Source organism: Rutidosis leptorrhynchoides, chromosome 6 (genome assembly GCF_046630445.1).
Source record: "Rutidosis leptorrhynchoides isolate AG116_Rl617_1_P2 chromosome 6, CSIRO_AGI_Rlap_v1, whole genome shotgun sequence".
Classification (NCBI taxonomy): domain Eukaryota; kingdom Viridiplantae; phylum Streptophyta; class Magnoliopsida; order Asterales; family Asteraceae; genus Rutidosis; species Rutidosis leptorrhynchoides.
Genome location: NC_092338.1, coordinates 94717150 through 94789238, shown reverse-complemented (window position 1 = coordinate 94789238; position 72089 = coordinate 94717150). Strand labels below are relative to the sequence as shown.

Sequence of the window (72089 nt, the reverse complement as noted above, 5' to 3'; positions counted from 1 at the left end):
GATATATATTATCTTGAATCAATCCACGACCCAGTGTATACACGTCTCAGGCTAGCTCACAACTCAAAGTATATATGTTTGTAGAATCAACCTCAACCCTGTATAGCTAACTCTAACATTACTGCATATAGAGTGTCTATGGTTGTTCCAAATAATATATATACATGGGTCGATATGATATGTCAAAACATTTGCATACGTGTCTATGGTATCCCAAGATTACATAATATATTAGAATACATGTATAATACAATATAAGTTAGCTAGGATATGATTTGTATAGAATTGTTAATATTTTCCGTAGCTACAAAAATCAAAAAATATCCAATCTTGTTTTACCCATAACTTCTTCATTTTAAATCCGTTTTGAGTGAATCAAATTGCTATGGTTTCATATTGAATTCTATTTTATGAATCTAAATAGAAAAAGTATAGGTTTATAGTCGGAAATATAAGTTACAAGTCGTTTTTGTAAGAGGTAGTCATTTCAGTCGAAAGAACGACGTCTTGATGACCATTTTGAAAAACATACTTCCACTTTGAGTTTAACCATGATTTTTGGATATAGTTTCGTGTTCATAAGAAAAATTATTTTCCCAGAAGAACAACTTTTAAAATCAAAGTTTATCATAGTTTTTAATTATCAAACCCAAAACAGCCCGCGGTGTTACTACGACGGCGTATGTCGAGTTTTACGGTGTTTTTCGTATTTCCAGGTTTTAAATCATTAAGTTAGCATATCATATAGTTATAGAACATGTGTTTAGTTGATTTTAAAAGTCAAGTTAGAAGGATTAACTTTTGTTTGCGAACAAGTTTAGAATTAACTAAACTATGTTCTAGTGATTTCAAGTTTAAACCTTCGAATAAAATAGCTTTATATGTATGAATCGAATGATGTTATGAACATCATTACTACCTCAAGTTTTGTGGATAAATCTACTGTAAAAGAAACAAATGGATCTAGCTTCAAAGGATCTTGGATGGCTTGAAAGTTCTTGAAGTAGAATCATGACACGAAAACAAGTTCAAGTAAGATTTCCACTCGAAATAAGATTGTTATAGTTATAGAAATTGAATCAAAGCTTGAATATGAGTATTACCTTATATTAGAAAGATATCTTACTGTAAATAAGAAAGATTTCTTGAGGTTGGATGATCACTTTACAAGATTGGAAGTAAGCTAGCAAATTGGAAGTATTCTTGATTTTATGAAACTAGAACTTGTAGAATTTAGGAAGAACACTTAGAACTTGAAGATAGAACTTGAGAGAGATCAATTAGATGAAGAAAATTGAAGAATTAAAGTGTTTGTAGGTGTTTTTGGTCGTTGGTGTATGGATTAGATATAAAGGATATGTAATTTTGTTTTCATGTAAATAAGTCATGAATGATTACTCATATTTTTGTAATTTTATGAGATATTTCATGCTAGTTGCCAAATGATGGTTCCCACATGTGTTAGGTGACTCACATGAGCTACTAAGAGCTGATCATTGGAGTGTATATACCAATTGTACATACATCTAAAAGCTGTGTATTGTACGAGTACGAATACGGGTGCATACGAGTAGAATTGTTGATGAAACTGAACGAGGATGTAATTGTAAGAATTTTTGTTAAGTAGAAGTATTTTGATAAGTGTCTTGAAGTCTTTCAAAAGTGTATGAATACATATTAAAACACTACATGTATATACATTTTAACTGAGTCGTTAAGTCATCGTTAGTCATTACATGTAAGTGTTGTTTTGAAACCTTTAGGTTAACGATCTTGTTAAATATTGTTAACCCAATGTTTATAATATCAAATGAGATTTTAAATGATTATATTATCATGATATTATGATGTATGAATATCTCTTAATATGATATATATACATTAAATGTCATTACAACGATAATCGTTACATATATGTCTCGTTTCAAAATCATTAAGTTAGTAGTCTTGCTTTTACATATGTAGTTCATTGTTAATATACTTAATGATATGTTTACTTATCATAATATCATGTTAACTATATATATATAAATATATATATATATATATATATATATATATATATATATATATATATATATATATATATATATATATATATATATATATATATATATATATATATCCATATTTATGTCATCATATAGTTTTTAAAAGTTTTAACGTTCGTGAATCACCGGTCAACTTGGGTGGTCAATTGTCTATATGAAACCTATTTCAATTAATCAAGTCTTAACAAGTTTGATTGCTTAACATGTTGGAAACACTTAATCATGTAAATAACAATTTCATTTATTATATATATAAACATGAAAAAGTTCGGGTCACTACACATGGTGTATTAATATATCTTAATATCATATATATATATATATATATATATATATATATATATATATATATGTTAAAATACTATTACAACAATAATCGTTACATATGTATATCGTTTCAAAATCCTTAAGTTAGTAGTCTCATCTTACTCGTGTAGTTCATTGTTAATACACTTAATGATATAATTAATTATCATTTTATCATGTTAAACATAGTGTGTTCATATCTTAATACAATACATATGAATTTATTTTACTTAAAACGTTGTTATAACGATAATCGTTATATATATATCGTTTCGAGTTTCTTTAATTCAGTAGTTTCATTTTATGCATATAACTCTTTGTTAATATACTTTGTGAGATACTTACTTATCATAATATCATGTTAAATATATATATATATATATATATCCCTATATATATCGTCATGTCGTTTTTACAAATTTTAACGTTCGTGAATCGCCGGACAACTGGGTGGTCAATTGTCTACATGAAACTCATTTCAATAAATCAAGCCTTAACAAGTTTGATTGCTTAACATGTTGAAAACATTTAATCATGCAAATATAGTTCTCATTTAATAGATAATCATGGAAAAGTTCGGGTCACTACACTTTGTAATCTAGTATGAATTATTTAGCAAGATTACAAAAATATTATTAATCATTCATGAATTATTTACAAGAAAACAAACTTACACATCAGTTATATCTAATCCATATATCACGACCCAATACATATACAAACACCTTCATTCTTCAATTTTCTTTATCTAATTGATCTCTCTCAAGTTCTATCTTCAAGTTCTAAGTGTTCTTCATAAATTCTATAAGTTCTAGTTTCATAAAATCAAGAATACTTTCAAGTTTACAAATATACCTCCAAGCTTTCTAATCCATTCTAAGTAATCATCTAAGATCAAGAAACCTTTGTTATTTACAGTAGGTTATCTTTCTTATTCAAGGTAATATTCATATTCAAACTTTGATTCGATTTCTATAACTATAACTATCTTAATCCGAGTAGTAATCTTACTTGAAATTGTTTTCGTGTCATGATTCTACTTCAAGAACTTCCAAGCCATCAAAGATCCATTCAAGCTCAAGATTATTTCTTTTCATTTCCAGTAGGTTTACCTACTATACTTGAGGTAGTAATGATGTTCATAACATCATTCGATTCATATATATATATATATATATATATATATATATATATATATATATATATATATATATAACTATCTTATTCGAAGAATATAACTTGTAATCACTAGAACATAGTTTAGTTAATTCTAAACTTATTCGCAAACAAAGTTAATCCTTCTAAATTAACTTTTAAAATCAACTAACACATGTTCTATATCTATATGATATGCTAACTTAATGATTTAAAACTTGAAAACACGAAGAACACCGAAAATCCGAACATACGCCGTCGTAGTTAAACCGGGGGCTGTTTTGGGTTGAATAATTAAAAACTATGATAACCTTTGATTTAAAAGTTGTTCTTCTGGGAAAATGATATTTCTTATGAACATGAAACTATATCCAAAATTCATGGTTAAATTCAAAGTGGAAGTATGTTTTTCAAAATGGTCATCAAGATGTCGTTCTTTCGATGGAAATGACTATCTCTTTCAAAAACGACTTGTAACCTGTATTTTTGACTATAAACCTATAATTTTTCTGTTTATTTTAATAAATTATGGTTCGATATGAAACCATAGCCTTTTGATTCACTCAAAACGGATTTGAAACGAAGAAATTATGAGTAAAACAAAATTGGATAGAATTACTAGTTTAGCTCCGAAAATTTTATAACAAATCTATACTAACCATATAATAACTAACTTATCCTATATATATATATATATATATATATATATATATATATATATATATATATATATATATATATATATAATATACTTGATAGACCATAGACACGTATACAATGTTTTGACATATCATATTGACATCATCTATATATATTATTTTGGGATAACCGTAAGTCACTATATGCGGTAATGCTCGAGTTAGCATATAAAGGGTCGAGGTTGATTCTAAAATAATATATATACCTTGAGTTGTGATTGAGTTTGAGACATGTATACACTGGGTCGTGGATTGATTCGAGATAATATGCATATATTGATTTATTTATGTATTACTAACTGTGGACTACTAATTGTGGACTACTAACGTTGGACTGCTAACTTAACAACTTAAATCGTCAACACGTAATAAAAATGTTATAAATATATTTCGATCATACTTTGATATGTATGTATATATGTATTATAGATTCATGAATCGACCTGTGGTCAAGTCTAATTCTCGACGAATTAAGAATCTGTGAAAGTGAGTTATAGTCCCATTTTTACTATCTAATATTTTAGGATGAGAATACATGCAGTTTTGTAAATGTTATACAAAATAGACACAAGTACTTGAAATTACATTCTATGGTTGGATTACTATACCGAATATCACCCTTTTTAGCTTGGTAACCTAAGAATTAATGTTTATTATACAACCTTCATGCTGGAAAATGGTATGGAGCCGGTATAATGGCCACTAATTGACGCGAATCCTAAAGGTAGATCTACGGTCACTAACTCCCCCCATACTAGAAAATGGTATGCTTTAGTACTTCGAGTTAATATTATACAGACGAGAGGATTCTGTTTGGGGATATTCTATATGCATCTTATTAATGTCGGTCACCAGGTGTTCGCCATATGAATGATTTTTATGCAGATTGCATGTTATTGAAAAATGAAATCTTGTGGTCTATTATTACAACTTGATATATATACAGGTTAAACCTATAACTCACCAACCTTTTTGTTGACGTTTTAAGCATGTTTATTCTCAGGTGATTATTAAGAGCTTCCGCTATTGCATGCTAATTTAAAGACAAGATTTGGAGTCAGCATGCTTGTAAAATATTGTTTAAAAACTGCATTCGGAAGATTTAAATCGTTGTGTAATATTATTGTAAACCATTATGTAATGGTCATGTGTAAACGTTATATTTTAGATTATCATTACTTGATAATCTACGTTATGCTTTTAAACCTTTAAGACGTACCAGTGACAGGCAGGAGTCTATCCCTGTGACGACCCGGACATTTTCGACCAAATTTAAACTTAATCTTTATATGGTTTTGACATGATAAGCAAAGTCTATTAAATTGAAATTCAAAATTTTTGAACTATTTTATGGAATCATTTGACCTTGACTCTTCCCGATAATTCACTAACAATGTGATTGTAAGTAAATATGTAATTGAATATATATATATATATATATATATATATATATATATATATATATATATATATATATATATATATATATATATATATATACATACATATAAATAAAAATGTAAAATAATAAAACAGAATCATTAAGTTGTTATTAAAAGTGAATCTATATATAAATATATATGATTTCTACGTATAATTATTATTACATGTATATTGTAATATATATAAAATTTATAAATAATAAATATTCAATAAAAGTTATTATATAATATATGATACTACATAATTAATAATATAAAATAAAAGTTAATAGATAGCTATTAATATGATTATTAGTACTTCATTATGATTAAAAATAAATATTAATAATAAAATTAATATCATTATTAATAATATTATTATATAATGCATAAATATGAAATTTGATATATTTGATTTGTTATAACATTATTATTATTAATATTATTATTATCATTATTATTAATTATTATTAAACTTATTATTTTATTAAAATTTTCATTATTGTTATTATTAATGTTATCATATTATTATCATTTTTATTATTAGTATTTTTATTAATAATATTATTATTATTATTTCTGTAATTAATATTATTGTTATCTAATAATATTATTATTATTAATATATATATTAATTATTAATTTAAATTAAAAATGGCATATCATTCGTACGAGTTTGTTACCAGCATCTATCCAACTGTATTAAATTGGTACTTATGTCTCCAATCTTGTTTCCAGTCCAAATCAGATTACAAACACAGCCAAATTCAGTTAGAGATCATTATCAACTTTATTTTTCTATCTTTTCTTCCTACTCGAATATTACATGTATTACTTTTATATATATGGAAACCATCCACTATCTTTACGAAAACACTGCATCTTTCTTCTTCCTAATTGAAGATCACCACTTGTGATTTCTATGTTTATGCTTTCAATTACCAACCCAGGAACAAAATCCATCATCATGACCCATAGCTACAACCATCACTCTTAAATTATGCCATTAGTTTTTGTTTTATGGTTCACACGAAGACCACCCTTGAAACCATTAACCTTCGATCATCATAATTATTTTTTTTTTCTTTCTACCAACAATCACCAAGACCACTATATTGTACTGTGATCGAACAAACAAACCATCATCACCACCGGTTCTATCTGTTTATTTCGTTCGTAAAACCCAAACCAATATTAAAGTTACTACAGGCTGCTGTTCATTTTGTTTTGAATTTATGACAACCTTCCACCACCAATCGCCATCACCATACCTTGATCACTTTCGGTAACCAACCCATCACCTCATCACCCCTACAACCTTCATGAACCCCTTCTAGTTAATAACTAAAACTGTTTCTATCATCACCACCGTATGAACTGTTTTTCTGTTTCATCTATACCGCTGCTATGTACTTTCCTGTTTCTTATCAAGGAACCAAAACAATCACCTTTCTCCACAAAACACCATCACAGCCAGCTAGCTATCTTTCTCTTCTATCTTCTTCTTCTTCTTCGTGAAACAACCCACAAGACCCATTTAAAACACCACCATATCATGTTTTCTAATTTCTGTATTGGAATCACCGGTTCTTATTATTCTTCCCCTCACCATCAATAGAAACTAAATTTTTTTTTAGTTCCTTGTTCGATTAAACCCAAAACCGAAACCGTTCTTGGTGTACGAAAATAAAGATGATGATGAATTAAAAAAACCTAAAATACACAGACGCCATAGTTATGTATTTATAGCCTGCAAAATTCATTAACAATTAAATACTAAAGTGGCATGATTCTTTATATGATTGGCCGACCAGTAAGGGGACAAATTAAAGAGACGTTTTTTTTTTTAAATTAGGTGAAGTAACATAGAATGATGAAGGTGTTGTATAATAAAGAATAAGATGATGTATGCTGTTGTATTCCCAGACGAACCCCACCCATTATATATTGTCGACCTACTTCATTTGCAGAGATAGAGATCAAATCGATTAGGCCAACTCTTATTTGAATGGATAACGGGCTTTGTTAGATACAATTAATACTTGGGGCTTGTCTTATATTATTGGGCCGAAGGATGATAGATGACGTGCAGTTGAGGATGCTCGTGATGTTAGATAAGGTATGATGATGATGAGGGGTTCACGAAAAAGGATGATGATGGTAATATGTGAATTATGGAGGATGATGTCTGATGATGAAGAAATAATAATGAGGACGTTATGTTTGATGATGATAAGTGATGAAGAAGAAGAATTAGAACACAGAGGGAACGGTGTATATAGATTTAGTTTAGGATAAAAATCAGAAAAACTGAATAGAGCAGATGGTTAGGAGAGATGTCGGGGAGCGAGAGGTCGCAGGTTCAATTCTAGGCAGAGGCGTATTTTTTTAAATCTTGTTTCTTGAAGGTAGTTACTTATTATTATTATTATTATTATTATTATTATTATTATTATTATTATTATTATTATTATTATTATTATTATTATTATTATTATTATTATTATTGTCATTATTATTATAAAAATTAATATCATAATTATCATTAAAATTATTACCATTAAATATTATTAGTATTATCATTACAAACATTATTATTATTAGTACTATCCTTATTATTAATAACATTATCATTATTATTTTTATCATAAATATTAAAATTATCATTATTATTATTATTAGAATTATTATGATTTTTACCATAATTAGTATTAATTTGATATAACAATACAAATAATATATACTTATATTAATGTTACATAAATTTTTTATAAACAATTGTTGTATAAATGTTACATCTAACAAATTATTAGATTTTGATATAATATCAATTATTAATATATATATATATATATATAAGTATGTATATATATATATATATATATATATATATATATATATATATATATATATATATATATACACATATGACCATAAGTTTAAGTACCAATTATTTTACAAAATAAAGATATATAACATTTAAATTAAGATATAATATATAAATAAAGTATATATATTTTAATTGGAATTTAGTTATATAACTGCAACACTAAATATATATATATATATATATATATATATATAACTATTTGATTACCATTACATGTGTTAATATATATAATTGAATATAGGTTCGTGAATCCGAGGTCAACTCACACTTGTTCAATGTTGTCATATGTATTTTTACTACAAAATACAATACCGTGAGTTCATTTGATTCCCTTTTACTCTTTACATTTTTGGGACTGAGAATACATGCGTTGTTTTTATAACTGTTTTATTAAATGCTTTTTGAGATATATTTTTGAACTGAGAATACATGAACTACTTTTATAAATGTTTGACGAGAGAGACACGAATACTAAAAACTACATTCTATAATAGAATTATTTGGATTCAGAGGTTCGATTTGCACTAGCTACTATCGGTGAGAAATTTTTGCATTGTACGATGCATTAGCTACCATTTAACTACCCTCGGTGAGAAATTTTTGCATTGTACGATGCATTAGCTACCGTAGGTGATTTAATGTAGCATTAGCTACCCTCGATGAGAAATTTTTGCATTGTACGATGCATTAGCTACCGTTGTAAGATTGTTTATCGGTGAGAAATTTTTGCATTGCACGATGCATTAGCTACCGAAATGGTTCGATTTAGTAGTTACTATCGGTGAGAAATTTTTGCATTACACGATGCATTAGCTACCGTTTTAGCTACCCTCGGTGAGAAATTTTTGCATTGCACGATGCATTAGCTACCGTTGTAAGATTGTTTACGGTGAGAAATTTTTGCATTGCACGATGCATTAGCTACCGTTGGTGAAATTGTATTGTATTAACTACCTCGGTGAGAAATTTTTGCATTGCACGATGCATTAGTTACCGTTGGTGAGTTTGTTTTGAAAGGTTCCGGTGTTCTTCATATGAATGATTTTACAGCAGGAGTAGACCTGCACAGATTGTTTTCTAAATATGAGTATCTTGTGATCTATTATATAAATGGAAATGATTGATTATGATAAACTTATGAACTCACTAACCTTTTGGTTGACACTTTAAAGCATGTTTATTCTCAGGTATTAAGGAAACCTTCCGCTGTGCATTTGCTCATTTTAGAGATATTACGTGGAGTCATTCATGACATATTTCAAAAGACGTTGCATTCGAGTAGTTGAGTTCATCAAGATTATTATTAAGTCAATTATAGTTGGATATATTATGAAATAGTATGCATGCCGTCAACTTTTGATGTAATGAAAGTTTATCTTTTAAAAACGAATGCAATGTTTGTAAAATATATCATATAGAGGTCAAGTACCTCGCGATGTAACCATATGTAATGTATTCGTCCAGATGGATTAGGACGGGTCGTTAAAGTTGGTATCAGAGCAGTGGTCTTAGCGAACCAGGTCTTGCATTAGTGTGTCTAACTGTAATGTATTGCATTCTCATACATTTTCATCAAGAATTCTACTCGTATTCTTTCGGTATTCGTACTCGTACAATACCCATCTCCTAGATGTACATACTATTGGTATAAACACTTCAATGATCAACTCTTAGTAGCCCTTAATGAGTCATCAAATATGTGGGAACCATCATTTGGCAACTAGCATGAAATATCTCACAAAATTACAAAAATATTATAAATCATTCATGAATTATTTACAAGAAAACAAACTTACACATCCTTTATATCTAATCCATGAGTCACGACCAAAAACACATACAAACACTTTCATTCTTCAATTTCCTTCATCTAATTGATCTCTCTCAAGTTCTATCTTCAAGTTCTAAGTGTTCTTCATAAATTCTATAAGTTCTAGTTTCATAAAATCAAGAATGCTTTCAAGTTTACTAGTTTATTTCCAAGCTTTCTAATCCATTCCAAGTAATCATCCAAGATCAAGAAACCTTTGTTATTTACATTAGGTTATCTCTCTAATTCAAGGTAATACTCATATTAAAACTTTGATTCAATTTCTATAACTATAACTATCTTAATTCGAGTGGTAAACTTACTTGAACTTGTTTTCGTGTCATGATTCTACTTCAAGAAATTCCAAGCCATCCAAGATCCTTTGAAGCTCTAGATAATTTCATGTCATTTCCAGTAGGGTTACCTACTATATTTGAGGTAGTGATGATGTTCATAACATCATTCGATTCATATATAAAAAACTATCTTGTTCGAAGATTATAACTTGTAATCACTAGAACATAGTTTAGTTAATTCTAAACTTGTTCGCAAACAAAGTTAATCCTTCTAACTTAACTTTTAAAATCAACTAAACACATGTTCTATATCTATATGATATGCTAACTTAATGATTTAAAACCTGGAAACACGAAGAACACCGTAAAATCGGACATACGCCGTCGTAGTAAAACCGAGGACTGTTTTGGGTTGGATAATTAAAATCAATGATAACCTTTGATTTAAAAGTTTTTCTTTTGGGAAAATGATATTTCTTATGAACATGAAACTATATCCAAAAATCATGGTTAAACTCAAAGTGGAAGTATGTTTTTCAAAATGGTCATCAAGACGTCGTTCTTTCGACTGAAATGACTACCTCTTACAAAAATGACTTGTTACTTATATTTCTGACTATAAACCTATACTTTTTCTGTTTAGATTAGTAATCTTTGTTTCAATATGAAACCATATCAATTTGATTCACTCAAAAAGGATTTAAAACGAAGAAATTAGGGGCAAAACAAAATTGGATATTTTTGCTTGTTTTAGCTACGTGAAACTTTGTAACAAATCTATACTAACCATAACTTAACTAACTTATATTGTATTATACATGTATTCTAACATATATTATGTAATCTTGATAGACCATAGACACGTATACAATGTTTTGACATATCATATCGACGTCATCTATATATATTATTTGGAATAACCATAGACACTCTATATGCGGTAATGCTCGAGTTAGCTATACATGGTTAAGGTTGATTCAAAAATAATATATACACTTTGAGTTGTGATCGAGTCTGAGACTTGTATACACTGGGTCGTGGATTGATTCGAGAAGTTATATTGATTTATTTATGTACTACTAACTGTGGACTACTAATTGTGGGCTACTAACGTTGGACTGCTAACTTAACAACTTAAAACTTCAACACATAATAAAAATGTTGTGAATATATTTCGATCATACTTTGATATATATGTACGTATTTGTTATAGGTTCATGATTCGACTTTTGGCCAAGTCTAATTCTCGACAAATTAAGAATCTGTGAAAGTGAGTTATAGTCCCACTTTTAAAAATCTAATATTTTTGGGATGAGAATACATGCAGTTTTATAAATGCTTTACAAAATAGACATAAGTAATCGAAACTACTTTCTATGTTAGATTATCGAACCGAATATGCCCCTTTTAAGCTTGGTAGCATAAGAATTAGGGAAATGGCCCCTAATTGACACGAATCTTAAAGATAGATCTATTTGGCCCAACAAGCCTCATCCGAGTTACGGATGCTTTAGTACTTCGATTTATCATATCCGATGAGAGTCCCGAAATGATGGGGATATTCTATATGCATCTTGTTAAGGCCGGTTACCAGGTGTTCAACATATGAATGAATTTTATCTCTATGCAGTTTGCGAAATGCCTGATATGAGATGTATATTTATGGGGGAAAAATGAAATCTTGTGGTCTATTATTACGATTTGATAAATATATAGGTTAAACCTATAACTCACCAACATTTTTGTTGACGTTTTAAGCATGTTTATTCTCAGGTGATTATTAAGAGCTTCTGCTGTTGCATGCTAATTAAAGACAAGAAATGGAGTCAGCATGCTTGAATGATAATGTTTAAAAACTGCATTCAGAAAATAAATTGATGTATAATATTATTGTAAGCCATTATGTAATGGTTGTGTGTAAAAATGTATTTTAGATTATCATTACTTGATAATCCATGTTATGTATATTAAACCTTTATCGACAAAATAAAGGTTACGGTTTGTTTTAAAAACGAATGCAGTCTTTGAAAAACGTATCATATAGTGGTCAAAACCTCGCAACAAAACCAATTAATATGAAACGTTTATAATTGATATGAACGGGACATTTCAGTTGGTATCCGAGCGTTGGTCTTAGAGAACCAGAAAATTTGCATTAGTGTGTCTAACCGAATTTGTTAGGATGCATTAGTGAGTCTGGACTTCGATCGTGTTTTCTTTAAAAATGATTGCTTAACACTTTTTGGTTGGAAATTATATATTTTACATGTAAATATTATGTGGTATATTACTAATGTGTTAGTTAATGTGTGATAGATGTCTACTTCCAGTACCAACCCCATCGACTCACCTAATAACAATGAAGAGTCGAATATACTTTGGGAAGATTCACAAATTCCCGAAGAGGAACCGGAAGAAGAGGAACTGGAAGAAGAGGAACCGGAAGAAGAAGAAGTTCCGGAGGAAGAAATATTAGAAACTACAGAAAAATGGTTAAATAAAAGAAAATCATCAATTAATGGACCAAAGCTAAAAATGGTTTGTGGTGTCTCCGCTGAAGAGAAAAAATATTGGGAAGATTACCAATTTTTCGAAGAATCGGATCCCGATGAGGATTCCGATGATGTTATAGAAATTACCCCGACCCAATTTAATGAAGCAAAAGAAAATAATAAGGGAAAATCTATCAAAATAGAGAAAACCGACCCCAAATCTGACGAACTTTATGTTAACATGAAATACCCCGATGGTGCATACCGTAAACACCCGTACTTCTTAAATTTTAACTATAACCCGGGAACATCTAAGCCACCAAGTTTTTCTAAACCATTTGTGAAAACGACGGCTCGTATTAGAGGAGCACCATGTATACCTAGGAAATTAGCGAAACGAACCAAGTTCGAGGAGGAAGAAACAAGTGAGTCGGAATAAAGAATTGTAATCATGTTGTGTAATATATGTATTTAGTGTGTTTGTACTTTTATGTCATATGTAAAATTGCTTGTATTGTTTGTTAATTATCTTTTACGAATCTAATCTTCGTATATTTTACAGTATAAAAACACAAAATGGATGTTAAGGATAGACAACTGAATCTTTTAGAAGATCTACCAGGGGATATGATTGAGGAAATCGTATCTAGAGTTGGCCAGGAGTCATCAGCTCAATTGTTTATGGCAAGATTAGTTTGTGGAACCTTTGAAAGATGTTCCAGGAATGCCTTAGTTTATAAAAGGCTTTCCTTCAATAGATGGAGTATATCACATTGGGGAGACTTTAAGTTACGTCGTGTTTTCTTTAAGGCTTTGAGTGCGGGAAACCCTACTGCAATTTTCCGCTACGGGTTGAGAGCCTATTTTGACTCCACATATCCCAACATAGAACTTCATTCTTTAGAAAGAGCTTCAGACATGCAACTTAAAGAAGCATGTTGTTTACGGGTTAGTGATGTTCGCTTCTCACCAAATTGAGAAAAAGAACATAGGATTGCAACTTTTAAATAAAACGTTTCCACAGGTGACGGATTCAGTAGTTGGAGTAAGAGATAAGGTTTTTAGATTATTACGGAGCTGTTGGGCATTACGTAACCCCCGTCCTTTTGACGACGTTACAACATGCTGCCTAGCCAACGACCACAATGGTGATTTCTACAAGACCAATGATGGGAAATAGTATTAATAAAACCAGAATGCATAACTTGTTTCTGGACTTACGAATTACGTATCTTTATTGCCTTTGTTGAACGACTTGCATTAAACTAGAATTTTTCTTCGCAACTGCCTGGTATCAAAGTTATTGTGTACTATATTTCATGCTATATGTAAAATAGCGGTATTATAAGTTTGTAAAATTTTGTATAAAGTTTGAACGCGAAATATTATTGTGATCAGTTTTTCATATAGAATTGTAGTAGTTGAATTGTATATTAGCTACTAAGTATGAACTTAACGGGTAGGTACTACCCGAATGGGATATTATAAAACGCTAATATGAAGAAAAATCTTTTATAAATAAGTTCATATTATGCTACGAAATACTATTGACTACTCTTAAAAATCCTATATGATTAACTCATTTCTTTTGGCTATTTTTGAAGGAAATGGCACCGACGACTCGTCAGAACTTGAACATGAGCGAGGAAGACTTTCGTGTTTTCCTTGCAGTAAACATAGCCGCAGTACAGGCTGCGATGCAAAACAACAATAATTCTGGATCTAGCAGTGAAACAAATTCCACAAGAAATCGTGTAGGATGCTCCTATAAAGAATTCACTGTCTGTAAACCTCTGGAATTCGATGGAACCGAGGGTCCAATCGGATTAAAATGGTGGATCGAGAAGGTCGAATCGGTGTTTGCCAAAAGTAAGTGCAATAAAGAAGACAAAGTAAAGTACGCTACGCATACCTTCACAGGTACTGTGTTAACATGGTGGAACACCTATCTCGAGCAGGTGGGACAAGATACTGCTTACGCACTACCATGGTCAGCATTCAAACACTTGATGAACGAGCAGTACCATCCCAGAAATGAGGTCAATAAGCTCAAGGTAGAGCTTAGAGAATTACGAACGCAAGGATTCGACGTTACCACGTACGAACCACGATTCACAGAGTTGTGCCTATTATGTCCAAGAGTGTTCGAAGATGAAGAAGAGAAGATCGACGCATTTGTTAAAGGGTTACCAGAAAGGATTCAAGAAGATGTGAGTTGAAACAACTCGTCCATATTACTAATGCATCCTAACAACTATCAGGTAATGATAAGCAAAACTTTTGACATGCAGGTAAGGTCGAAGTCCAGACTTACTAATGCATCCTAACAACTATCAGTTAGACACACTAATGCAAGACCTAGTTCGCTAAGACCACCGCTCTGATACCAACTGAAACAACTCGTCCATATTAGTATAAACGTGGTACGTTATTCATTGGTCCCATAGCGAGGTATTTGACCTCTATATGATACGTTTTAGAAAATATTGCATTCATTTCATAAAAAGCACACTATTATTATACATAATGCATGTTTTAAACAAGTGGACAATTAATTAAGAAATAATCCCCATAATACATCGGTTTCCAAATACTACACAAATGACATAACAATCGAATATAATACATGACAAAGGTTTTATTGAATGCAACACTTCATTTAAACAAAAGCATGAGACTCCATGCACAGTTTGCTCAGATAATGCAGCAGCGGAAGACTTTCTTAAGGACCTGAGAATAAACATGCTTAAACAGTCAACATAAAGGTTGGTGAGATATATAGGTTTAAAGCTAGCATCGATATAAATATAGACCACAAGATTTCATAGTTATACATATTTCAATAAAGATATTCTATAAGTTGTTGAGCGCTTCGGTAACCATACTTAACCATAAATGTAGCATATTTCCTTTATTATGAAATCTCCCTACACTGTATCAAGTGTAGTAAAAACGAAGTACTATGCAACCTTTACGATACTAGAGCGACTAGCCCGGTTGGGGTTGTCAAACCCGATAGATCTATCATTAGGATTCGCGTATACATATTCTTACAACATGTAAATATTAGTTACCAAGCTATTAGGGAAGATATGCAAAGTGGTACAACTCAATGTAGAATATATTTTAAGTAATTGTGTCTATGGCGTAAAACATAAAATGCATGTATTCTCATCCCAAAATATTTGTAGAGTTTAAAAAAATGGGACTATATACTCACTTTCACAGATTTTCACTTCGTCGGAAAATAAGACTTGGTCACGGGTCGATTCACGAATCTATAACAAATATATACATATATCAAAGTATGATAGAAATATATTCATACCATATTTCATTACGTTTTAACGATTTAATTTTGTTAAGTTAACAGTCCAACGTTAGTAGTCCACAATTAGTTGTCCACAGTTAGTAGTACATAAATAAATCGATATATATTATCTCGAATCAATCCACGACCTAGTGTATACAAGTCTCAGACTCAATCACAACTCAAAGTATATATATTATTTTGGAATCAACCTCAACCCTGTATAGCTAACTCGAGCATTACCGCATATAGAGTGTCTATGGTTATTCCAAATAATATATATAGATGACGTCGATATGATATGTCAAAACATTGTATACGTGTCTATGGTCTATCAAGATTACATAATATATGTTAGAATACATGTATAATACAATATAAGTTAGTTAAGTTATGGTTAGTATAGATTTGTTACAAATTTTCGCGTAGCTAAAACAAGCAAAAATATCCAATTTTGTTTTACCCATAATTTCTTCGTTTTAAATCCGTTTTGAGTGAATGAAATTGCTATGGTTACATATCGAACCAAATATTAATAATCTAAACAGAAAAGGTATAGGTTTATAGTCGGAAATATAAGTTACAAGCCATTTTTGTAAGAGGTAGTTATTTTAGTTGAAAGAACGACGTCTTGATGACCATTTTGAAAAACATACTTCTACATTGAGTTTAACCATGATTTTTGGATATAGTTTCATGTTCATATGAAATATCATTTTCCTAGAAGAATAACTTTTAAATCAAAGTTTATCATAGTGTTTAATTATCCAACCCAAAACTGCCCCCGGTTTTACTACGACGGCGTATATCCGGTTTTACGGTGTTCTTCGTGTTTTCAGGTTTTAAATCATTAAGTTAGCATATTATATAGATATAGAATATGTGTTTAGTTGATTTAAAAAGTTAATTTAGAAGGATTAACTTTGTTTGCGAACAAGTTTAGAATTAACTAAACTATGTTCTAGTGATTATAATTTGCTTGTATCGAATAAGATAGATATACGAGTATGAATCGAACGAGGTTATGAACAAGGTTACTACCTCAAATCAAATGGATAAGGTTGCTGGAAAAATAAGGATATAATTTTGAGCTTGATGATGTTCTTGAAAGCTTGGAAGTAATCTTGCAAGTTTGAAAGATTTCTTGAAGTGTTCTTGAATGGTTGTTTTTATGATGATTAAAGCTAGTAATTGAAGCTAAATGATGGGGAAAATGCTTGGAGATGATCAAGTATGAAGTTAGAAGTATTTTAAGAGATAATTGGGAGTGTAAGTATGAGAAAATGGAATAAAGAAATGGTGTGCATGCATAAAAACGTTTTTAGTTGTTATAAAGAAAGAAAAGATTCCTAATTTTGTTTTCTTGCTAAATAATTCATGCTACTTGACAAATGGTTGGTTCCACATGTTCCTTAATCATTTAAGGCTGCTAAGGAGCAGATTTTTATTGGTATATACCAATAGTAAATACATCTAAAAGCTAGGTATAATACGAGTGCAAATACCGAGCGAATACGAGTAGAATTCTTGATGAAAACAAATGGGAATACAATTGTGATTATTTTTGTTAAGTACAAGTATTTTGATATATGTACTTAAGCCTTTCAAAAGTGTATTAATACATTTTAATACACTTCATATATATACATTTTAATTAAGTCGTTAACTCATCGTTAGTCGTTACATGTATGAGTTGTTTCGAAGCCTGTAAGTTAACGATCTCGTTTAATGTAATTAACCCATTGTTATTATATCTAATGATATGTTAAATTGTTATATTATCATGATAACATAGTGTACTAACATATCTTAATACGATATATATATTAAGACGTTAATGCAACGATAATCGTTACGTATATATCGTTTTGAAATTCTTAAGTTAGTAGTCTCATTTTATGTATATAACTTATTGTTAATATATTTAATGAGATACTTAGTTATCATTTCATCATGTTAAACATATATATATATGTTCATATATATATTATCATGTCATTTACAAGTTATAACGTTCGTGAATCATCGGTCAAACTGGGTGGTCAAACGTTTACATAAATTCCGTTTCAATTAATCAATTTTTAACAAGTTTGATTGCTTAACATGTTGAAAACATTTAATTATGTAAATATTAATCTTATGTATATTAACGAAAAAATCTGGGTCGTTACATTACACACCCGTTAAATTAGCAAACTTTGCTTATCGTGTCGGAATAATATAAAGATAAAGTTTAAATTTGGTCAGAAATTTCCGGGTTGTCACAGTACCTACCCGTTAAAGAAAGTTCGTCCCCGAAATTTGATCGAGGTTGTCATGGATAACAATAAGAATGTTTTTATGACAAATATGAGTTGATAAATAGAATTTATCATCATTGAGTAATATGGATAAAAGGAATTTGCTTAAGTAAAGTGTACGAATGAAGTTATCACAAAAGAGTGAAATGAGTAAGTGTAGATTCGTCATATCTTTTGATGTAGATAGGATTGATTTCCGGAGTTCAAGGTATTTGGAGAAAATCTTCGTAATAAGATTTGATTCTTCGGTAATTAAGGAAATTAGGATCCGCTTTAAATGTGATCATCTGTTTTGATTGCTCTGTCGGATATTTTACTATAAATCAACCCCCTTCGTTTCCTTACAACTCACACCTTCTATTTTTTCTCCCTCAACTCATACTTTAAAACATTCGTCAATATGCTTCATCCAGTCATGCTTCTTGATATATTCCTAACTTTCATATCTATCATTCTTCTTTTCCATCTACCGTCGGAAATATCTATTTACTTCTACTATACTCTTGGTTTTATAGTGTTTTTAGTTCTCCCGTGTCTTTATATTGTCATATGCATTGATATATATGGTTTATAATTTCTGGGTTGTCGTTGGTCTTTAGATCCCCCTTTATATTTCAAAGTCCCTGCTTATGTCTTCTATAATCATTGCTCCCTTCTATTTGCTGCGATTTATACTCCTATTTCTATTTCGGAGCTTCATTCTTTCGTTTTCTCTTCTTGCGATTAAGCACCGTATGTAATGGTCCAGAATTCGTAGATATGAATTTCGGAATGAACATAGTTAATGTTCTAAGAAGGAAATTATAATGGCACGATCTTGATTTGTCAAATTACCAGAATATCTTGGAAAAGACCGAATCATCAAGAAATATTTTCTTGATATTTTAGAGGTTAAATAGAATACAAGAATCGTGTACATGGCACTTGATGACTGTATGATCTGTGAATCATCATGTTCCATTAGAAACTCAGCATGACTTACTGTAATATAATCACGTTGATCAAGTGTCATTATATTATACTAACTTATGCTTCAGTTCCCAACATTACTTCAAAAACATTCATACTTTACACTCAGAGGTTTCGGATGTTTAGAAACTAAAACAGTTTCCTTTATGATGTGATACAGCTAACGCGAGGGGATAAATGATTTTAGATAAGAATGGTTATGAAAATATCTTTAGAAATATGGAGGATATTTATAATGAAATATACGATGATATATTAGAATATTTAAGATAAGAGGATGATGAATAATATTGTCCGCAAGGGTTTTAGAGTAAGGAGCAAGGTATTTGCTAAGCATTTCAGTAGACACTGAATCATTTGGATTCTTTGAAGGGAGATTTCGTCTTTGTAATTTGTCCACAGCCTCCTTCATAGTTTGCTCAATCCGTTTTCCAGTTCCACACCTTCTCTTTTTCTGAGCTTTGCCAACACACTATTCTTTATCATCAAACTTTTGACTGTTACAGCTGTCTACAGGTTCTGCTACTTCATTCAGCTTTTCCAAAAATTCGAAGAACTAAATCGTAGATTTGGGGTGTTTTTCATAAACTTCACATTCGAAGTATGTAAATCTAGGAGATAGACGTTATATGTACACATATAACTGTTGGTGTATACATGCTGCGAGATTTCAAAATACTGATTGCTGGTTCCCAGTAATTAGCATGAAAATTCTTGTTACAATATGCTGATGAGTAAATGATGGGGTTTCGATAAATATAATGATTTTTTTTCGGGAAGTCAAAGATCAGTGTAGTTGTTGGTAAGTTTATTGCTAATGTGGTGGAACATAAACGGTTCCCCGGTAACAATAGCGAAAGGGCAATGTATATATCAAGGTTATAATAAGGCTGTCTCGACTGAAAAGTTGAAGTTGACTTGCTGGAGCTGTGATAAAACTGTCTATTTTTAGAAGGGATTGAAAAGTTATTTTAGCTAATAAATGCCAAAGGGTCTGATACGGATACGTGTTAAACTATGACTTTGATTTCAAGAGTTTTTCAGGTACATAACTGTGGGTAACATGTGGTTGGATCATCATCTCGATTGTTCATTATTTGAAGCGTCTTTAGGAATTTTGGAGGGTTTGAACACATATTGTAATCGTTAATATACATATGATGTTCTAGCACAGTTTTAAAGTCAAAGTATAGCTTTGAAAGATGTAAAGATTTAAAAGTAATGTCCTCTGTTGAGTCTTGACTTGGATTCTGATTAGAATATGAAATTGAATTTGGATGAGAATGGTTGTTTTGATTTCTATGAAAGAATGTATATCGTTGTGAAAGTAGTGAGTATAGTTGATGATTTGCTGAATCAGAATCAAAGAATGTAACATATTAATTGTGAATTTATATATCTCTTGGGTATTACCTACCCATTAAAAAAAATTTCACAAATAAATTTTGTACAAGAGGATTTTATCACAGTCTTTATGAAAATATATGTATGTATATTTTCTTCAGATGTAATACAGATTTAATGAGTTAATATTAAATTAAACTCATTTGATTTTTGGCTGGAACTAGAAATGAATAATCTCTAACATTAGAGATTACATAATCTTCACAGAGTATTTCACTATTGTGATCAATATTTTATTATTTATTCTTATTGTATTTCCTCAGTGGATCGTGATGATGCTCATGGAACTCTTGCTAACTTCGCAAGGTACGAATGATGTTTTCTAGAAAGTTTCAAGTATATCGAAAGTGTAAAATCAAACATGTAATTGAATAATACACTTAGTTTATTATGAAACAGGATTCATTGAGTTGAAACAGATATTGTGGTTAACGATGGTTAAGTCGTTAATCGAAGGATTATTTCATATTAGTAATATGAATTTAACCGAGTAGTATCTACCCTTTTTCAATTCATACATAATAGCTTAATGAGAAAAGATTTATGATGGTTTCAAAATTTATATATATATATATCAGGTACACATATAAATTCTTCAGAGGAATTGAGTTAATACTTCATAACTCATTGATACAATATACTCGTTGTTGATTCATAATGGTGTCCACAGAGATTCTTGAACTAACGGAACTTGTGATGTTATAGGTGCTGCTAGTGTTGATGATGCTGACGGTACTGACGGTGCTGGTGATGCTGACGGTACTGTTGATGCTGCTGGTAAACAAGTCTGGCTTGTAATTCGTGCACCACCCTTGTCAGGGTTTTTATTCTTCCATGTATCTTCTCTACCCATCCATTCATCTTGGTTTACGGCTATGATTAGAATAAATAATCTTTAAAACTTTAGAGATTACATAATCACCGTAGAATATTTCTCCGACGAAGTTATGAATTAATACTTCATCGTTTGTTGTTGATACTCCTTGGTATCTATGGTGTGTGTGACGTTGATGCTCGAGGTACTAATTGTGATGTTAAGGTGTGGGATGCGAATGTTACTGTTAGTGGTGGTGATGGTACTGTTGGTGTTGCTGATGGTGGTACTGTTGATGCCGGTGATGCTGCTGGTGCTTGTAACCTTTGCACCATATTCTCCAAGACCACTACCCGAGCGCGAAGTTCGTTAACTTCTTCTATTACATCGGGGTGATTGTTGATTCGGACGAGCGGATGAATAAGATCTAAAATTTGAGATAATATATAATCGTGACGAGATACTCTGGAAATGAGAGAGAAAATGGTGTCTCGAACAGGTTCGCCGGTAAGTGCTTCAGGTTCTTCATCAAGAGGGCAATGTGGTGGATGGAAGGGATCACCTTCTTCTTGTCTCCAATGACTAAGTAGGCTACGAACCCATCCCCAATTCATCCAGAATAGATGATGGCTAATTGGTTGATCCATTCCAGTCACACTGCTTTAGGAGCTTGAGTGGAATTCCATATCGGAATTCGAGGGACTTGAACTAGTGGCGAGTTCCATTTCGTACGATTGAATAAAGGATTTTTCGATATGAAATGATTTCTGGCTATCGGATGGTATTCTAATTACATAGAAAATCTATATATATAGAACAAACGATTTCGTAGATTACAGAGGAATTTACGGAATATGTCAGACAAAGTTTACAGTAACAGATACGCTAAGATATGAATTAGCAGATACGCTAAGATATAAATTTTATCTATACACTATTCATGCAATGAATGCAGTAAGATGTGTCTAGACTAAGAATGATAAGCAGGTAATTTTTGACAGAAAATGATAAGCAAAACTTTTGACATGCATGTAAGGTCGAAGTCCAGACTTACTAATGCATCCTAACAACTATCAGTTAGACACACTAATGCAAGACCTAGTTCGCTAAGACCACCGCTCTGATACCAACTGAAACAACTCGTCCATATTAGTATAAACGTGGTACGTTATTCATTGGTCCCATAGCGAGGTATTTGACCTCTATATGATACGTTTTAGAAAATATTGCATTCGTTTCATAAAAAGCACACTATTATTATACATAATGCATGTTTTAAAAAAGTGGGCGATTATTTAAGAAATAATCCCCATAATACATCGGTTTCCAAATACTACACACGTGACATAACAGTCGAATATAATACATGACAAAGGTTTTATTGAATGCAACACTTCATTTAAACAAAAGCATGAGACTCCATGCACAGTTTGCTCAGATAATGCAACAGAGGAAGACTTTCTTAAGGACCTGAGAATAAACATGCTTAAACAGTCAACACAAAGGTTGGTGAGATATATAGGTTTAAAGCTAGCATCGATATAAATATAGACCACATGATTTTTTAGTTATAAATATTTCAATAAAGATATTCTATAAGTTGTTGAGCACTTCGGTAACCATACTTAACCATAAATGTAGCATATTCTCTTTATTATGAAATCTCCCTACACTGTACCAAGTGTAGTAAAAACGAAGTACTATGCAAACATTTACGATACTAGAGCGACTAGCCCGGTTGGGATTGTCAAACCCGATAGATCTATCAATAGGATTCGCGTATACATGTTCTTACAACATGTAAATATTAGTTACCAAGCTATTACGGAAGATATGCAAAGTGGTACAACTTAACGTAGAATATATTTTAAGTACTTGTGTCTATGACGTAAAACATAAAATGCATGTATTCTCATCCCAAAATATTTGTAGAGTTTAAAAAAATGGGACTATATACTCACTTTCACAGATTTTCACTTCGTCAGAAAATAAGACTTGACCACGGGTCGATTCACGAACCTATAACAAATATATACATATATCAAAGTATGATAGAAATATATTCATACCATATTTCATTACGTTTTAACAATTTAAGTTTGTTAAGTTAACAGTCCAACGTTAGTAGTCCACAATTAGTTGTCCACAGTTAGTAGTACATAAATAAATCGATATATATTATCTCGAATCAATCCACGACTCAGTGTATACAAGTCTCAGACTCGATCATAACTCAAAGTATATATATTATTTTGGAATCAACCTCAACCCTGTATAGCTAACTCGAGCATTACCGCATATAGAGTGTCTATGGTTATTCCAAATAATATATATAGATGACGTCGATATGATATGTCAAAATATTGTATACGTATCTATGGTCTATCGAGATTACATAATATATGTTAGAATACATGTATAATACAATATAAGTTAGTTAAGTTATGGTTAGTATAGATTTGTTACAAATTTTCACGTAGCTAAAACAAGCAAAAATATCCAATTTTGTTTTACCCATAATTTCTTCGTTTTAAATCCGTTTTGAGTGAATCAAATTGCTATGGTTTCATATCGAACCAAATATTAATAATCTAAACGGAAAAAGTATAGGTTTATAGTCGGAAATATAAGTTACAAGTCATTTTTGTAAGAGGTAGTCATTTTAGTCGAAAGAACGACGTCTTGATGACCATTTCGAAAAACATACTTCTACTTTGAGTTTAACCATGATTTTTGGATATAGTTTCATTTTCATATGAAATATCATTTTCCCAGAAGAATAACTTTTAAATCAAAGTTTATCATAGTGTTTAATTATCCAACCCAAAACAGCCCCCGGTTTTACTACGACGGCGTATGTCCGGTTTTACGGTGTTCTTCGTGTTTTCAGGTTTTAAATCATTAAGTTAGCATATCATATAGATATAGAACATGTGTTTAGTTGATTTTAAAAGTTAATTTAGAAGGATTAACTTTGTTAGCGAACAAGTTTAGAATTAACTAAACTATGTTCTAGTGATTACAATTTGTTTGCATCGAATAAGATAGATATATGAGTATGAATCGAACGAGGTTATGAACAAGGTTACTACCTCAAATCAAATGGATAAGGTTGCTGGAAAAATAAGGATATAATCTTGAGCTTGATGATGTTCTTGAAAGCTTGGAAGTAATCTTGCAAGTTTGAAAGATTTCTTGAAGTGTTCTTGAATGGTTGTTTTTATGATGATTAAAGCTTGTAATTGAAGCTAAATGATGGGGAAAATGATTGGAGATGATCAAGTATGAAGTTAGGAGTATTTTGAGAGATAATTGGGAGTGTAAGTATGAGAAAATGGAATGAAGAAATGGTGTGCATGCATAAAAACATTTTTAGTTGTTATAAAGAAAGAAAAGATTCCTAATTTTGTTTTCTTGCTAAATAATTCATGCTACTTGACAAATGGTTGGTTCCACATGTTCTTTAATCATTTAAGGCTACTAAGGAGAAGATTTTTATTGGTATATACCAATAGTAAATACATCTAAAAGTTAGAGTATAATACGAGTGCAAATACCGAGCTAATACGAGTAGAATTCTTGATGAAAACAAATGGGAATACAATTGTGATTATTTTTGTTAAGTACAAGTATTTTGATATATGTACTTAAGCCTTTCAAAAGTGTATTAATACATCTTAATACACTTCATATATATACATTTTAATTAAGTCGTTAACTCATCGTTAGTCGTTACATGTATGAGTTGTTTCGAAGCCTATAAGTTAACGATCTCGTTTAATGTAATTAACCCATTGTTATTATATCTAATGATATGTTAAATTGTTATATTATCATGATAACATAGTGTACTAACTTATCTTAATACGATATATATATTAAGACGTTAATGCAACGACAATCGTTACGTATATATCGTTTCGAAATTCTTAAGTTAGTAGTCTCATTTTATGTATATAACTTATTGTTAATATATTTAATGAGATACTTAGTTATCATTTCATCATGTTAAACATATATATATATATATATATATATATATATATATATATATATTATCATGTCATTTACAAGTTATAACATTCGTGAATCATCGGTCAAACTGGGTGGTCAAACGTTTACATAAATTTCGTTTCAATTAATCAAGTTTTAACAAGTTTGATTGCTTAACATGTTGAAAACATTTAATTATGTAAATATTAATCTTATGTATATTAATGGAAAATCCGGGTCGTTACATTACACACCCATTAAATTAACAAACTTTGCTTATCGTGTCGGAATAATATAAAGATAAAGTTTAAATTTGGTCGGAAATTTCCGGGTTGTCACATGAGTTCACACGAGCCCGCCTCCATACAAAAGGCAAGCCGTATGGCTCACAAACTAGTAAACCAGACTGAGGAAAGGATTAAGGAGCAGGAGTCCGAAGAGGCCAACATGAAACAAGTCAAGAGAAAGTGGGAAGAAAACAGTGACAAGAGTCACCAACACAACAACAGTAACTATCGCTTCAACAATCAACACCACAATCACAACCACAATCGCACCATTTTTCGCAACAACAAACGCAACAAAAACCATCCCAACAACAACATCTACAACAATCGTCCCAACAACAATACCAACCACAACAACAACAATCCCAACAACAATCTCAATAACAACACTGACAATCAAAATCAGAAAATTCCGTGCCAAAGGTGTGAAGGGTACCATCCAACTACTTACTGTTCGGCATCATGTACCAAATGTAATAGAAAGGGTCGTGGTGCGACAAAATGCGAAGTTTATGGACCAGCGGGTAAAGGAACAAATAATGCCCACATTACTTGTATCGGATGTGGGAAGAAGGGCCACTACAAAACTATGTGCCCAAACCAGGAAAACAATAATGGGCAAAGCCTTGGGAGAGTTTTTAACATCAATGCGGCAGAAGCGCAGGAAGACCCGGAGCTTGTTACGGGTACGTTTCTTATTGACGATAAACCTGCTTATGTTTTATTTGATTCGGGTGCGGAATGATGGGGATATTCTATATGCATCCTGTTAAGGTCGGTTACCAGGTGTTCATCATATGAATGGTTTTATGCACATTGCATGTTATTGAAAAATGGAAATGGAAATCTTGTGGTCTATTATTACGATTTGATAAATATATAGGTTAAACCTATAACTCATCAACATTTTTGTTGACATTTTAAGCATGTTTATTCTCAGGTGATTATTAAGAGCTTCCGCTGTTGCATGCTAATTAAAGACAAGAAATGGAGTCAGCATGCTCGTATGATAATGTTTAAAAATTGCATTCGGAAAATAAATTGATGTATAATATTATTGTAAGCCATTATGTAATGGTTGTGTGTAAAAATGTATTTTAGATTATCATTACTTGATAATCCATGTTATGTCTATTAAACCTTTATCGACAAAATAAAGGTTACGGTTTATTTTAAAAACGAATGCAGTCTTTGAAAAACGTCTCATATAGAGGTCAAAACCTCGCAACGAAACCAATTAATATGAAACGTTTATAATCGATATGAACGGGACATTCAGCTAGTAGTTAATAGCCTTTAGTTGGTAGCTGATAGCTTTTTAAATATATTTTAGTGTTTGACATAGTAGCTGAATCTGTTAAATAAATAGTAAAATGACAAAAAACTAGAAGCTAAAAGCTAAATGCTACTTCAAGTAACTTTTAGTTTTTAGCTTTTTTCTCATGTCTAAAAGCTTTAAGCTCTACTAACTAAAAGAGCTTTTTAATAAATAAATAAATAAATAAATAAATAAATAAATAAATAGAAGTTTTTTTTATAAAAGTTAAAAAAAAAAAATCTTTAAAAAACCTATAAGTTTTTAATGTTACGCCACTTTAACGACAATTGGTCGTCACCTCTTTGCCATCCATTTGAGTTGTTGTTGAATATGTTGTAAACTGTAGACCAGAACGATGCATATTATTGTGAATTTTCCTTGCAAGAATCGTCCGACGCATTGACCCAACATTGAGTCAACCACGCTTCTTCTAGACTCGACCATTTTGTTTGATTTCTTTGACTTAGACCTTCCTTCAAAACTACATAACAAAGTAAACATATATTATAAACAAATATAAAAACCGTACATATATATATATATATATATATATATATATATATATATATATATATATATATATATATATTTATATATATTTATATAAACCGTATATATCTATAACTATATATAAACCGTGTATATATATATATATATATATATATATATATATATATATATATATATATATATATATATATATATATATATAAGTATATATAAACCATATTTATAAATATATTTTAATACAAACCGTATTTATCTATAACTATATATAAATATATATAAAAATTAACCATATATATATTAAACAAAAAAATATATAAAATTAAACCGAATTAACCTTGTTTCTTTTTATGTTTTCTTTTGCTATGTTCCGTTTTCGAAACCGTATCCGCTTCATTTTGATATTTCGTTTGTGGTTGAGTTTCGGTCACCGTTTCTTGAGGCGGGGTCGGAGTCATCGGATTCATCAACAACGTCGGTGTGATGGGGCGATATTGAGCTTGTTCTAGAAGTCGTTGTTGTTCCAAATAAATTTGATGTTGTTGTTCTTGTGTTAGAGTACGATATTGAGGCGCAACGACTGAGATTTGGTGAAGATTACTCGGGTTTGATGAACCACTACCCAAAAAGGTTCCGTATTGAAACTAATCATGGAAGTCATTTGGGTTTAGTGGTCTTTGGTTTGGGTTGGACATGGTTTTTTTAAGAAATGATGAAGTAAAAGGTGAATTTTTTATTGATGAAGATGAAGTAAAATGTATAAGATATAGAAGAAGAAAGGAGTTTAAATTTATTGAAATTTGAAAAAAAAAGACCCAAACGGTCATCTATCCGTTGGGGAAGTGGGACCCACGTCATCAGCATCCAACCAATCAAACAGCGCCACGTAAAACTAGCGATTTTTTTTCCCGTCGGATGGGCAACTAACGCCCCCTCACGACGAAAACTGACGCCGCGTTAACGGCCGTCAGTTTTCGTCAGTTAGTGGCAACAGGGACTGACGGTGTAAAGTAAGGCGGGGTTAGGAAATGGTCTGACCTACAAAATTCGAGCATATCTTCACTTCCCTCCATTTCAGTATTCATCCCCTGACTCTATCTCCAAAATATGATTACAAACTCACTCTCCCGCCATATAACCCCACCCCAAAACCCCCCAAATTGTAAATCTCAATCTCAACTACACAACCAATAAGAAACCTAAAATTAGGGTTCTAAATCATGGCATCACAAGGCAAAATCATCCAAATCGAACTCGAAAACTTCAAATCCTACAAAGGTCATCAAATCATCGGTCCATTTTACGATTTCACTGCAATTATCGGACCTAACGGTTCCGGTAAATCAAACCTAATGGACGCAATTAGTTTCGTTCTCGGTGTTCGTACCGGTCAATTGAGAGGCGCGCAATTGAAGGATTTGATTTACGCTTTTGATGATCGCGAAAAAGAACAGAGAGGACGTAAGGCTTACGTTAAGTTAGTTTATCGACTCGGTAACGGTGCGAATTTGTTGATTACTCGTAGTATTACAAGTGCTGGTGGAAGTGAGTACAGGATTGATGATAAGGTTGTTAATTGGGATGATTATTGTGCCAAATTGAAGACGTTAGGGATCCTCGTTAAGGCTAGAAATTTTCTGGTTTTTCAGGTGATTGTATTCTATTGAGAGGCATAAATTGTAGTTTGGAAGCAAAATAGGCATGTAAATTGTTAAATTCGGGGCGAGGTTGGTGAATGTCATTTTTATGAGTTACATTTTGTTGAGAGCATATGCAATTTTCTATGGTTTTCTGTACAATATCGTGATTTGACTGATGTATATGTAGCAAGGTTTATATGTGAATAACTAAGCGGATGATTGTCCAATAGATTATTATGTTTACTCTTGTGTTTGCTTTGTATGGAAGAGTTTCCTCTTATGATTTGTATTGTAGTCAAGGTTGCAAAAGACGTGAGACGGGGTCGAGACGGTCGGGTCCTAAAAAGGTCGAGACGTTCGAGACGGGGTCGAGACAGACGTTGACTTTTAAATATATAAGTATATAAATGTATATATGTATACATATTTTAAAGCCAAAAACTTTAGTTGATTAATTTGTACCCATAATCGCTGTCACCGTTAATTTAATACAAAAAATTCAAACTAAAATACGACAAATTTGACCCTTTTTTTGGACTTTCTGGATTTTCTGAATTTTGACTAACTTTGACCGATTTTTTCCAACTTTGACCTGAATTTTGAATGTTGGCTGTCATATTAGACGGTTTTCTTCGAGACGGGACGAGCTAGTCACCAAACCGTCGCAACGGGCGTCGCAACGGCTCGAGACGGAATCTTTTGCAACAGTGATTGTAGTCACCTGTTATTTTGTTGTTTATGTCTGACCTTCTATTTGGTTTTTGTTTGAAGTCGAAAGTGTTAGATATGATTACACGAATTTTCTAGATTTCGAAACTTTTGAAATGATTATATTTCTCTATGAACCCATATTACCAGTTTTCTGTTAATTATTAAGAAAGCGGCTAGTAAGTTGTTTTGTTACTTTTGTATGGAAGCGTTTCATTTTATAATTGTAGTCACTTGTTGACATGTTATTGCTTTTAATGACCTTTTTTTGAAACCACTATATTTCTATTTGAAGCTATGAACTCATGTTACCATTTTTCCATACTAGTAATTTAAGAAACCGGCAAGTAAGTTGATTATGCATTTGGTGACTTCTGTGGATAACTCATTGGGCGTTTAGGAAGAGACTAGGACTTCAATAGATATGTATGTATTATTGCTTGCCAACTGTTCTTTTGGTATATGAACATAAATCTCAGTAAGAGTTAGGGTTTTTATTGTCATTGATAGGGATGAGATCGGTTCTGGAACCGTACCGAACCGTACCGAAACCGGTTAGTACCGGTACTGAAATTGGATAAAATGGAGAACCGAAACCGTACCGTAATTGATCAGTCCATTTATGACTATCAGCTAACGCAACGCACATTCAAGAATAGTATATCTGGAGATGGGGTTTTTATAGAAATATTTTGTGTTATCTTCAAGATAACTTATTTCTGTATATTGACAGCTGAATTTCTGAAATTTAGCATTTTTTGAATTTAATTGATTTTAAAGAGTTGGAATAGGTGAACTCGTATACACAGTATGTGCCTGAATGGGAAAGAAGATAATCTTTTATGGTTTTATGCAACTGCACTACTATTAAATGATTAGAATGTAAGTTTGGCTTAAAGAAGTGGTTATCCTTGACTGTTTATGTTTGTCAAAATGTAGGGTGACGTTGAGTCTGTTGCATCAAAAAACCCTAAAGAACTTACTATGCTTCTTGAGCAAATATCCAGGTCCGATGAAGATAAAAGATTATATGAAGAGCTGGAGGAAAAAAAAAAGAGCAGCCGAGGAAAAGTCTGCACTTGCTCATCATAAAAAGAAGACCATTGTAATGGAGAGAAAGCAGAAGAAGGGGCAGAAAGAAGAGGCCGAGAAACATATGCGTTTGCAAGAGGAATTGGTATGATGTTTGATTTCACCATCTCATTTCACGTTGACATCTTACAACACACTTAGAATGCATGTAAATCTTGATACTGTTATCATGATGCCATGGTGTTGTATAGTTGCTAATTCTATGAATTTTCAATTAAACTTAGGTTATTATTCTTTTTTGTGCTCGGTCTTAACCACACTATTGCTCATATATACCTTTGATTTTGCAGATATCAAAAAAGAGAGAACACTATTTGTGGCAGTTATTTAACATAGAAAAGGATGTAAATAAGGCTAATGAAGAGATTGAAGCTGAAAAGGGAAGTCTTCAAGAAATTACAAGTGAATTGGAAGGTTATGAGAATGAATTACGCAAAAAGGAGAAAGAGCAAGCTAAATTCAGAAAAGAAATCGATAAACGTGAAAAGAAGATTGCAGAGAAGAAAAACAAGATTGATAAAAATGTGAGTTCTTCTCTTTAGAAAATGTTTAAATGTTTTTTGTTTCTTATTATGAGAACATATTTAACTCATACATATAACAAAGTTCAATAGCTCAGTAGCTTACTGTATACCATTATTTGCTTCAACAGCAACCAGAGCTTCTTAAGCTGAAGGGGGAGAAAACTCGCTTAACGCGAAACTAAAAAACACTGGGAAAGAGCTCGACAAAAGAATAGAAGAGAAGAAGAAGCATATGGTTGAAGTCGAAAAGCTTCAAAATGACTTGGAAGACCTTACTAAGCAACTTGATAACTTACAAACAAGAAAGCAAACTGAGGGGGGCTAACTTCATTTAGGCGATGATCAATTGGAGGCGGATAACCGCATGTAAGTACTTATCTATCTTTTGTTATCCAAAATTAATAATTAAATTTTTAGTGTTTTTTTAGACTTTTTTGCTTCGGTGATCCCTCGTTTATACATCAATACGCATGTCGCGTCCCTGTCATTTTGTTTTAGCTCGGGTGATCCCTTGATTTTACAAATGTTGCCTTAGACCCTTGGTGATCCCTCCGTTTATTTTTCGTTAAAAAGTTCCGTTAAGTGCCTTCACGTGATTAACACGTGATGTCGTTTAATAATGTTTAATTCATCTTAAGCGACATCTGGCACTTAACGGACCTTTTTAACGAAAAATAGACGGAGGGACCACCGGGCAGTATTTGTAAAATCAGGGGATCACCAGAGCTAAAAAGCTGACAGGGACGCGGCATGCAAATTGATGTATAAACAAGGGATCACCAGTGCTGAATTTTTTTTTTTTTTAATAGAAAAATATGGTATTGGCTTCAATGTTACTTGTATGGATATTTTTTGCCCCTTATATATAGCCAATAACTACCAACTAATTGTAGAAGTAGATTTTTAACAGTAAAGAGGAAGCTGGTATGAAAACTACTACGCTAAAGGACGAAAAAGAGGTTCAAGACAGGGAACAGCATGCTGACGTGGAAGCTCAAAAGAATCTGGAAGAGAATCTACAACAGTTAGAGAGTAGGAAACAAGAGCTTGAGTTACAACAGAAACAAATACAAAGTAGACTCAAGAAGATTGTAGAGGCCATTAACAAACATAATGAAGAACTCAAACGACTCAGAAAGGAACAAAATGACCTCCGGAAGAAACTTGGAGATTCAAAGTAATTGATTTGGTAATTCCTTCTCCGTTTTTTCAGTTACTGATAGATGTATTACTTTTGCAGAGAAAAGTATGAGATGTTGAGGGCCAAAATAAGCGAATTAGAGAATCAATTACGTGAGTTGAAGGCTGATAAACATGAAGGTGATAGGGATGCAAAGTTGTCTCAAGCAGTTGAGGCTCTCAGGCGCCTTTTTCCCGGTGTTCATGGTCGTATGACTGAGCTGTGCAGGCCAACACAGAAGAAGTATAATCTTGCTGTTACTGTTGCTATGGGAAGATTTATGGATGCTGTAGTTGTTGATGATGATCAGACGGGGAAAGAATGCATCAAGGTTTATAACATTGATAATCTTATCTATTTGCAACTTTTCATTTTATGTTCTTGGTACTTTGTTTCAGTTTAGAGTGTAGACTGAACTTCTTCACGATTAAAACCAACAAATAAGCGTCTTGTATTTATGCTTTAACCATACATCACTACTACACAAATGACAATGCAAACCCCCAATGCAAACCGGTTTTTACCTTAACTCCTAAAAACAGGTTTGCAAAGTGAAACGAGACCGGTTTTAAAAAATTCGGAAATGGGGAACCGTTTTTTTTACAAAAAACAGGTTTGGAAAGTAGACTTTGCAAACCTGTTTTTAAAAAAACAGGTTTAGACTTTGCAAACCGGTTTTTTAAGAAAACAGGTTTGCAAAGTCTACTTTCCAAACCTGTCTTTTGTAAAAATCGGTTTGGATTTTTCAAACCTGTTTTTGTTTAAAACCGGTCTGGAATTCCCAACGGCTATATCTGAACAAGCACTGTATCAGCTGGTGTCTTCATCCACAATCACACACACATTTACTCTTCATTCAATTTCAAACACCATCTTCATTCAATTTCAAACTCCAATCATTTTACACATACATTTAATTTACTTCATCCCCAATCAACTTACTTCATCCCCAATCAACTTATTTCATTAAATTCCATAACTTTAACAACAATAAATTCCATTTCAAGTTTTTTAAATTTAAGGTATATTTCATTGTTCTTTTATTGTGTATATATTCAATCAAACATATTGCAAGTTTTATATTTATTTATTTAAGTAGTATGTATTTAGAATGTGCTTGTAGTTTAAATATTAATATTTTAATTTGGATATATATAGGCCGACGCATACTAGTATGACGCTAGTTCAAGCTAAGGGTGCTTATATTCAATGGCCAAGGAAGTACATTGAAATATATAAGGTACGTTTTGTCCACCTTGAAATATATATGTATATAACTGTATGTATATGTATATATACATACATTTAAACTGTATGTATATGTGTATGTATAATATATGCATGTGTATATAGATATGTATGTTGTTTGTTTGATATTGTACGTTTCTTGAAACAGCCATCATCTCCAACTCATCAAAATGAAAAAAGGTGTAAGTCGGGAAATGAGGCAACTTCATCTAGAAAACAGCAAGCCTCGTTGCCGAAGAAGAGTGCATCAAAAAAGGAATCAACCAAGAATTCCAAGGAACTCAGGGAGTTTCATGCTAGATATTTTGAGGAAATAAAAAAGCGACCCCAAAATGTGAAAAAGTTATATAAAGAATGGGTGAAAAGAGATAATCCAGCCACAGTTGGGATCACATTCGAGACTGATCAAGAAGTCTTCGGCAATGACGATACTCCTTATTCGACAATGATGCCTGATGATATCATGGGGTTGATGACAAATAGATGGCTTGATACATCAGTCATCACTTGGTTCTCGGTGTAAGTAATTTAGTTTTCATAATATTATGTTGTGTATAAATGTTAATTGATAATATATAACATTATAATTATCATGTATATATATAGGGTTTGCTATAAACTTCAACAGAAATCAACTCTTAGACCACAGAGATGCGTGTTTCTCAACCCAAATTTGATCTCTGAAGATTTATGTACTAAGGCACCCGAGCGAGTAACTGGTTACATAAAGTCGTTGATCCAAGATCGCGAGAAATTTTACATTTTACCATATCATCAAGGGTACGTACCATATGCCTTTAACCTTTAAATTATACAACTTTTGTGACACGTACTCTATATTAGCTAAAATGTTTTTAATTTGTTAGAAATCATTGGACCTTGTTTATCATAAATCATCGCAAGAAATATGGCTACATTCTGGATTCAATTAAGGGCGTGAAGGTTGCACTAAGTTATCTACCAACCAAACTTATAAATACGTAAGTTTTTATCATACATTTCATAACTTGTTTGTTGATTAAAACCTTAACAAAAAATATTGTTTTTTTTAGGGCTATTGGATGTCTTCTGTGGGATGTACCTATGGTAAGTAACCTTAACAATTGTTTTATATTTATGGTTAAATAGTTGTTTTATAGCTTAATTTCTGCTGTTGTTGCTGACCATAATGGTGTATATACATATACATATAGAAACTGTGTATATATGTATATATACATATACATACAGTTAAAGTATATATGTATATAGTTAAAATATCATTGATGTAACATCCCGTTTTTCCCGTACGTGACTAAAGGTACATATTTAACCATTTGTACGTTATGATTCGGAAGCTTATGCATAATTGTATAGATAAACGTATATATATAATTTATTGTGTGCTAGTTAACATGTGCGTATATAAGTGTACAAATGAGCTTGTGTAGTGTTAGGTCTCGTGAGACTTAGATGTGAGGCTTAGACGTGTATTGGGAACGAGAATGAAGGAATTAGTTATGGAAACCTTGGAAATTTGACTAACTAGTCGAAGTGGCCAGACCCAGGCGTATGTCGCGCCGCGACAAACGGGTCTGCGCCGCGACCCATCAAGCGTTTCCAGATCAGAACAGGACTTAAGCATGGTGAATTTTACTTTGATTCATCGCGCCGCGACGTTTAGTGCCGTGCCGCGGCAGGCCTGCTGGCCAGGTTCCGGTTTTAGGTTAAATTAAGAGATTTTGAGGGGCAAAATGGTAAATGGACGTATAGATCAGATGGGTGCATTAAATCTGGTCCACTAGTTCATTTATTTCATTTTCCTTTTTCATTTTCTTTCAATTTCTCTCCCAAAACTCTAACACCCATTTGGATTCAAAGTGAGATTGAGAGAGGAAGGATTTAGGGTTGATCTTTGGAGCAAGTATTAAAGTTGTTCCTTGTGACTCTAGCTACGTGGTGATAGTCTCGGTAAGTTCTAACTCTAAGTTTCGAGTTTTAATTGATTATGGCTAGGGTTTTGGTTAATAGAAGCTTGTATGACCCATTTGAGAGTAAAATGGGTGAATTTGGGTTAGGTTGTTGTAATGAAACCCTAATGGCCATAATCTAGGGTTTTGGTCTTGTAATTGTGAGTTTGAAAGTGTTAATGGTATTGTAAGCATTAAACACTTGTTAGAATTGAAAGAGATGTCATTTGGGTCAAGAATGTACTAGTTGACCTAGTTTGGGTAAAATGGGTGTAAATTACCCTAGGTGGATGTCAATTGAGGCTAGTAGACTTTAATGCACTAATGTTGGTAATTAAAGTCGAGTCTTGGCCATTAAGAGGGCGGTTGTGATGTAGTTGGGTCATTTAATGCGAATTGAGTCATTAAATGCCCAAGTAAATGTAATGTGGTTAATTCCACTAGTTTATGTATTGAATGGGTACTTAATGTATTAGGTACTTGGCTTTGAAGTTTGGAAGCTATTATTCATCATCCTTGCGTCAAGGTGAGTGGAATAATTATGCGTGAACGTATATAATGTATTTATTTGTGTGGTATGAATGTGGAAGTGTCGCGGTGTTCAAGACACCACATTCTAGGTAACGAGTAGTATTGTCGCGGTGCTTAAGACACTACTCCTTGTGTAATTGACTTGTGGGATTGTCGCGGTGTTTAAGACACCACAATGTCGTGAGAGTGGAAGTGTCGCGGTGATCAAGACACCACTCATTGTATTGAATGAAGTGTGGATTCGTCGCGGTGTTTAAGACGCCACATTGTGTAAGGGTGAGTTAGTCGCGGTGTTTAAGACATCACCCGGGGGACTAGTGATTACGCGGTGTATAAGTAACACTAGTGGATGTTATGAACTCCAACGGACCTTCATGTATCGTTCTCTTGTATACTTGGTTAACCATGGTTGTGCGAATTGTACTTAGCATATTATATTGTGAACTATATGCTAATACTATTGCTAGCTTGATGTGGAACGTGGATAGTAGTTTATGCATGATGGATTTCATGTTGGTTGAGTTGCTAGCTTGTATGTGGTATTGTGTAAGTGTATGCAAGTAAGTAGGTTATATATGATCATGTATAATTATTGCATTCACTAAGCGTTAGCTTACCCCTCTCGTTGTTTATCTTTTTAGTTGCAGGCGAGGATAAAGGGAAGGGGATTGTCGGACACTAGATGTCCTTGATGATGTGCTTGTAGGAGCTTTTGGAAGTTGACCACCTTTTGGGTAGTTTAGTCCCAAACCATGCTCGTTGGGTCGTTTGGTTTATAAACTATCATTGTATTCGGTCAAACTTATATTTACTTAACTAATGGCCTTTGTGCCCTTTTGTAAACATTGGTAATGGTTGTATGGTTTAATGGAACTTGTGATTTGGTCTACATATTTAATTGGCGCGTAAATGTGTATTATAAAATATAAAAAAAAATTATCGTACGGAGTACGGGTTGGGTTGTTTCAAGTGGTATCAGAGCATGGTCTAAGGGATTTAGGCGACTTGAGATAGGTGCCTAGACTTAGACTTTTATGTGTATGCGCTTTTAGGCGGGACTTGTACGACTTCGGGTCGAATCGGGAATGGTAGTGCGTAGGTTTATATGAACTAACCATGCACTCACTGTTTTGTGTTGTAGTTGGAATCATCAAGCGAGATAGACGTTGTACTAGCAAGTTAATGGGACGTGCTCGTGTAGCAATGACTAGCTACCCTTGCTACGGGTGCAAATCGTGTCAAACGAGCGATGTATGACGATTGTTGAGCGAGATGGGGTGGTATGGTATATATGTGTCATGTCTTTGGTTTCGTTGTTTAATCTTTCCCGTTTTATAGAATGAAGATGAGAAACGGACACGACACCGATAATGGGGGCACGAGCGAGGACCCCGAGTTCACGGCCAAGGTTGAGGCCATCATTCAACGCCAAAGGGCGGATTTCCTTGTTGATATTAAGAAGATGTTTCTAGACACTATTGAAGAACAAGTCGTCGATATGGTTAAGGAACAAATTAAAATTGTTCTTCAAGAAGAGAATGTGGGGAGGCGAGACTTTTTCTTTAAGAACTTCAAGGATGCTCAACCTCCTACCTTTGATGGTGAAAAGGACCCACTTAAGAGTGCCCGGTTTATCTCCGATATGGAGGGGGCTTTTCGTACATGTGAGTACCCTAACGATAAAAAGACAAGGTATGGTTGTAGCATGCTAAGAGGTGATGCCAAGCTATGGTGGGATGCAAAGATTCAAGTCTATGGCGAAGAACAATGCATGGACTTTTCTTGGGATGAGTTTAAGGTGGAATTTTTTGAAGAATACCGAACTTCGGCTGATCTCACTAGGTTAAAGGACGAGTTACGTTCCTTGAGGCAAGGGTTGATGGACTTGAACACTCTCAAATCCGTGTTTTTGTCTAAAACTCAATTTTTCCCGGAGTATGTCGGGAACGACAAGATGTTAAAGGAAGATTTTTATCGGAACTTGAATGATAGTTATCAAGAGAAGATAAGTGTGAATGTGGTGAAAAGCTTTGACGAATTGTTTAACATGGCCAAGGGTTTCGAGGCGCTTGTGATGAGGAAGAATAGCCTTACCTTGGGCAAGAAAAAATTTGAAGCTACTAGTCAATCTAATTTTTCTAGCAAGAAGTTTAAGAAAGGCTCCGAGAGTGTGGGGAGTGTGAAGAAAGGTGCTTCGGGGGATTTCCCCTATTCTTGTCATAATTGTGGGCGAAGGGGACATATGGCCTGTGATTGCACCAAACCATCTTCTACTACAAAATTCACTTGTTACAATTGTGGGAAAGAAGGACACAAGAAGACCGAGTATCCCGAGTTGGTTAATGATCATGTCAAGCGGTTAGAGAAGGCGGCGGGTACGGGCCGGGGTCGAAATTATTTGATGACTAATGATGAAGCTAAGCAATCGAACGTGGTTGTCTCAGGTACTTTCTTGGTTAACTCTAAACTGGCCAAGATATTATTTGATAGCGGTGCTAATTTGTCTTTTGTGTCGCCTCGATTTGTATCTAAGTTAAATAAACCGCTAGTTAAGTTGAGTCGTCCGGTTGAAGTCGAAATAGCGGATGGCAAGACGGCGCTAGTGGTTGATGTTTGTAAGAATTGTGATGTTGTGTTTGGTACCGAAACCTTTAAAATTGACCTCATTCCGATGACTTTGGGTGAGTTCGATATTGTTGTTGGTATGGATTGGCTCGATCGTTATAGAGCCGATATTGCATGCCATGATAAGTTCATTCGTGTTAGGACCCCAAGTGGGGGAGAGTTGATTATTCATGGCGATAGACGGAGAAGACTCGTACCATTGTGCACTTATGCAAGGGCACGACGTTTTCTCAAGAGCGGTGCCTTGTTTTATCTTGCTCACGTAGTTGATACTCGTGATGAGCCACCACCTATTCGTAAGATTTCGGTGGTTAACGAATTTGAAGATGTCTTTCCGGATGAATTACCGGGTGTTCCGGAGGAAAGACAAGTCGAATTTCGCATCGAGTTGGTTTCGGGAGCTACTCCCATTGCTAAAACCCCTTATCGTTTAGCGCCGACGGAGATGCAAGAATTGCTTAATCAAACCCAAGAGTTGCTTGAGAAGGGTTTCATTCGACCAAGCTCCTCGCCGTGGGGTGCTCCGGTTTTGTTTGTGAAAAAGAAAGATGGAAGCATGCGAATGTGCATCGACTATAGGGACTTGAATAAAGTGACGATCAAGAATCGTTATCCATTACCTCGGATCGACGATTTATTTGATCAACTCCAAGGTGCCACGTATTTTTCTAAGATCGATTTACGGTCCGGCTATCATCAAGTGCGGGTCCGTGAGGAAGACATCGAGAAAACGGCCTTTCGAACGCGTTACGGGCATTATGAGTTTGTGGTTATGCCTTTTGGTCTCACGAATGCACCGGCGGCATTCATGGATCTAATGAACCGAGTGTGCCAACCTATGTTGGACAAGTCGGTAATCGTGTTCATTGACGACATACTCGTTTATTCCAAGAGTATGAAGGAACATGAACACCATCTACGTGAAGTGTTGAAGACGTTGCGAAGGGAGAAATTCTATGCTAAGTTCTCCAAATGTGAATTTTGGCTAAGGGAAGTTCAATTCCTTGGTCATATTGTGAATCAAGAAGGTATTATGGTAGACCCGGGGAAGATCGAAACGGTGAAAAGTTGGAGTCGACCGACTACGCCTACGGAAATCCGAAGTTTTCTCGGATTGGCCGGTTATTATCGTCGGTTTATTCAAGACTTTTCTAAGATTGCTTCTCCTTTGACGAAGTTGACGAGGAAGAATGTTAAATTTAATTGGGAAAATGAACAAGAAGTCGCCTAACAATTGTTGAAAGAGAAGTTATGTCAAGCTCCGGTGTTGGTGTTACCGGAAGGGATTGAAGACATGGTGGTTTATTGTGATGCTTCGTTGAATGGACTCGGGTGTGTTCTGATGCAAAGAGGTAAAGTCATCGCTTATGCCTCTCGACAATTAAAAGAAAACGAGACGAGGTACCCGACTCATGATTTAGAGATGGCGGCGGTTGTGCATGCGTTGAAAATTTGGCGCCATTACTTGTATGGTGTCAAGTGTACGATATATTCGGATCACAAGAATTTGAAACATCTCTTTACTCAATGAGATTTGAATTATCGTCAACGTAGGTGGATGGATGTAGTGAAAGATTATGATTGCGTGATACTTTATCATCCGGGTAAGGCGAACGTTGTTGCGGACACCTTGAGTCGAAAGAGTACACATCCGGCGATAAAGGTGGGATCGTTACGTTTGATTATCACTAATGACTTTCTTGAAAAGATGGGTGAAGATCAAATAGAGGCTTATGTTCACAATAAGCACACGGAACGAATCGTTGGCCAATCGGAGTTCATTACAATGGGCTCGCGTGGCTTGTTGTCCTTTCAAGGAAGGGCGTGGGTACCCAAGATAGGGGATTACCGGCGAATGCTACTTGATGAAGCACATAAGTCCAAGTATTCCATTCATCCGGGTGCAACGAAAATGTACTATGATTTGAAGAAAGATTATTGGTGGCCCGGCATGAAACGTGATGTGGTTAAGTATGTTGAACAATGCGTCACGTGCTTGCAAGTCAAAGCCGAACACCAAAAGCCTTACGGTAAGTTACAACCATTGGAAGTCCCGAAATGGAAATGGGAGCACATTACCATGGACTTTATTACCAAGTTACCGAAGACGGCGCGAACCCAATACGATACGATTTGGGTGATTGTTGATAGATTGACGAAGAGTGCCTTGTTTCTTCCCATTCGGGAAACGATATCATCGGAGACTTTAGCTAAGTTGTTTATAAAGGAGGTGATATCAAGACATGGGGTTCCGGTATCTATTGTTTTTGATCGAGATACTCGCTTTACATCTCGGTTTTGGAACAAGTTTCATGAAGATATGGGTACTCAATTAAAAATGAGCACGGCGTATCATCCTCAAACGGACGGTCAAACCGAGCGTACTAACCAAACGCTAGAGGATATGTTGAGGGCGTGTATTATTGATTTTGGTGGAAGTTGGGACGAGCACTTACCCTTGGTGGAATTCTCATACAATAATAGTTACCACGCTAGTATTGGGATGCCACCATACGAGATGCTCTATGGGCGTAGATGTCGAACTCCCATTTGTTGGGGAGAAGTGGGTCAACGAGAAATCGGAAGTTCCGATTTGGTTTTGGAGACGAATAGTAAAATTGAAATGATTCGGGCTCGACTTAAAGCGGCGCAAGATAGACAAAAGTCTTATGCCGATAAAGGTAGAAGAACGATTGAGTTTCAAGAAGGTGATATGGTGATGCTTAAGGTTTCTCCATGGAAGGGTGTGATTCGGTTTAGGAAGCGAGGAAAGTTAGCTCCTCGGTTTATTGGTCCTTTCAAGGTATTGGCACGTGTTGGTGAGGTTGCTTATCGATTAGAGTTACCCGAAGAACTTGCGGGAATTCATAATACGTTCCATGTTTCCCATCTTCGCAAGTGTCTTGTGGATGACTCGACTTGGGTGCCATTGGATGAGATTACTTTGAATAACAAGTTAGAGTATGCGGAAGAACCGGTTGCAATCCTTGATGAAAAGGTTAAGATGTTGCGGAACAAGGAAGTTAGAACCTTCAAAGTGCAATGGCGACATCGAAAGGGTTCCGAGTTTACATGGGAATCATAAGAGTTTGCTTTGGTTTATCTTCCGGCTTGTCATGCGGCTTGGATCGCGAGGACGCGCTCCGATCTAAGTGGGGAAGAGTTGTAACATCCCGTTTTTCCCGTACGTGACTAAAGGTACATATTTAACCATTTGTACGTTATGATTCGGAAGCTTATGCGTAATTGTATAGATAAACGTATATATATAATTTATTGTGTGCTAGTTAACATGTGCGTATATAAGTGTACAAATGAGCTTGTGTAGTGTTAGGTCTCGTGAGACTTAGATGTGAGGCTTAGACGTGTATTGGGAACGAGAATGAAGGAATTAGTTGTGGAAACCTTGGAAATTTGACTAACTAGTCGAAGTGGCCAGACCCAGGCGTATGTCGCGCCGCGACAAACGGGTCCGCGCCGCGACCCATCAAGCGTTTCCAGATCAGAAAAGGACTTAAGCATGGTGAATTTTACTTTGATTCGTCGCGCCGCGACGTTTAGTGCAGCGCCGCGGCAGGCCTGCTGGCCAGGTTCCGGTTTTAGGTTAAATTAAGAGATTTTGAGGGACAAAATGGTAAATGGACGTATAGATCAGATGGGTGCATTAAATCTGGTCCACTAGTTCATTTATTTCATTTTCCTTTTTCATTTTCTTTCAATTTCTCTCCCAAAACTCTAACACCCATTTGGATTCAAAGTGAGATTGAGAGAGGAAGGATTTAGGGTTGATCTTTGGAGCAAGTATTAAAGTTGTTCCTTGTGACTCTAGCTACGTGGTGATAGTCTCGGTAAGTTCTAACTCTAAGTTTCGAGTTTTAATTGATTATGGCTAGGGTTTTGGTTAATAGAAGCTTGTATGACCCATTTGGGAGTAAAATGGGTGAATTTGGGTTAGGTTGTTGTAATGAAACCCTAATGGCCATAATCTAGGGTTTTGGTCTTGTAATTGTGAGTTTGAAAGTGTTAATGGTATTGTAAGCATTAAACACTTGTTAGAATTGAAAGAGATGTCATTTGGGTCAAGAATGTACTAGTTGACCTAGTTTGGGTAAAATGGGTGTAAATTACCCTAGGTGGATGTCAATTGAGGCTAGTAGACTTTAATGCACTAATGTTGGTAATTAAAGTCGAGTCTTGGATATTAAGAGGGTGGTTGTGATGTAGTTGGGTCATTTAATGCGAATTGAGTCATTAAATGCCCAAGTAAATGTAATGTGGTTAATTCCACTAGTTTATGTATTGAATTGGTACTTAATGTATTAGGTACTTGGCTTTGAAGTTTGGAAGCGATTATTCATCATCTTTGCGTCAAGGTGAGTGGAATAATTATGCGTGAACGTATATAATGTATTTATTTGTGTGGTATGAATGTGGAAGTGTCGCGGTGTTCAAGACACCACATTCTAGGTAACGAGTAGTATTGTCGCGGTGCTTAAGACACTACTCCTTGTGTAATTGACTTGTGGGATTGTCGCGGTGTTTAAGACACCACAATGTCGTGAGAGTGGAAGTATCGCGGTGATCAAGACACCACTCATTGTATTGAATGAAGTGTGGATTCGTCGCGGTGTTTAAGACGCCACATTGTGTAAGGGTGAGCTAGTCGCGGTGTTTAAGACATCACCCGGGGGACTAGTGATTACGCGGTGTATAAGTAACACTAGTGGATGTTATGAACTCCAACGGACCTTCATGTACCGTTCTCTTGTATACTTGGTTAACCATGGTTGTGCGAATTGTACTTAGCATATTATATTGTGAACTATATGCTAATACTATTGCTAGCTTGATGTGGAACGTGGATAGTAGTTTATGCATGATGGATTTCATGTTGGTTGAGTTGCTAGCTTGTATGTGGTATTGTGTAAGTGTATGCAAGTAAGTAGGTTATATATGATCATGTATAATTATTGCATTCACTAAGCGTTAGCTTACCCCTCTCGTTGTTTATCTTTTTAGTTGCAGGCGAGGATAAAGGGAAGGGGATTGTCGGACACTAGATGTCCTTGATGATGTGCTTGTAGGAGCTTTTGGAAGTTGACCACCTTTTGGGTAGTTTAGTCCCAAACCATGCTCGTTGGGTCGTTTGGTTTATAAACTATCATTGTATTCGGTCAAACTTATATTTACTTAACTAATGGCCTTTGTGCCCTTTTGTAAACATTGGTAATGGTTGTATGGTTTAATGGAACTTGTGATTTGGTCTACATATTTAATTGGCGCGTAAATGTGTATTATAAAAAAAAAAAAAATTTATCGTACGGAGTACGGGTTGGGTTGTTTCAATTGATAATAAATGTTTGACCTTAAAAGTCAAAATGGCATAATAAGTCACAATGCTACTGTTTTTAAACTATTTTTATATTAAATTGTTGTTGTTGTTGCTTTGATGTAGTGTCAACAACAAAGAAGCGATTGGGAGTGCGGGTACTACGTTATGAAATGGATGCATCAATTCATCCTCTATGAGCAATATCAATTTGGCAATAACGTAAGTTAAATGACTTGACTGATTTAGATTTGTCTTCACTTATGTGTACACTTGTGTTTGTGAATTAAGTTGTGCATAAGAACTTAGTGATTAGTCAAAGCTGAAAGTTGACTTTTATTTGGTGAATTAGGGTTTGAGTAAAAAAATTAGTAAACTAGCATATGAATTAGGGTTTGAGTAAAAAAAGTAGTAAGTTGCACTTGTATAAATTTATTTGGTGAATTAGGGTTTGAGTAAAAAAAATGTGTATGTTGTAATTTCTTCCTTAGAGTTTGACTAATGATTGTTCTAAATCACTTGACTAATTTTTGACTTGTCTTGACTAATATTCTACTTTTATTTCTTGTTGTCTTTATATAGGTTCCTTGGAATACTATGACACCATTTAGCAAGAGTGAGTTGGATGAGGTTGTTGACTCTTGGATTTCGGCTACCATATCACTAACTAAACAACATTGTCTAGATTGATGATAGATCTAGTGGTAGATTGTCTTTTTTGTAGGTTTTTATATAGTTTGTGGTAGATTTTAGGTTTTTATACTGAAAAAATTGTAAAAAAAATTGGTTCAAAACCTGCTGGTATTGTATGGCTAGTGCTTTTACAGCAGAAACGGAATACAGGTTCAATTTTGTATATCAGGTTCAATTTTGTACATCAGGTTCAATTTTGTCCAGAATATAGACAAAAAACTGGTTTACAGCAGAAACCAAATTTTCATTCATTCCGTTTTTATAGCAGATTTAAAAAAAAAACGGAATCTACGAACCGGTTTCAACCAAAAACAGGTTTGTAAAGTGGACTTTCCAAACCCCTTTTCTGAAAGGACCCGTCCTAATCCATCCGGACAAAGTCCATATCGATTATAAACGATTCACAACAGTTGATTACATCGCGAGGTACTTGACCTCTATATGATACATTTTACAAACATTGCATTCGTTTTTGAAAATACAATCTTTCATTACATTGAAAGTTGACAACATGCATACCATTTCGTAATATATCTCACTATAATTGACTTAGTAATAATCTTGATGAACTCAACGACTCGAATGCAACGTCTTTTGAAATATGTCATGAATGACTCCAAGTAATATCTCTAAGATGAGCAAATGCACAGCGAAAGACTTCTTTCATACCTGAGAATAAACATGCTTTCAAGTGTCAACCAAAAGGTTGGTGAGTTCATTAGTTTAACATAAATAATCATTTCATAATTTTAATAGACCACAAGATTTCATATTTCCATTTCTCGTAAACATACGTCCCATGCCTAGAGACAAAAAAATATCATTCATATGGTTTGAACACCTGGTAACCGACATTCACAATATGCATATAAGAATATCCCCATCATTCCGGGATCCTCCTTCAGACATGATATAAATTTCGAATTTCTAAAGCATCCGGTACTTTGGATGGGGCTTGTTGGACCCGATAGATCTATCCTTAGGATTCGCGTCAATTAGGGTGTCTGTTCCCTAATTCTTAGATTACCAGACTTAATAAAAAGGGGCATATTCGATTTCGATCATTCAACCATATAATGTAGTTTCAATTACTTGTGTCTATTTCGTAAAACAGCTATAAAAACATCACATGTATTCTCAGTCCCAAAAATATATATTGCAAAAGCATTTAAAAAGGGATTAATGAAACTCACAATCCAATATTTTGTAGTAAAAAGATTCATACGACGAAACTGAACAATGCAGGGTTGGCCTCGGATCCACGAACCTATATCAAGTATATGTATATTAACACATATAATTGTAATCGGACAAATTTATATATATTTAATGATATAAATTTTATATTAAAATTTATAGGTTTCCTTAATAAAGTAAATATATTCATTTTTTTATATATATATAAAAATATTACTATTATTAAGTGATATGTATTGAGTATAGTTTTTAGTAGTTGTTTGATAAATTAATTAAAAGGTGATATTATCTTTTACTAATAATTATAGTAAGTGCTTTTAATAATAATAATAATTATAGTAATAATAACCATAATAATAAAAAAATGTTTAGTTGTATTATTTTCATAACATTAGATTTTAATAACTATTTATAAAATAATAATTTTAATAATAATAATAATCTAAAAATCATATTAATACTAATAATTATAATAACTATAATAATAATATTACTTATAATACATATGCAAATGATACTAATAATAATCATGATATCAATAATAACAATAAATATAACAATAATAATAATACTACCTTAAGAGAATTGATAATCCTCAAAAAGAATGAAACTGTCACTCCCTGGGATTGAACCCGCGACCTCTCGAAACCCTAAAACCCACATAAACCATCCATCCGCATGTTCCTTTCTGATTTTACTCACTTAGATAAATATATAAACCCGTATACTTCATTTCGGCCCACTTAGAATAATCAAAATATAAGCCCAACAATTAGTGCTAAAACCATTTTAATAACTCTCGGCCCAAACACCAACTGTGAATGATCCACAAGATGATTTTAGGAGGGTTCGGTTTTAAAAAAAAAAATTGTATTTATCTTTACGTCAACATCCATTATCCATTATCATCCTAATACCGTTCATCATTATCATCCTCACAATCGTCTTCATTATCATCATCACACAAACTCATCGCCAAATCATATCATCATCATTCTCATCGGATTCACCATCATCGTTGTATCTCCAAAACAGAAAACGCGATAGTGGCAACAACAACAACAGCTCATCATCATCACATCATCGTACTTCGTCGTTGTAACAGGATATGGAAACGAGAATAGCAGCTGCAGCAGAAAAAATATAAAACATCGAACAGTTTGGTTGGTCTGGGTTTTGAACGAGAAAAATAGACATAATCAAGAAAATGGGTTTGATGATTGTGAAGGTGACCCGAGAATTTATGGTGCCGGTTGTGTGGAGTTTTGAACGCAAAAAGAAAAGAAAAAAAATAATATATATATATATATATATATATATATATATATATATATATATATATATATATATATATATATATATATATATATATATATATATATATATATATATATATATATATATATATATATATTACACGATGTTGGTGATAGCGGTTGTGACGGTGGATGGTGGTCATCATGGTGGGGTTGTTGTTCGACTGCAATAAAAAAAAAAAGAAAGAAAGTGCAGCAGCAGCTGCAGGTTTCATTGCTTAACATAAAATGGCGGTTTTCAAGTTTTTCGAAAAATTGAAGAGAGAGAGAGAGAGAGAGTAAGAGAGATAGAGAGAGATTGAGATAGGTATCATGGTGGTTTGTGGTTGTTTAGGTGGCTCACGGTGGTGATTCCCTGACGGTGGTGGTTCACGAAGAGGGTGAGGGTGAAGAGTGGTTCGATGATGTTTAGTTGATGATAGGTTCGGTTGTGGGTTCGGGTGATAATGGTGAGGGTAGTAAATGAAGACCATGGTGGTTTATGGTGACAACTATGGTGGTTGGGGGTGGCGGCAGTGATGATAGGTGATGGCTCGAGAGGTGGTGATGGTTGAGGCAAAACATGTGTGTGTATAGATCATATACATATCATACACATATATAATGATAATATATTTATAATAATAACTAATAATAATAATAATTAATAGCAATAATATCCTAATGATTCTCAATCACCATTCACGGATCTTTTTAGTACAGTATAGCCATCATCCACTATCTAATTGATATATTTAATTAGGGTATTATGTCGTGTCCCTTGCTAAACAGTTACGGATAAAAGTGTTCCTAAAAAATCCCAAACTTTTAGATTAAGTATAACTAATTATTTTACTCATTAACTGTTTGAAACCTGATCAAAAAGGTTCGGTAATTATTTATTTTCTGTACCAAATAATATGTACGAAGTACTAAAATTTAAACTAAAAAGATAAAAATATTTTTGACAAATTCTAAAATCTTCGAAATCAATTTACAGTCCAACTTTTATCTTAATCATTCATGAACATGTATTATATCTATATTAAAACTAACGAAATGTCAACCGAGTGTCACTGACGTTTACTGATTTGGCTCGAAATCAATTATTTTTAATATATTCTCTTTCTATATGCAAACAGTTTTTAAATATCAAATTTTAACTACTAAAATAAATATATTATATATTTTTAAACAATTAGATTTAATATAATTTTATATATATATACAAGAAATATTTATATATACATATATATGCATATCTATATAATCATAATAGTAGTTTTCATTACATCACATATTACTTTACATATTTATTTCTAATATTTAAATTATATTTTATAATTTCGATTTATTAGATATACTTACATTTATAAATATATATACATATTTATTTACAAACAATTGTTCGTGAATCGTCGGGGATAGTCAAAGGCTAATTGAATATATGAAACAGTTCAAAATTTTCGAGACTCAACATTATAGACTTTGCTTATCGTGTCAAAATCATATAAAGATTCAGGTTTAAATTTGGTCGAAAATTCTTCACGGGTCATCACAGTACCTACCCGTTAAAGAAATTTCGTCCTGAAATTTGAGTGAGGTGGTCATGGCTAACAATAAAAATGTTTTCATGACGAATATGAGTTAATAAATTGAGTTTTATCATCATTGAGTAATATGGATAAAAATAATTCGATTATTCGAAGAGTACGAATGAAGCTATCACCAACGAGTGAAATAGGAAAGTAAAGATTCATCTTAACTTTTGACAGAGTCAGGGTTGAATTTCGGAATTCAATGGATTTAAAGAAAATCTTCGAAATCTCAAAGATTTGATTCTTCGGCGAGTAAGGAAATTAAGATCTCTATAATTAAATATGGTGATCTGCCTCGATTACTCTGTCTGATATTTCCACTATAAATTAAGCTCTTCCGTTCCATTATTCTCACCATTAGTATATTTTCTTTCTTAGTTCATACATCCAAAGGATTTTAAAATGCTTAATCCAGTTCTAATCCTTGATATTTTTCTACTTATCATTTCTGTCATCCTTCTTTTTAATCTTCCATCAGAAGAATCTATTCACTTCTACTATTACCTTGGGTTATACTATTCTTAATTATACCGTGTTTCTATATTACTATTCGTATTAATATACATGGTTTGTAATTTCTGCGTTGTAGTTGGATGTTTATATCTTCCCTTATATTTCAATGTCCCTGCTTCTGTCTCCTATAATTATGGTCATCTACAGTTAATGCGCTCTCTTATTTGCTGCGATTTATACCCCCTTTCTATTTCGGAGCTTCATGCTTTTGTTTACTTTTCGTAAGTAACGGTCCGAAATTCATAGGTATGGAGTTTCGAATTATCATAATATACAAGGTAGAAAGGAAAGGTAGTAGCACCATTTGTTTTGTCAAATTACCTGAATCACTGAGAATAGAACTATCAGGAATATATTTCCTTGATATGTTCAGAAGTTAAGTAGAATGAAAGAGTTATGTAACATGGCACATGATGACGTTATGATCTGTGAATCATCACATTTCATTAGAAACTCAGCATGACTTACTGTAATATAATCATGTTGATCAAGTGTCATTATATTATACTAACTCATGCATCAGTTCCCAACATTACTTCAATAACATTCATATTTTAAGCTCGAAAGTTTACAGAATATAGAAACTAACAGTTTCTATATGATGTAATACTTATAGTACGAAGAGATTAATGTTTTCAGATAAGAATAGTTATGAAAATATCTTCAGAAATATGGAGGACATTTGTAATGACAGATACGATGATGTCTTGGAATTTCTAATATCGATGGATGATGAAGAAGATTTATCCGTAAGGGTTTAGATTCGGAAGCAAGGTATTCGCTAAAGATTTCATCAGAAATAGAATCATTTGGATTCTTTGAAGTCAAACTTATTCTTTGTGATTTGTCCACGGCTTCCTTCATAGTTTCGCATAATCCGCTTTTTGGTACTAAATTTTCCATTGAGTGTTTCCAATACTCCATTCTTTATCATCAAACTTTTGACAGTTCAGGTCGTGTACAGTTTGTGCTGCTGTATTCAGCTTTTTCAGAATTTGTGGTATTGATTTGTGACTGAGTGCTTTTCAGAATTTCAGAATGAGAGATTATAATTTTAAGAGATAAATGTCATACATATAACTGTTGATGTAGATATGTTGTGAGTTTTCAAAGTACTGATTGCTAATTCCTGGTAATTGTTATGGCAGTTCTCGTTACAAGATGCGGATGAGTATATGATAGGGCTTCAATGAATAAATATAATGATTTATCGGAGAGATTTAAACCAAGAAGCAACGAGGTTGCTGGTACGTCTGTTGGTAATATGGTAGAATATGAAAGGTTCCCTGGTAACAATAAAAGATCACGCGTATATATCAAGGTTATAATAAGGTTGTTTTGAATGAGAAATCGAAGTTGACTTGCTGGAGCTGTGACAAAATTTGCTACTTTGGAAAGGGATTACAAAGTTATTTTCGATAATAACAATGTCAAAGGAGCTAGCACAAATACGTGTTATATGTTTACTCAGGTTCCGAATATTTTCAAGTGCATATCTATATGCATAAATCTTTCCTTCTGTAGATGAAGTGTCGTTGGTTCATCCTCTCGATTGAGGTGTTTTCAAGAATCATGAAAGGTTGGTACGCAGAATGTGATTGTCGAGATACAAATGAGGTTTAAGATGAAATCAAGTGGCAAACTTGAAGAATTGTTTAGTTTCATATATTATAATCAATATTTTTAATTCATTTTAATTGTCCAATGTTATTAGTCCACAGTCGATAGTCCACAGTTAACAATCTAATAATTTATATATAGTTTAATATATAATATTCGAATTAATTACTAAATATCGTGACCCGTGTACATGTCTCAGACTCGATCACAACTCAAAGTATATATATTATTTGAGAATCAACCTCAACCCTGTATAGAGAACTCAATCATTACTGCATATAGAGTGTCTATGGTGATTCCAAATAATATATATAGATGCGTCGATATGATATGTCAAAACCTTGTATACGTGTCCCGATATTTAAAGTGCGTAAAATAAATAACAGAAATTAAATGACGATAAATAAAATTGCGAGAATGTAAACTGCGATAAATAAACTGCGATAAATAAATTGCGATAATTAAATGGTAATACGGAATTAACAGTTAGCTAGGAACAGTTAGCTAGGATTTTGTTAGCGTGGATTCTTAATAGAATTTCATATTGTTAATTAATCTGTTTCTAATCAATTTTTGTTGTGTCCATTATTTCTTCATTATGCCACTTGTTGGATTCTGATAGGTCAAAATCCAAATATGTAATTGGATGAATATGGTTATTCTGTGGTGAACGAATTTGTATATCGGTGGATGTAAGTAGGATAGTATATGACTGTTGAAACAGATTCGAAGAACGTACAATGTAACTTATTAATGTGAAATTTAAATAGTCCTCGGTATTACCTACCCGTTAAAATATTTTCACCATTAACAGTTTGTACAAGAGAATTTTTAATTACAATCTTTATGAAAACATATATACATATATATTTTCTTCAGATGTATTCATGGATTTAATGAGTTAATATAATATTAAACTCATTTGCTTTTCGGTTGGAACTAGAATAAATAATCTTTAAAACTTTAGAGATTACATATTCGACATGTCGAACGAAGATCATACTCAAAGTACAGATGATGATATTGAAGCATGGATTGTTGATGGTACTGGTGCTGTTATTGATTATACTGTTGGTGCCGGTGATGTTGCTGAAGCTGGTACATTTTGCACCATATTCTCCGAATTGATTATTCGAGCGCGAAGTTCGTTGACTTATTACTCCAGGATGATTGTCGATCGGAATGAGCGGATGAATAAGGTTCAGAATTGTGGATAGAATATGATCTTGTCGAGTTACCCTGGAAATGAGACTGAAAAATGGTGTCTCGAACAGGTTCGCCGGTAAACGCTTCAGGTTCATTGTCAAGAGGTGAATTCGGTTGATGGAAGGGATTGCCTTCTGCGCGTTTCCATTAATTAAGTCAACTACGAACCCATCAGATGAATTGATAATGGCTGATTGGTTGATTCATACCGATGACACTGTTTTCGGAGCTTAGGTGAACATCTATGTCGGAATAGCTATCGGAATAACTATCGGAATAGTTATCGGAATCTGAGGGACTCGAACTGGTTGCAGAATTCATCTCGTACGATCAGATGAAGGATTTTTGCTAAGAAATAGATTATAGGATGTAGATTAGTACCCTGCAATACATAATTTACATATGCATATATAATACTAAAATCCCATAAGTTACGGAGGAATCTACGGAAGTTTTCAGGCAAAGTTACAGTAACAGATACGCTAAGATATGAAGTAGCAGATACGCTAAGATATGATTTTTTTATACACTATTCATGCAGTCAATGCAGTAAAACGTGTCTAGACTAAGAATGATAAGCAAGTGATTCTCTAAGAATGATAAGCAGGTACTTTTTGACACCAAATGATAAGCAAAACTTTTGACATGCAGACACGGTCGAAGTCCAGACTCACTAATGCATCCTAACGACTTATCAGTTAGACACACTAATGCAGACATGGTTCGCTAAGACCACCGCTCTGATACCAACTGAAAGGACCCGTCCTAATCCATCCGGACAAAGTCCATATCGATTATAAACGATTCACAACAGTTGATTACATCGCGAGGTACTTGACCTCTATATGATACATTTTACAAACATTGCATTCGTTTTTTAAAAGACAATCTTTCATTACATTGAAAGTTGACAACATGCATACCATTTCGTAATATATCTGACTATAATTGACTTAGTAATAATTTTGATGAACTCAACGACTCGAATGCAACGTCTTTTGAAATATGTCATGAATGACTCCAAGTAATATCTCTAAGATGAGCAAATGCACAGCGAAAGACTTCTTTCATACCTGAGAATAAACATGCTTTCAAGTGTCAACCAAAAGGTTGGTGAGTTCATTAGTTTAACATAAATAATCATTTCATAATTTTAATAGACCACAAGATTTCATATTTCCATTTCTCGTAAACATACGTCCCATGCATAGAGACAAAAAAATATCATTCATATGGTTTGAACACCTGGTAACCGACATTCACAATATGCATATAAGAATATCCCCATCATTCCGGGATCCTCCTTCAGACATGATATAAATTTCGAATTTCTAAAGCATCCGGTACTTTGGATGGGGCTTGTTGGGCCCGATAGATCTATCCTTAGGATTCGCGTCAATTAGGGTGTCTGTTCCCTAATTCTTAGATTACTAGACTTAATAAAAAGGGGCATATTCGATTTCGATCATTCAACCATATAATGTAGTTTCAATTACTTGTGTCTATTTCGTAAAACAGTTATAAAAACATCACATGTATTCTCAGTCCCAAAAATATATATTGCAAAAGCATTTAAAAAGGGATTAATGAAACTCACAATCCAATATTTTGTAGTAAAAAGATTCATACGACGAAACTGAACAATGCAGGGTTGGCCTCGGATCCACGAACCTATACCAAGTATATGTATATTAACACATATAATTGTAATCAGACAAATTTATATATATTTAATGATATAAATTTTATATTAAATTATATAGGTTTCCTTAATAAAGTAAATATATTCATTTTTTTATATATATATATAAAAATATTACTATTATTAAGTGATATGTATTGAGTATAGTTTTTAGTAGTTGTTTGATAAATTAATTAAAAGGTGATATTATCTTTTACTAATAATTATAGTAAGTGCTTTTAATAATAATAATAATTATAGTAATAATAACGATAATAATAAAAAATGTTTAGTTGTATTATTTTCATAACATTAGATTTTTATAACTATTTATAAAATAATAATTTTAATAATAATAATAATCTTAAAATCATATTAATACTAATAATTATAATAACTATAATAATAATATTACTTATAATACATATGCAAATGATACTAATAATAATCATGATATCAATAATAACAATAAATATAACAATAATAATAATACTACCTTAAGAGAATTGATAATCCTCAAAAAGAATGAAACTGTCACTCCCTGGGATTGAACCCGCGACCTCTCGAAACCCCAAAACCCACATAAACCATCCATTCGCATGTTCCTTTCTGATTTTACTCACTTAGATAAATATATAAACCCGTATACTTCATTTCGGGCCACTTAGAATAATCAAAATATAAGCCCAACAATTAGTGCTAAAACCATTTTAATAACTCTCGGCCCAAACACCAACTGTGAATGATCCACAAGATGATTTTAGGAGGGTTCGGTTTTTTTTAAAAAAAAAAAATTGTATTTATCTTTACGTCAACATCCATTATCCATTATCATCCTAATACCGTTCATCATTATCATCCTCACAATCGTCTTCATTATCATCATCACACAAACTCATCGCCAAATCATATCATCATCATTCTCATCGGATTCACCATCATCGTTGTATCTCCAAAACAGAAAACGCGATAGTGGCAACAACAACAACAGCTCATCATCATCACATCATCGTACTTCGTCGTTGTAACAGGATATGGAAACGAGAATAGCAGCTGCAGCAGAAAAAATATAAAACATCGAACAGTTTGGTTGGTCTAGGTTTTGAACGAGAAAAATAGACATAATCAAGAAAATGGGTTTGATGATTGTGAAGGTGACCCGAGAATTTATGGTGCCTGTTGTGTGGAGTTTTGAACGCAAAAAGAAAAGAAAAAAAATAATATATATATATATATATATATATATATATATATATATATATTACACGGTGTTGGTGATAGCGGTTGTGATGGTGGATGGTGGTCATCATGGTGGGGTTGTTGTTCGACTGCAATAAAAAAAAAACAGAAAGAAAGTGCAGCAGCAGCTGCAGGTTTCATTGCTTAACATAAAATGGCGGTTTTCAAGTTTTTCGAAAAATTGAAGAGAGAGAGAGAGTAAGAGAGATAGAGAGAGATTGACATAGGTATCATGGTGGTTTGTGGTTGTTTAGGTGGCTCACGGTGGTGATTCCCTGACGGTGGTGGTTCACGAAGAGGGTGAGGGTGAAGAGTGGTTCGATGATGTTTAGTTGATGATAGGTTCGGTTGTGGGTTCGGGTGATAATGGTGAGGGTAGTAAATGAAGACCATGGTGGTTTATGGTGACAACTATGGTGGTTGGGGGTGGCAGCAGTGATGATAGGTGATGGCTCGAGAGGTGGTGATGGTTGAGGCAAAACATGTGTGTGTATAGATCATATACATATCATACACATATATAATGATAATATATTTATAATAATAACTAATAATAATAATAATTAATAGCAATAATATCCTAATGATTCTCAATCACCATTCACGGATCTTTTTAGTATACTATAGCCATCATCCACTATCTAATTGATATATTTAATTAGGGTATTATGTCGTACCCCTTGTTAAACAGTTACGGATAAAAGTGTTCCTAAAAAATCCCAAACTTTTAGATTAAGTATAACTAATTATTTCACTCATTAACTGTTTGAAACCTGATCAAAAAGGTTCGGTAATTATTTATTTTCTGTACCAAATAATATGTACGGAGTACTAAAATTTAAACTAAAAAGATAAAAATATTTTTGACAAATTCTAAAATCTTCGAAATCAATTTACAGTCCAACTTTTATCTTAATCATTCATGAACATGTATTATATCTATATTAAAACTAACGAAATGTCAACCGAGTGTCACTGACGTTTACTGATTAGGCTCGAAATCAATTATTTTTAATATATTCTCTTTCTATATGCAAACAGTTTTTAAATATCAAATTTTAACTACTAAAATAAATATATTATATATTTTTAAACAATTAGATTTAATATAATTTTATATATATATACAAGAAATATTTATATATACATATATATACATATCTATATAATCATAATAGTAGTTTTCATTACATCACATATTACTTTACATATTTATTTCTAATATTTAAATTATATTTTATAATTTCGATTTATTAGATATACTTACATTTATAAATATATATACATATTTATTTACAAACAATTGTTCGTGAATCGTCAGGGATAGTCAAAGGCCAATTGAATATATGAAACAGTTCAAAATTTTCGAGACTCAACATTATAGACTTTGCTTATCGTGTCAAAATCATATAAAGATTCAGGTTTAAATTTGGTCGAAAATTCCCGGGTCATCACATTTTCTCAGTTAACCGGTTTGTAAAGTGGACTTTCCAAACCCCTTTGTTCAGATACCCGGTTTGTAATGTGGACTTTTCAAACCCCTTATTTCTGAAAACCGGTTTGAATTCCCCACTTTCCACACCGGTTTTAAAACCGGTCTGAGCTTTCCAAACCCCTACCTTTGCAAACCGGTTTTAAAACCGGTTTGCAAGGTCCATAAAACCGGTTTGGATTGTCCGTTTTTGTAGTAGTGCATATTTGTGTAGTGAGTACTATTTTCAGTTGCAACATAATATTGTGATGCATTTACTTGTTTACTTTTGTTGCAGTATCTGAAAGACCAGAGGCTTCCTCCAATGACATTTATACCCCTTCACTCAGTCCGAGTAAAGCCAGTTTACGAGAAGCTGCGTGCTTTAGGAGGAACTGCAAGACTTATCTTTGATGTCATCCAGTATCCTTATGTGCTTTAATGTTTACTTTCACTTAATCATGAATAGCTATTACATAAAATTGTTTACTTAACAATAACAGATTTGACCCAGTATTGGATAAGGCTATCTTATTTGCTGTTGGGAATACTTTAGTCTGTGATGAACTTGATGAGGCCAAGCGTTTGAGTTGGACTGGAGAGAGATTCAAAGGTAAAACATCGTATTTTGTTTTTCGTTTGGAGAATGATGATCTTAACTTTGTCTCTAAGTAAGACTTCGAATATTGTTTTTAGTTGTTACCGTTGATGGAATTTTATTGACAAAGGCTGGTACCATGACTGGTGGTACAAGTGGTGGAATGGAAGCCAGGTCACATAAATGGGATGATAAGAAGATAGAAGGTTAGTTTAGACCAATTCTAACGCGGCGTCAAATTGGCCAGCTTCAACTGAGTTGGACGTATTTGACGCCCCTGACGCCATTAACGAGGCGTCAGATTCTGACGCGTGGGGGCGTCAGTTGGTAATTTGACGGGTGGGCAGGGTATTGTCAGGGACGCGTGTCAGCTCCTGGTTGGCCCTCGAATTCAACGGATATATATCCGTTTGAATTTAACTTTTTCTTTTTTTTTAAATCTGAAAATTAAATAATTTTTATCCTATATAATAAATCTAAATCTTCATTTTTTTTATTCATCTTCTACAATAAAATAAATAAACTAGTGGACCCTATTTAAATTTGACACACTCTACTTGACATTTTGGGTTATTGGGGGTTAAATCTTGACATTGTCCTGTCACAGTCACCTTACACTTTTTGGGCCAAAAAGTGCACATTTGCATGTGACTTTGGGTTAGGAATAGTCTTAGCAATTTACATGAGTTTTACTAGTCTTCGTGTGGCACACTTACACATGCCGTATTATCTTTATTAGGTCTCAAAAAGAAAAAAGACGGTTTGGAAGCTGAGTTACAAGAACTCGGGTCAATAAGAGATATGCAGTTAAAGGAGTCTGAAGCATCTGGGAAGATCAGTAGGCTTGAGAAGAAGATTCAGTATGCAGAGATTGAAAAGGTTAGTTAAGTAATTTACCTGAGTTTTGCTAGTCTTTGTGTTTACTTCCATTTTAATGCTTTGTTATCTTCTCGTTTTGTTTTGATACAGAAAAATATGGAGGAGAAACTATCGAAATTGATAGTGGAATACAGTAATATTGTAAAACAAATTGGCTATATCGAACCTGAACTTCATAAGGTGATTTTGCCACAATTAAGTAATTTTGTTTACTTTGTAATATGCATTGAACTGACATGGAAGGGCTTTATTGTAATTTTGCAGATCAAAGAAAATATATCTTCTCGACAAGTCGACAACGCAAAGTATTATCACTGGAGAAAAGGATTAATGAAATTGTTGATAAGATTTACAAAAGGTTCAGTGAGTCGGTTGGGGTAGAAAATATCCGTGAGTACGAAGAGAATCAGCTTGCTGCTGCCCAGGAGTTGGCTGAGGAAAGGCTTAACTTACACAATCAGCAGTCAAAGTTAAAATACCAGTACGTGTATTAAATACTTTTTTGCAAGTTAATTTTTTTCATTAATCTAAGTTAATGCATTATATTATACTATGAAGATTTTATTTATTTATTATGTAGAAAGTGTCACTTAATCGTGGTCCTAAGTACTAGGTTATTTTGTATTAAGACCATATTTATACAGTTTTTGGTGTTTTGGTACTCAAATAATTTTATGTGAAAAATCTCTGATTTCAGGCTTGAGTATGAGGAAAAGAGGGACATGGGTGCACGCATTGTTAAGCTGGAATCATCACAGAATGAACTAAAAAATGCTTTGGTTGAGGTTGATGAGAGAGAAGCCGAACTTAAATCTACTATAGAGAATGCCACCGCTGAGATCGATACATTGAAAGATGAAATACAAGGCATGTTTTCAGCTCCCCTTTTTCTCCATCCCAAAATAAAGTTGCATCGTAGGTTGTTATCTAATTATGTACTACATTAATATAAGTTGTGATGGTTATAATTTCTACCTATTCTAGAGTGGAAGTCACAATCAGAAGTGTGTGATAAGGAGATGAAAGAATGGAAACTAAAGATCTCTGCTGCTACCACAAACATAACAAAGCATAATAACAGGATAGATACTAAGGTTAGTTGTTTTTCGAAAGGAAAGTAACCATATTTGTTACTTTAGCTGCATACTTATAACATTATTACCGTTTCATTTTTTGTTTCCAGAAAAATCTAATCACACAACTAGATTCGAAGAAACAAGATATTCTTGAGAAGTGTGAATTAGAGCAAGTTAGCCTTTTAACTGGAACTGATGCGATGGATATTGATTCAGCATCAGGGCCAGTGTACGATTTTGATCAACTGAACAGAACACTTCGGAATAACATGAGACCTGCGGAAAGGGAGAAACACGAGGCAGAGTTTAAGCATAAAATTGGAAGCATAGTATCGGAAATTGACCGAACTGCCCCCAACTTAAAAGCTCTAGATCAGTATGCAGCTTTACAAGGGAAGGAGAGAGAAGCAAGCAAAGAGTTTGAAGAAGCCAGGGACGAAGAGACTCGGATACGTGAACAGTTCGAATCTGTGAAGGCCCGAAGGTAACTTTTCATATTTTTTTTTTTTTTTGGAACATCAATTTTATTAAAAACAAAGACGAGACCCCCTAGCAAGGTACTAGGAAGGCCAAACGCCTAAATTACAACGAAAAAACAAAAGCTTTTTAAACCTTACAATGGCTTTTTAAGCCAATCATCCCATCTAATATTAAGTTTCCCTCTATTGTTGATCCAATTAAACGGAAAATTACAAATAGAATCGTAAACCAAATTCTTCTTTGCCTCTTGGGGATTGAAGATGGCGTTGTTTCGAAGCTTCCACATATGCCATAGTAAGCAAGGAATGACAACGTACACTTTCTTCCTTGTAGACGCATCTGAATGCCAAGTATTATACCAATTTATCCAATCATTCCAACCTTCAAATTGTGGTAACCTGATGTCAAGCCAAGTACTAATTTTGTGCCACAAATCCTTAGCAATGCAACAACCAAACAACACGTGATCTAAGGATTCAATGCAATTATCACAAAACACGCATTCAATCTTATCGATCTCTAACCCCCTCGCCGATAAATTAAGTCTCGTTGGGAGTCTATAAGCGACACACGCCACATGAAAACGTTGACTTTCTTAGGAAGAATTCTATTCCAAGAAAAGGAGTGGACCGTAACAGGAAGAGTGCATTCATCGTAATGAGCTCGAGTAGTACGTACCTCAAATAATCCATCTGAGTTAATGTTCCAGCTATATGAATCAGGACCTCAAATTACTTTTCATATTATACGTTATTTTAATCTCGTAGAATATGTAAACTTTCATGCAAAAAATTGTATTGATGTGCTGTTTGACTTATATTTACAGGCTTGCACGTTTTAATGAAGCGTTTGAGCATATAAAAAATAATATAGACATAATCTACAAGCAACTGACGAAGAGCAACACACATCCACTGGGTGGCACTGCACATTTAAATTTGGAAAATGACGATGAACCGTTTTTACATGGGATCCAGTTTACTGCTATGCCCCCTACAAAGCGTTTTCGGGGTATGGAGTTACTATCTGGTGGCGAGAAGACTGTTGCTGCACTTGCTTTACTTTTCTCCATCCATAGGTTTGCCTCTTAATATACTAATTACTGTTTAAATTCCAGAAAACTACTGAATATGTAACTAATGGTATCAATCTATTCAGAAACTTTGAACGAGTTAATGATGTTTACTAATATAATGTTGTTTTTCAGTTACAAGCCATCACCGTTCTTTATATTGGATGAGGTGGATGCAGCACTAGATAATCTAAATGTTGCTAAGGTTGCTGGATTTATTAGATCAAAATCGTGTGGAGGGAATCAGGAGGTTCCGGAAGGTAATGGTTTCCAGAGTATCGTGATCTCGTTGAAGGATACGTTTTATGACAAGGCTGAAGCTCTTGTTGGAGTTTTCAGGGACTCTGAAAGAGGGTAAGTCTCTTTTACCAAATGTTTATATCTTTGTTCTTATACAAATAAAAAGAAATACATTAGCTGAAAAAGTAACAAGCCAAATGGCTTATTATGCAAGTCCTAAACGGTTTAAATTTTATGTGTTTTTCCACTGCAGATGTTCAAGAACATTGACATTCAATCTTACTCAATATCGGGAGTCACGATAGGTTTGAAGATAGGTTCCATGTGCATCTGGCAAACATGTAGGTATTTGAGGACTTTAATTACTAGTAGATTTAGCTGAACTGTTTGATGGGAAAATAGTCACAACGGACAATCTACAAAGCGAAAACAAACCCGTTTGACCAATACTTTCCCGACCCGTATGAACCCGTGAGGATGCTAACAAACAAGCTATACCAAATACAACCCAAATCAGTAGCTAAACAATACCAAATCAGTAGCAAATCAGTAGCTAAGCAATAATCAAGCACACACAATACACACGAGACTTTTTACGTGGAAAACCCCTCAAAATCGAGAGTAAAAACCACGAGACTCGTAAGCCACTTAAACTTCACTATCATCAAAAAGGAGAACAATACAATAGGTCTTCTCTAGATCATCTAGAGGTATACAACATCATCATACTCTTGAACTACAACAATCAACAAGTATATGAACAATTAAAGACAAAAGAGGAATGATTTCACCCAAAAACTGCAGTCTGATCCAGAAGCTATAACTCGAGCTACAGACCTCTTTAGACGAATTCAACGGTTGAAAACCTTGGCACTGATGTCAGGAAGACACAGCCCAAATTTGATGAAGATCCAACGGTTAGATCTCCGGGGATCGTCTCTGTTCTGACCTACTATTTTCAAAAACGGGAATGAAATATCTCACTCTTTTTCTTTATCTCTCTGATCTCTCTTATGACGAAAATAGCTGCACACTTGAAATTTAAAATGCCCTAGAATGATTGACTAAGTCAATTAGCATCTTGGGCCTATTTTGTTGGGCTTTGGACATTGGGCTATAAGTTCCTCATTTTGGAAACCAAATAAAAACCCAACAAATCTCCCCCTTTCCAATTATGAGGAATGGATCGCCATCCCGGTGATCGAGCAACATACCTTGAACTTCTCACTTGCTAAAGCCTTTGTGAACATGTCGGAACCATTATCATCGGTATGAACTTTATCAAGTTCAAACGAACCATCTTCAAGACGTTCTCTAATCCAATGATACCGCACATCTATATGTTTTGTTCGCTTATGATACATAGAATTCCTAGCCAAATGAATCGCACTCTCATTATCACAAAGAACCACATATCGTGATTGCTTAAACCCAATGTCTTGTAGAAACCTTTTCATCCACAATAGTTCTTTGCACGCTTCTGTTGCTGCCATATACTCAGCCTCGGTTGTAGACAATGCAACACACTTTTGTAACCTTGATTGCCATGAAACTGCTCCCCCTGCGAAAGTCATCAAATATCCAGAAGTGGATTTCATGTTATCTTTGTTTCCTGCCATATCTGAGTCTGTATAACCAACAAGCATCGGCTCTCAATTTCCAAATGTGATACCCAACTTTGAAGTACCTCGTAAGTATCTCATAATCCATTTAACTGCTTCCCAATGCTTCTTACCCGGATTTGATATAAACCGACTAACAACACCTACCGTATGAGCTATATCAGGCCTAGTACACACCATAGCATACATCAAGCTACCAACCGCTGAAGCATATGGAACTTTTTCCATCTCCTCAACATCCTCCTTTGAAGTAGGGCAATCTCTATCTGTTAGCTTAAAGTTGGTAGTAAGAGGGGAACTAACCACTTTAGCATTCTTCATGTTGAACCTACTAAGCATCTTTTCAATGTATTGCTCTTGTGATATATGTAACGTCTTAGCACCTCTATCTCTAGAAATCCGAATGCCAAGAATCTGTTTTGCTGGCTCCAAGTCTTTCATAGCAAAAGACTTGCTCAATTCTCGCTTCAACTGTGCAATGCTTTTAATATTTTTACCAACAATCAACATATCATCAACGTATAACAACAATATGATGAAATCATCATCACCAAACCTCTGAAAGAAAACACAATGATCTGAAGTTGTCTTTCGGTAGCCTTGATTTCCTATAACCGACTCAAACTTCTTATACCACTGTCTCGGTGCTTGCTTCAACCCATATAGACTTTTCTGAAGTCTACAATAATTTTCTTTACCTTTAATCCGAAAACCTTCAGGTTGCATCATGTAGATTTCCTTATCTAAATCACCGTGAAGAAAAGCAGTTTTGACATCCATCTGTTCAACCTCAAGATCAAGACTAGCAGCTAACCCAAGAACCACTCGAATAGATCCCATCTTCACAACCGGTGAGAAAATCTCATCAAAATCAATACCCTTTTTCTGGCTGAATCCTTTAACGACTAACCTGTAGTGACCCGAACTTTTCCATGTTTATATATATTAATTGAGATTGATATTTACATGACTAAATGTTTTCAACGTGTTAAGCAATCAAACTTGTTAAGACTTGATTAATTGAAATAGGTTTCATATAGACAATTGACCACCCAAGTTGACCGGTGATTCACGAACGTTAAAACTTGTAAAAACTATATGATGACATATATATGATTATATATATAGTTAACATGATATTATGATAATCAAGTATCTCATTAGGTATTTTAACAATGATTTATATACATAAAATTGTGTTTATTGAATTAAGAAACTCGAAACGATATATATAACGATTATCGTTATAACAACGTCTTACTAATTACATATGAATCATATTAAGATATTGTTACACTATGTTTAATCATGATAAATGATAAGTAAACATGTCATTATGTATATTAACAATGAACTACATATGTAAAAACAAGACTACTAACTTAAGGATTTCGAAACGAGACATATATGTAACGATTATCGTTGTAACGACATTTAAATGTATATATATCATATTAAGATATATTAATATATCATAATATCATGATAATATAGTAATTTAACATCTCATTAGATATAATAAACATTGGGTTAACAACATTTAACAAGATCGTTAACCTAAAGGTTTTAAAACAACATTTACATGTAACGACTAACGATGACTTAGCGACTCAGTTAAAATGTATATACATGTTGTGTTTTGATATGTATTCTTACACTTTTGAAAGACTTCAAGACACATATCAAAGTACTTCTACTTAATAAAAATGCTTACAATTACATCCTCGTTCAGTTTCATCAACAATTCTACTCGTATGCACCCGTATTCGTACTCGTACAATACACAGCTTTTAGATGTATGTACTATTGGTATATACACTCTAATAATCAGATCTTAGCAGCCCATGTGAGTCACCTAACATATGTGGGAACCATCATTTGGCAACTAGCATGAAATATCTCATAAAATTACAAAAATGTGAGTAATCATTCATGACTTATTTACATGAAAACAAAATTACATATCCTTTATATCTAATCCATATACCAACGACCAAAAACACCTACAAACACTTTCATTCTTCAATTTTTTTCATCTAAGTGATCTATCTCAAGTTCTATCTTCAAGTTCTAAGTGTTCTTCATAAATTCCATAAGTATAGTTTCATAAAAATCAAGAATACTACCAAGTTTGCAAGTTTACTTCCAAGCTTTCTAATCCATTCCAAGTAATCATCTAAGATCAAGGAATCTTTGTTATTTATAGTAGGTTATCTTTCTAATTCAAGGTAATATTCATATTCAAACTTTGATTCAATTTCTACAACTATAACAATCTTATTTCGAGTGAAAATCTTACTTGAACTGTTTTCGTGTCATGATTCTGCTTCAAGAACTTTCAAGTCATCCAAGGATCCTTTGAAGCTAGATCTATTTTTCTCATTTCCAGTAGTTTTATCCAGAAAACTTGAGGTAGTAATGATGTTCATAACATCATTCGATTCATACATATAAAGCTATCTTATTCGAAGGTTTAAACTTGTAATCACTATAACATAGTTTAGTTAATTCTAAACTTGTTCGCAAACAAAAGTTAATACTTCTAACTTGACTTTTAAAATCAACTAAACACATGTTCTATATCTATATGATATGCTAACTTAATGATTTAAAACCTGGAAACACGATGAACACCATAAAATCGGATATACGCCGTCGTAGTGAAACCGGGGGCTGTTTTGGTTTGGATAATTAAAAACTATGATAAACTTTAATTTAAAAGTTGTTCTTCTGGGAAAATGATTTTTCATATGAACATGAAACTATATCCAAAAATCAAGGTTAAACTCAAAGTGGAAGTATGTTTTCTAAAATGGTCATCTAGACGTCGTTCTTTAGACTGAAATGACTACCTTTACAAAAATGACTTGTAACTTACATTTCCGACTATAAACCTATACTTTTTCTGTTTAGATTCATAAAATAGATTTCAATATGAAACCATAGCAATTTTATTCACTCAAAACGGATTTAAAATGAAGAAGTTATGGGTAAAACAAGATTGGATATTTTTGATCTTTTTAGCTACGGGAAATGTTTAACAAATCTATACAAATCATATCCTAGCTAACTTATATTGTATTATACATGTATTCTAATATATTATGTAATCTTGGGATACCATAGACACGTATGCAAATGTTTTGACATATCATATCGACCCATGTATATATATTATTTGGAACAACCATAGACACTCTATATGCAGTAATGTTGGAGTTAGCTATACAGGGTTGAGGTTGATTCCAAAAATATATATACTTTGAGTTGTGATCTAGCCTGAGACGTGTATACACTGGGTCGTGGATTGATTCAAGATAATATATATCGATTTATTTCTGTACATCTAACTGTGGACAACTAGTTGTAGGTTACTAACGAGGACAGCTGACTTAATACACTCAAATCTTTAAAACATAATAAAAATGGTTGTAATTATATTTTGATCATACTTTGATATATATGTACATATTTATATAGGTTCGTGAATCGATCCGTGGCCAAGTCTTATTTTCGAGGAAGGAAATATCTGTGAAAGTGAGTTATAGTCCCACTTTTAAAATCTAATATTTTTGGGATGAGAATACATGCAGGTTTTATAAATGATTTACAAAATAGACACAGGTACGTGAAACTACATTCTATGGTTGAATTATCGAAATCGAATATGCCCCTTTTTATTAAGTCTGGTAATCTAAGAATTAGGGAACAGACACCCTAATTGACGCGAATCCTAAAGATAGATCTATTGGGCATAACAAACCCCATCCAAAGTACCGGATGCTCTAGTACTTCGAAATTTATATCATATCCGAAGGGTGTCCCGGAATGATGGGGATATTCTTATATATGCATCTTGTTAATGTCGGTTACCAGGTGTTCAGCATATGAATGATTTTTATCTCTATGTATGAGATGTGTATTGAAATATGAAATCTTGTGGTCTATTGTTACGATTTGATATATATAGGTTAAACCTATAACTCACCAACATTTTTGTTGACGTTTAAAGCATGTTTATTCTCAGGTGAATACTAAGAGCTTCCGCTGTTGCAGACTAAAATAAGGACAAGATTTGGAGTCCATGTTTGTATGATATTGTGTAAAAACTGCATTCAAGAAACATATGTCGATGTAATATATTTCTATTGTAAACCATTATGTAATGGTCGTGTGTAAACAGTATATTTTAGATTATCATTATTTGATAATCTACGTAATGTTTTTAAAACCTTTATTGATAAAATAAAGGTTATGGTTGTTTTAAAAATGAATGCAGTCTTTGAAAAACGTCTCATATAGAGGTCAAAACCTCGCAACGAAATCAATTAATATGGAACATTTATAATCAATATGAACGGGACATTTCAGTTGGTATCAGAGCGTTGGTCTTAGAGAACCAGAAAATTTGCATTAGTGTGTCTTATCGAGTTTGTTAGGATGCATTAGTGAGTCTGGACTTCGACCGTGTTTTCTTTAAAAATGATTGCTTAACATTTTTGTTGGAAACTATATATTATTAACATGTAAATATTATGTGATATATTAATCTCTTAACATGTTTGATATTGTGTGATAGATGTCTACCTCTAGCACAAATCCCATTGACTCACCTAATAATAACGAAGAGTCGAATATATATTGACAAGATTCACAAGTTCCCGAAGAACCGAAAGAAGAGGAAACGGAACCGGAAGAAGAGGAACCAGAAGAAGAGGAACCAGAAGAAGAGGAACCGGAAGAAGAAGAGGTTCCGGAGGGGGGAATAGTAGGAACCACAGAAAATCGGTCAAATAAAAGAAAATCCTCAACCAATGGACCAAAGTTAATAATGGTCAATGGTGTTTCCGCTAAGGAAGCAAAATATTGGGAAAATTACCAATTTTCCGATGAATCGGATCCTGATGAGGATTCCGATGATGTTATAGAAATTACCCCGACCCAATTTAATGAGGCAAAAGAAAATAATAAGGGAAAAGGCATCAAAATAGAGAAATCTGATTCCGACCCCGATGAACTTTATATGTACCATCAACACCCGTATTTTCAATATCGTGACAATAACTCGGGAACCTCTAAACCACCAGGTTTTTCTAAACCAATGTGGAAAACGACGACTCGTATTAGAGGAACATCATATATCCCTAGAAGATTAGGAAAAAAGAACCAAGTCCGAAGAAGAAGAAACCAGTGATTCAGATTAGAGGGGTGTGAGCATGTTGTGTAATAAATGTATTGTAGTGTGCTTGTATTTTTATGTTCTATGTAAAAATTGCTTGTATTATTTGTTATTACGAATCTAATCCTTGTCTATTTTACAGTATAAAAACAAAATGGACGTTAAGGGTAGACAACCGAATATTTTAGAAGACCTACCAGAGGATATGATTGAGGAAATCTTGTCTAGAGTCGGTCAGAATTCATCAGCACATTTAGTTATGGCGAAATTAACTTGTCAAACATTTGAAAGACTTTCCAGAAATGCCTTAGTTTATAAAAGGCTTTCCTTTGATAGGTGGGGTATATCACATTGGGGAGACTTTAAGTTATGCCGTGTTTTCTTTAAAGCGTTAAATGCGGGGAACCCAAATGTAATTTTACGCTACGGGTTAAGAACCTATTTTGACTCAACATATCCCAACATAGGATTTCGTGAATTAGAAATGGCTTCTAACATGCAACATAAAGAAGCATGTTATGCTTACGGGTTAGTGATGTTCGCTTCTTACCAAAGTGAGAAAAAGAACATCGGATTGCAGCTTTTAAATAAAACTTTCCCACAAGTGACGGATTCAGTAGTTGGGGTGAGAAACAAGGTTTTTAGATTATTACGGGGCTGTTGGACATTACGAAACCCTCGTCCTTTTGACGACATTACAACATGCTGCCTAGCTAATGGTCATAACGGTTATTTTCCACAAGACCAAGGATGGAAAGTCATCTTAGTAAAACCAGAATGCATGACTTATTTCTGGACTTATGAATTACGTGTCTTTATTTCCTTTGCTGAATAACTTGCGTATTAACTAGATTTATCTTCAAAACTGTCCTGTATCATAGTGTACTATATTTCATGTTATATGTAATATAGCGAAGTTGTAAGTTTGAAGAATATTTGTATGTGATATATTATTATAATCAGTTTTTCATATGGAATTGTAGTAGTTGAATTGTATATTAGCTGCTAAGTATGAACTTAACGGGTAGGTAGTACCCGAATTTAAACTTATAAAACGCTAATATGAAGAAAAAGCTTTTATAAATGAGTTCATATTATGCTACGAGATACTATTGACTACTCTTAATATTCTGTATGATTAAATTGTTTCATTTGACTATTTTGAAGGAAATGGCACCGACTACTCGACACACCTTGAATATGAGCGAAGAGGAATTTCGTGCCTTTCTTGCTTCAAACATAGCCGCAGTACAGGCTGCGCTACATACCAACAATAACTCTGAATCTAGCAATACAGCTAACGGCGCAAGAAATCGTGTAGGATGCTCCTACAAGGAATTCACTGCCTGCAAACCTTCAGAATTTGATGGGACCGAAGGACCAATCGGATTGAAACGGTGGATCGAGAAAGTTGAATCGGTGTTTGCCATAAGTAAGTGTGCTGAAGGAGACAAAGTGAAGTACGCTACGCATACCTTCACAGGTATTGCGTTAACATGGTGGAATACCTATCTAGAGCAAGTGGGACAAGATGCTGCTTACGCGCTACCGTGGTCAGCATTCAAGCACTTGATGAACGAGAAGTACCGTCCCAGAAGCGAGGTCAATAAGCTCAAGTCAGAACTTAGAGGGTTACGAACACAGGGATTCGATATTACTTTGTACGAAAGACGATTCACGGAATTGTGCCTATTGTGTCCGAGAGCGTTCGAAGATGAGGAAGAGAAGATCGACGCGTTTGTGAAAGGGTTACCGGAGAGAATCCAAGAAGATATAAGTTCACACGAGCCTGCCTCCATACAAAAGGCATGTAGAATGGCTCACAAACTAGTGAACCAGATTGAGAGAAGAATTAAAGAACAGGCGGCCGAAGAGGCCAACGTGAATCTAGTCAAAAGAAAGTGGGAGGAAAATGGTGATAAGAGTCAGCAATACAACAACAACTATCCCAACAATAGCAACATCAATCGCAACAACAACAAACGGCACAACAACAACAACTACAACAATCATCCCAACAACAATAACAACCGCAACAACAACAACAACAACAATCAGAAGCAGCTATGCCAAAGGTGTGAAAAGTATCACTCGGGGTTCTGCACCAAATTTTGCAACAAGTGTAAAAGAAATGGTCATAGCGCGGCGAAGTGTGAGGTCTACGGACTAGGGGTTAACAGAACGAAAGGAACAAATGGTGTCGGAACGAGTAATGGCAGAGTAAGTAGTGTCGGAGCAAGTTATGCCAATGTAATTTGTTATAAATGTGGAAAACCGGGCCACATTATTAGAAATTGTCCGAACCAGGAGAACACGAATGGACAAGGCCGCGGAAGAGTTTTCAATATTAATGCGGCAGAGGCACAGGAAGACCCGGAGCTTGTTACGGGTACGTTTCTTATTGACAATAAATCTGCTTACGTTTTATTTGATTCGGGTGCGGATAGAAGCTATATGAGTAGAGATTTTTGTGCTAAATTAAGTTGTCCATTGACGCCGTTGGATAGTACATTTTTACTCGAATTAGCAAACGGTAAATTAATTTCAACAGATTATATATGCCGGAATCGAGAAATTAAACTGGGTAGCAAAATATTTAAGATTGATTTGATACCAGTAGAGTTAGGGAGTTTTGATGTAATAGTTGGCATGGACTGGCTGAAGGAGATGAAAGCAGAGATCGTATGTTACAAAAATGCAATTCGCATTGTACGAGAAGAAGGAGAACCCTTAATGGTGTACGGATAAAAGGGCAACACGAAACTACATCTTATTAGTAATTTGAAGGCACAAAAACTAATAAGAAAAGGTTGCTATGCTGTTCTAGCACACGTCGAGAAAGTACAAACTGAAGAAAAGAGCATCAATGATGTTCCCGTCGCAAAAAAATTTCCTGATGTATTTCCGAAAGAATTACCGGGACTACCTCCACATCGATCTGTTGAATTTCAAATAGATCTTGTACCAGGAGCTGCACCAATAGCTCGTGCTCCTTACAGACTCGCACCCAGCGAGATGAAAGAACTGCAAAGCCAACTGCAAGAACTATTAGAACGTGGTTTCATTCGACCAAGCACATCACCATGGGGAGCTCCTGTTTTGTTTGTCAAGAAGAAGGATGGTACATTTAGGTTGTGTATTGACTACAGAGAGTTGAATAAACTTACCATCAAAAACCGTTATCCACTGCCAAGAATTGACGACTTATTTGATCAACTACAAGGCTCGTCGGTTTATTCGAAAATCGATTTACGTTCTGGATATCATCAAATGCGAGTAAAGGAGGATGATATTCCAAAAACTGCTTTTAGGACGCGTTATGGTCATTACGAGTTTATGGTTATGCCGTTTAGATTGACTAACGCACCAGCTGTGTTCATGGACCCTATGAATCGAGTGTGTGGGCCATATCTTGACAAGTTTGTCATTGTTTTCATCGATGACATACTTATTTACTCAAAGAATGATCAAGAGTACGAAGAACATTTGAGAAAAGTGCTAGAAGTATTGAGGAAAGAAAAACTGTACGCTAAGTTTTCAAAGTGTGCATTTTGGTTGGAAGAAGTTCAATTCCTCGGTCACA

General features: G+C 33.6%; 1 protein-coding gene across 1 annotated transcript; it reads left to right on the top strand.

Annotated features, from left to right (window-relative positions):
• Positions 1–29241: 29241 nt before the first annotated feature.
• Positions 29242–62010, top strand: LOC139853892 (structural maintenance of chromosomes protein 1-like). The gene is given in 21 exon segments (XM_071843233.1): positions 29242–29670; positions 31309–31416; positions 31418–31546; positions 31752–31985; positions 32114–32150; positions 32153–32351; positions 32896–33162; positions 33226–33496; positions 57659–57783; positions 57864–57973; positions 58057–58164; positions 58698–58837; positions 58928–59017; positions 59102–59140; positions 59143–59318; positions 59535–59704; positions 59822–59931; positions 60021–60397; positions 61220–61471; positions 61601–61819; positions 61959–62010. Coding segments are annotated over 21 exon segments (3642 nt in total).
• Positions 62011–72089: the final 10079 nt, after the last annotated feature.